This window comes from Danio rerio, chromosome 8 (assembly GCF_052040795.2).
Source record: "Danio rerio strain M-AB ecotype USA chromosome 8, GRCz13ab, whole genome shotgun sequence".
Lineage (NCBI taxonomy): Eukaryota > Metazoa > Chordata > Actinopteri > Cypriniformes > Danionidae > Danio > Danio rerio.
Genome location: NC_141028.1, coordinates 20,615,675 through 20,687,123, shown reverse-complemented (window position 1 = coordinate 20,687,123; position 71,449 = coordinate 20,615,675). Strand labels below are relative to the sequence as shown.

General features: G+C 37.2%; 4 protein-coding genes and 1 long non-coding RNA gene across 16 annotated transcripts in view; all 5 read right to left on the bottom strand.

Annotated features, from left to right (window-relative positions):
* LOC137496295 (serine/threonine-protein kinase pim-2-like) overlaps nt 1-4,110 on the bottom strand; it is an 8,889-nt gene extending 4,779 nt beyond the window's left edge. For both annotated transcript variants that reach the window (XM_087264485.1, XM_087264486.1), the window contains exon 1: nt 1,437-4,110. In XM_087264485.1, the coding sequence (XP_087120611.1) occupies nt 1,437-1,713 (277 nt within the window). In that variant the 5' untranslated portion in view covers nt 1,714-4,110. The remainder of the gene's footprint in view (nt 1-1,436) is intronic.
* A 12,719-nt stretch (nt 4,111-16,829) lies between these two features.
* Nucleotides 16,830-27,673, bottom strand: LOC147842620 (uncharacterized). 2 transcript variants are annotated; one of them, XM_087264483.1, is made up of 8 exons: nt 25,624-27,673; nt 24,157-24,318; nt 22,159-22,929; nt 21,865-21,959; nt 21,711-21,761; nt 19,841-20,333; nt 19,160-19,265; nt 16,830-18,495 (listed from the first exon to the last, which is right to left on the bottom strand). In XM_087264483.1, the coding sequence occupies exons 1-7, from the start codon at nt 25,898-25,900 to the stop codon at nt 19,177-19,179; spliced, it is 1,938 nt and encodes a 645-aa protein (XP_087120609.1). In that variant the 5' UTR covers nt 25,901-27,673; the 3' UTR covers nt 16,830-18,495; nt 19,160-19,176. The 2 variants fall into 2 exon arrangements, with proteins under 2 accessions (XP_087120609.1, XP_087120610.1); XM_087264484.1 differs by having other exon boundaries at nt 22,159-22,926.
* An 8,688-nt stretch (nt 27,674-36,361) lies between these two features.
* LOC137496314 (uncharacterized) lies at nt 36,362-47,986 on the bottom strand. Of its 5 annotated transcripts, none has more exons than XM_087264480.1 (8): nt 45,409-47,986; nt 43,941-44,102; nt 41,941-42,711; nt 41,647-41,741; nt 41,493-41,543; nt 39,619-40,111; nt 38,938-39,043; nt 36,362-38,008 (listed from the first exon to the last, which is right to left on the bottom strand). In XM_087264480.1, exons 1-7 carry the CDS (start codon nt 45,683-45,685, stop codon nt 38,955-38,957), a joined length of 1,938 nt encoding a protein of 645 aa, XP_087120606.1. In that variant the 5' UTR covers nt 45,686-47,986; the 3' UTR covers nt 36,362-38,008; nt 38,938-38,954. The 5 variants fall into 5 exon arrangements, 3 of the variants coding, with proteins under 3 accessions (XP_087120606.1, XP_087120607.1, XP_087120608.1); XM_087264481.1 differs by having other exon boundaries at nt 41,941-42,708; XR_015497759.1 differs by having other exon boundaries at nt 37,901-38,156; nt 38,741-39,043.
* A 14,323-nt stretch (nt 47,987-62,309) lies between these two features.
* LOC137496313 (serine/threonine-protein kinase pim-2-like) lies at nt 62,310-68,681 on the bottom strand. 4 transcript variants are annotated; one of them, XM_087264489.1, is made up of 8 exons: nt 68,050-68,577; nt 66,561-66,915; nt 66,058-66,502; nt 65,793-65,887; nt 65,639-65,689; nt 64,306-64,798; nt 63,692-63,797; nt 62,310-62,421 (listed from the first exon to the last, which is right to left on the bottom strand). In XM_087264489.1, the coding sequence occupies exons 3-7, from the start codon at nt 66,395-66,397 to the stop codon at nt 63,709-63,711; spliced, it is 1,068 nt and encodes a 355-aa protein (XP_087120615.1). In that variant the 5' UTR covers nt 66,398-66,502; nt 66,561-66,915; nt 68,050-68,577; the 3' UTR covers nt 62,310-62,421; nt 63,692-63,708. The 4 variants fall into 4 exon arrangements, with proteins under 4 accessions (XP_087120615.1, XP_087120616.1, XP_087120613.1 ...); XM_087264490.1 differs by having other exon boundaries at nt 66,561-66,918; nt 68,050-68,440; XM_087264487.1 differs by having other exon boundaries at nt 66,058-66,918; nt 68,050-68,681.
* A 1,370-nt stretch (nt 68,682-70,051) lies between these two features.
* LOC141375611 (uncharacterized) overlaps nt 70,052-71,449 on the bottom strand; it is a 9,084-nt gene continuing 7,686 nt past the window's right edge. Inside the window, exons 5-6 of one of the 3 annotated variants that reach the window (XR_015497770.1) lie at nt 71,119-71,248; nt 70,052-70,401 (exon numbers count right to left, since the gene is read on the bottom strand). This is a non-coding gene — a long non-coding RNA (uncharacterized LOC141375611). Of the gene's footprint in view, nt 70,402-71,118 lie in introns of all 3 variants that reach the window. The other 2 variants (XR_015497772.1, XR_015497771.1) reach the window with 2 other exon arrangements.

The window sequence follows — 71,449 nt, the reverse complement described above, 5'->3', positions numbered from 1 at the left end:
TTCACACGTCACATCCATAACGAAGCTCTTTCCTCATAAATGCAAAACTGTCAAATAAAATAAATCATTTTTGTTGTATAGAGAGGCAACTCTTATCCTTTTAATTAGCGTCGTTTATTTTGGGTTATGCAGTTGAATTCACATAATTTCTACAAAGTATGTTGTATACTGTAAACTCACTTTAGGCCTTTTTTTTCAAGAAACTTGATCTTAACATTCTGATGATTGTTGGGATAATAAAGAAAATCAATAATTTAATTTTGACTATTCCTAAAAACTTAGCACATGCAGAACACATTATGTATATACACACTACCAGTCAAAAGTTTTATTTGCTTTTGTTGTTGTTTTTTAAGAAAATGATTCTGTTCATCAAGATGGCATTTAATAAATGTAAAAAAAATGTTAAATCGATAAATATTTATAACAATTTTAAATAACTGCTCTCTTATCGTATGTAGTTTCAAATGAAAATATTACTCCAGTCATTATTGATTTCATTACTATTACATTAATAATAATAATTAATATTAGAGTAATTTCTGAAGGATTGTGTGACTCTGAAGACTGCAGTAATGAAGCTGACAATTCATCTTTAAAATCACAGAAGTAAATGATTGAATTAAACAATAAACTTTTACTGAACCATTATATTACAGGCAATAACAGTTCACAATTTGCACTGTATTTTTGATTAATGCAGCTTCGGTCAGCGGGATAAGCTCATTTTAAAACCTTTAAAAATCCTACTGAGCCTAAACTTTTGACTGGTAGTGTATTTTTGTGTGTGTAATACATTTGTTATTGAAATAAACACATTTTGCATAACTCTTGTAATCTTATCAAGTAAACTATTTAAAATGGCTAACATTTGATTCAATTAAATGCATGACATTTCATTATTAAAAAAAAAACATGCTTAAGCATCATTTAGGGTCTGTCTGCCTTGTTTTTTGTCTAAAGGGACAGGTGGTACAAAATTTGGTGGAGGTGGCCACCTCGCAGTTTTATATGCAGGAAAAAGTCCAGTTTGAACATCTTTTTCAGTTTTAATTGGAAATATATTGTGGTTTTTTAAATTAGTCTTGAGTGTCTGTGTGTGTGTTTATGGGGGGTTTGAATAAGAGTATTTAGTTGTGGCTAGAAAGGCGGATGAATTCGGGACTAAACCGAAGAATATAGTGCGTGTGTGAACGCTGGGCATTTAACGCTTTGACTAGGCCCAAGTCTCCCTTTAGGGCAATTTACCTCAAACACAAATGTTCTGTTAAAACCCCATTATTATTATTATTATATATTTTTTTTTTTGGGTTGGGGTTATGTAACGTCTCTTTTGTCATTTATACATTATTTAAATTTACTAATAGCTTTTCTTTCCCCAGTTTTTATCATTATTTTAAACCATAGACAACTTGAGTGTTTGCTGACAGGCTCACCGGTTGTTTTCTCCACATTAACAGAGAAGGGCTCATCGAGTGTCGTACTGGCATCAGACGCCGCAGTACATTCCTCGTCCATCCAAGAACAGAGGTTTCTGCAAAAGTCCATGTTTTCCAGCACTGGAGCCACCTCTCCGTTCACTCCTTCACCAAACACAGGTACTGTTGCTGCCATCGCGTGGACAACCACAGGCTGTGTCGCTTCACTCAGAAAGTCTTCGAGTTCACTCATGTGTTCGCTCGTAAAATAAGTCGACAGATGTTCGTTATCCATTAGATTTGGTGAAAATCTGTTAACACGTCCAAATAATGATCCTTACAGTAGTTGGATGATCACTGAACTGATGTAAGAAATGTAAGTTATGCGAGCGTTTATGTTCTATCGAGTGACGTCACTTTTGGAATATATCTAACAGCGTCTCAGGGCCTCGTGTTTTTTTTATAAATATTCTTTAAGTATTACTCCGCTTAGACTGTTTTGGGGTCATTTTTATTGATTTATTCATTTACAATGTATCGTCGTAAACAATAAACAACAGTCCCTGTCATGGTCTGCCTCAGAAAAAGCTTGTTGAATAGCAAAAACTGAAAAAAGGCATTGAATTGACAAGTGCTTGCATTAAAAATCTTTTGACATGTGATTCTAACACAATATCTTTCTATCTTTAATAGACAACTATTATCATTATTATTAAGAAACAGTAAAATATACTTAAAAAAATGTAAACACAATGCCAGGAAAGACAATTATGAGTAAGATATTCGTTACAAATCCAAGAAGTATATTGAGAATGTCAAAACAAAAGATGTAGTGAGGGTTCAGGTATGATTTGTGGCCTTTTATGTGTAATCTGTCGGTGGAATGGATGCGATGTGTAATTTAAAGGTAATTGAGGATCATTTCTCTAATTCATACAGCACAGTCTATTCAATTCAATTCATCTTTATTTCTGTAGTGCTTTTATAGGTTAGATTGTGTCAAAGCAGCTTAACATAGAAGTTTGAGTAAGTTGAAATTGAAACCATGTCAGTCCAGTTTTCAGTATAAGTGCGGTTTAGTTCAATTCAGTGTGGTTTATTTTTCACTGCTGAAAGTCCAAACACTGAAAAGCAAATCCATCGATGCGCAGCTCCCCAAGTCCCAAACCAAGCAAGCCAGTGGCAACAGTGGTGAGGAACAAACTTCACCAATTCGTCACCTTAGAATTATAAGGTTCTAGCTGACATTTTTGTCAAAATTGAGTTTTTGACATATTCCTATTAAATGAAAACTTATTTATATTATGGGATGCTTTTTATGTTGTTTACATTAACACTTTTTATTTAAAAAACAAATGTTACACACATACTGTTTGCTTTATGGAATGCAAAAACTTTGAAGCTTAATATCTCAAAATCATTCAGAACGCAGATACTTTATAATTCCAACATTTACATTTACATTTATCATTTAGCAGACACTTTTATCCCAAGCGACTTACAAATGAGGACAAGGAAGCAATTTACACAACTACAAGAGGAACAATGAATAAGTGCTATAAGCAAGTTTCAGGTCTGTAAAGTCTAAGAAGGAAAGCATTAGTAAATTTTTTTTTTTTTTTTTGAGTACAGTTAGTGGTATATCCAGAGAGGCAATTGCAGATTAGGAAGTGAAGTGGAGACTAAATAGTTGAGTTTTTAGTTGTTTCTTGAAAACAGCCAGTGACTCTGCCGTTGTTTATTGAACAATGTGTTTATTGTTTTTGATTATACAAGACAGGTAACAGAAAAACACAATTCCATTTCATCGCAATTATTTCCCACCCCAACAAAAGAACATCACTCTCTTCTCCCCTATACAAATACACAGAATTCTCTTACAAGAGACAATTTAAATGCAAAACAAATATAGTTTGGTACCCAAAAACCAAGTATACATTACTGTACTTTACACATAAAAGTTACGTTATCCAACAAAACAAAATGAAACACACACACAAAAATAAATAAATAAATAAAAACACTATACTTAGTTACACTTCTTGAAATAAATGACCAATATTATTGTTATTAATGTAGTAATTAAACGGCTTCCAAATTTCTTCATATTCATCCATTTGGTTTTTAATAAAATATGTTACTTTTTCAATGGCCATACACAGTGCCATGGCATTAATCCAAGTTCCAGTAGATGGTGGATCAGGTCTTTTCCAGCGATCATTCTTTTAGCTTGTAGTATAGCATAATCTATTAATTTGCGCTGCTGAAGATTTAGTTTAAGGTTCTTTGGGTATAAATGTAGCAAAATCATTTTTGCATCTAGTGGAATATTCAAGGGTACAATTATCTTTGTAATATTAATCACTTCCACCCAAAAGTCTCTAATAATGTTGCATTCCCAAACACAATGCACACATGAACCCTGAGCCTCTCTGCATTTAAAGCATGTATCAGGAATATTTTTATTAAACCTATTTAGTTTGACAGGAGTTAAATAAGTCTGCATCAACCAGGTATATTGAAGTAGTTTTAAGCTAACGCTCCCTAACTGTTTCTGAGAATTTTTACAGACTTGTCTCCATTTATCCTCAGATATATCCTCATTCAATCCCATCTTCCAAATTTCAAGTTTTGTTGTTGATGATTCAGTAGACCCTGATACAAGCCATTTGTAAAAAACTGATATTAACCCTTTATTATTGCAATTCTTGGTAATTAATTTTTCCAAAATTTAAAGTACTGGCAAGTTTATTGATTGGTTCTGCCTAGAAAGAACAAAACTCCTTATCTGTAAGTATTTAAAGAAATGCTTTTTTGGAATATTGTACTTAATAGATAATTGCTCAAACAACATCAACGTTCCCTCCTCTAATAGATCACTAATTTTGCTTAATTCCTTTTCAACCCACAACCGGAATCCTGAGTCCTTTGTACCTGGCCGGTTTGAATAATGCGTTGCCCCAAATGGGGCTATACTGGGATAAAGAGTGAGCTATTTTCATGTACTCTCTAACTTCATACCATACTCCAATCATGTTACAAACTATAGGGTGCGTGGTGACTGTTTTTAGTTGTTTAAAATGATCTGAATATATATACAAATTTAAGGGTAACGCAAAATCACATGACTCAATATCCACCCAGGATGGTTTATTTCCGGAGGAAAAATAAAACATTATTGTTCTTAATTGTGCAGCTAAATAGTACCAGTACAGGTTGGGACATATTAACCCTCCAGTGTCAAATGGAAGATAAAGAAGAGAAAGACGAACTCGAGGGCATTTTTTGTTCCAAATAAATTTTCTGAATAATGAATTAATCTTTGAGAACACTCCAGCTGGTGGCGCCAAGGGGATATTTTGGAATAAATACATGAATTTAGGCAAAATATTCATCTTCAATATATTTATTCTTCCTATCAATGAAATTGGTGAAGATAACCATCTCTCCAGATCTTTAGATGTTGATTCCATTATAACATTATAATTTGTAGAAATTATATTTTCTAATTGTGGGACAATTTTGATACCCAAATATGTAAAGCTGGGTGATATTTTCAAGGTAAATAAATGTGATGTATTTGGACAGCTATCTTTATCAAGCAGCAATAATGATGACTTTGATGTATTCACTTTATATCCCGATATGTTTCCGAATTGTTTGATCAGGTCTAAAAGTGCTTGGAGAGAGGTGTTTAATTGTTTTAGAAATAACACCGTCATCAGCGAATAAAGCTATTTTATGTTCCTTGCCACCCATTTTAATCCCTTGTATATGGTTGTTAGCTCTTACGGCTATTGCTAGTGGTTCTATAGCCAAGATGAATAAAAGTGGGGACAATGGTGAGCCTTGGGGGCAACCTCTTGTAATATTAAATGGCTCAGAAATCATCTCATTGGTTAAAACTTCAGCCATTGGGTTGGAATGTAATGATTTAATGCAATGTAAAAAGGAATTTCCAAATCCGAATTTATGAGAACGTCAAAAAGATAAGCCCATTCGATCCTATCGAAAGCCTTCTCCGCGTCGAGCAAGAGAAGAGTAGTATCCTTTTCCTCTTTTTGGCTATGTACAATACTTATAACACGTCTTACGTGAAATCCCTGCCTATTCTTAATGAACCCGTTCTGATCATCACCCACAATGCCCGGAAGTACAGTCTCTAGTCTTTTTGCCAAGATTTTACATATTATTTTTGTATCTGTGTTTATGAGACTAATAGGTCTCATATTTCCACACTTTGTATTCGGTTTTCCTGGTTTTGGTAAAAGAATGATCAAAGCCTCTCTCAAAGAGTTAGGAAGACAGACACTAATATAACATTCTATATACATATCATAGAGTGCCTTAACCATTTTAATCACTGAAATGTTTATATAAGTCGATGGGCAGGCCATCAGGTCCTGCTGTTTTACCACCTTTTAATGTTTGTATAGCCTCCATATTTTCATTTGTCGTAATAACACCATCTAATTTAATTTTAAGTTCTTCAGATATTTTAGGAATGTTGAGATTATCAAGAAACGTGAGGGGCATCAGTCGTGGCCTTACATTCAGAGCAATTAATTACGTTAGTTTCGAAATGTTTTATTAATTTCCAATGGATCTACAGTCATGTTTCCATTTTCATCTTCAATACTAGTAATTGCTCTTTCTAACTCCTGTTGTTTCATACGCCAAGCAAGAAGTCTGCCTGGTTTTTCTCCCTGATCGTAAAATTGCTGCTTTAATTTTAAGAAATTGGCCGCTGCTTTATCATGTGTTTTTTCATTTTGGTCTGCTTGTAGACTTTTTTCCTCGAGTAAGCGAATTTTTGTTTCAAGTGTTTTATATTTCTCCTGTTTCTCTTTTGACTTCCTGCTCGTATAGCTTATAATTTGTCCTCGTATAAAGGTTTTAAAGGCTTCCTATCTGATTATAGCTGATGTTTGGGTATTGTTATGTTCAAAATAATCATCAATATGTTCCCCTACAAATTCTAGAAATCCTTTGTCTTGCATCCAGTGTATTTGAAATCTCCGTTTAGTACAATTATGAGAAAGCTTTGGTTCGACATATGTCAAAGATACAAGGCCATGGTCTGAGATAAGAATACTACTATATTGACAATTTCTGATACATGAAATTTGTTCAGCTGAAATCGGAAAATAATCTATTCTTGAGTATCCTTTAGAAGTACTCGACCAACATGAATATTCCCTTTTTATTGGGTTTTGAGCCCTCCATATATCCACCAGGTTAAGTTCCTTTATAAAGTATTGTAAAGCTTTTCTAGACCTTGCATGGGTGTTATCAACCCGAGATGACCGGTCCTTACTGGGCTGCAAGACACAATTGAAATCACCTGCCATAATGTGTTTTCCGGGCAATATGGAGATTCTCAAAAATAAATCATTATAAAAATCTGCGTTATCCTCGATAGGTCTATATACATTAATCAGAATAATCCGAGTTGATATAATATTTCCCTGTACAATCAAAAATCTACCTTTGGGGTCTTTTGTAATTTTATCAATGCGCAAAGGAATAGACTTATGTATCATAATTATAACTCCTCTGGAGTTCGAGTAGTAAGCTGAAGACAATACCTGACCTGGCCATCTACGCTTAATTTTTGATTATCTCATGATCTAACATGTGTGTTTCCTGCAGGAACACAATTTTAGCTTTTATCTTTTTTATTCTATCCATTACTTGTTTTATTTTAGTTAGTTTACGTAGGCCTCTACAATTCCAAGATACACATTCAATCAAAACGTCTGTCATTTTTTCCGTCATATTTAACAAAGAGAAAGATACATTTTCTTAGTGCAAGAATAACGATAAAGCCTATAAAAAGGTACCATAAGAAACAAAAACCTAAACGAAAAGAAAGAGAGCAACCCACCCAGAACACAAGCCTGACTCACTAGAACATACAGGCTCCCCCAAACCCCTAAAAAACTTCCCTCCATTATCAGGAATAGGTCCACACTATACTGAGGAACTATTCTCCTGTAAACCAAAACTCAGCTCAATTACTTGTCTATGTAGAAAAACTAATCCAGATAAGAGATTTTATCTATCAACTGAAAGTATATTGTGTCATATATGCAGGTATTTTTCATCACTCACGTAAGAAGCGCCTATTGCACTTTAAGAAGAAGCCAAAAGAAAAAACGAAATAAAATATATATTTAAACATGACTTTTTTAAAACATTATATTAGTATTTTAAGACAATCGAGTCTGTAAGAAGTACAATGTCATGTTTCCAGCAAGTTTAGGCCCTACATACCATACCAGCCACATCTGACGAAATTTTTAGTTAAATAAAGGTTTTCATCAAGTCACATTTAATTTAGTCATGCTCTGTCACTTTCTCCAGTTTCTTGATGTACTTATTCACGTCCGTTGGTGTATTGAAGACAACTGTGCGGTCATCATTGGTCAACAGGATCCATGCGGGGGGGGGGCGCTATAGAGGATTGCATGAAGTAGACGTGTTTTGCTGAGCTCCTCCACACCAACTTTACAATTTAAAGAAATAAGCCGTCTTCAACTCTAACTACATATCCTTGCTTTCTGAATATATAATTGAACTGTTTTTTCACTACTCGGTCTATATTTTGATGCACGAGAATGCCTTTAAAGCAACCAAAAGCCTCAAAAAGCTCTGGTCAGTTAGCAGCCAGCCACGAGGAAGCTAACCCCACCATCAGCCAAACAACCGTCGACGGAGACATACCTCCTGCGTGGGAAAAGATTTCAAACAAGATTCTTGCAACTATACATGAGAGATTTGACAAGTTTGAGGAAGACTTTCGATCTCTTCAGACGACGGTGCGGGAGTTTTCGGAAAGAGTAGAGGCTGTCGAATCTCAGGAGCTGGATCACGATGGCCGACTGCACTCTCTTGAAACGGCTGTATCGGACCTGCAGAAATCTAACAAAAATCTCAAAGCTAAGGTCAACGACCTAGAAGGGCGATCTCGGCGAAATAATATTAAAATAATTGGAGTTCCAGAAGGAGAGGAGAAAGGGAGACCAATAAACTGAGTTTATTGCGACACTTATTCCAAAACTACTTGGTGAATCCCACTTTCAAAGCCCACTAATCATCGCGCGCTCAAACCAAGGCCGTCGGAGGGAGAAAGGCCCCGCATCATCATCGCCCGTGTCCATTTCTACCAAGAAAAAGAACTGATCATCCGGCTCCGTCGCGATCGCACTCTAGAGTACAACGGTCACAAGATATTCATATTTCCGGATTATACCGCAGAAGTGATGGAGCTACGGAGATCATTTGGTGATGTGATGGGAGAGCTCAGAGAGTTAAAAGTGTCACACAGTCTCCGTTTTCCTGCGCGCCTCAGCTTTCAGCACAACAGACAGCTCGTGACCTTCTCAGACCCTGCAGATGCAGCTAAATATGTGACATCCAGGCTAAGATAGAGGATCATACACAACACTGATATCACAATCAAGGTACTTTTTAATGCTGCCGAGTAAGTCTTGTTTTGGCTTAACTAAGATGACGTACATTATACATTAATGGGGACGGCCTCATTATTACCAGAAATGTGGTAATGGAGCGGAACGGAACCACCGGAGCTGGGATATATCGTCACCTCCATGCGAATGGTGTTCTCCAGTCCAAGAAAGGATGTAGTGCTTCATGTTGGGGAAGCCTGTTACGGGGGAGGGTTGTTGGATTTTGTTTTAAGTCATGAAAAGTTCCACTTGTTCAGGGTTTCAGTATGTTTTTTTTTTTTTTTCCTTCGGAGAGGGGGAGGGGTCGTCTCACCTCAGTGTTTCATTTTCTACTGTTTAAAGGGTAGATGACTACTAATAATCAAACCATGAATATAGTCTCTTGGAATGTGAGAGGGCTCGGTCATGTAATTAATAGGAGGAGGGTTTTTGCACATCTAAAATCCCTTAAGGCCGATATAATGTTTCTGCAAGAAACCCATCTTAATGCTGCCAACCAATGTAGACTCAGAGCTAACTGGATATCTCAGGTATATCAGGCCCCGTTTAATGCTAAAACTAGAGGTGTAGCTATTCTCTTTCGCAAAACTGTGGTATTTCGCCTCTAATCAATGGTTGCTGATCCTCAGGGAAGGTTTATAATGGTGATCGGTCATATCAACTCGCTCCCCATAACTTTACTCAACATCTACGGTCCCAATTTTGATGACCCAAATTTTTTTCGGAAAATATTTAACATAATTCCAGACACAAATACCACTAACCTTATAATAGGTGGCGATTTTAATTGCTACTTAGACCCATATATGGATAGACTTTCTACAAAACCAACACCCACGATTACTTTAGTGCAAATGTTTCATAACCTAATTAAATCTAGAAATCTAGTTGATATCTGGAGGCTTCAACATCCAACGGATATAGACTACTCGTTTTATTCACACGTGCATAAATCATATTCTCGAATCGATTACTTTCTTGTAGCATCTGAACTGATTTCTAACATTGGCAAAACCAAATATAACAACATAATAATATCTGACCATAGCCCTGTCACGCTCCAACTTGAAAATATTCTGCCAAAGCGTAATTATTGCTGGCGTTTCAACCCTATGTTAATCCAAGATCCAACTTTTTTGTCATACTTAAATGATAAAATGGATGAGTATTTCTCAACTAATGATAATGGTGAAGTCTCAGACTCCGTCTTACTTTAAAAGCTGTAATGCGGGGACACATTATTTCATACGAATCATCTAAAAAGAGTGCTTTGAATAGCCGACTGCAAGAAATTGAAAATATACTCCCAAACTATGAACAAGCATACAAAAAGTCACTATCCAATTCTGATTATAATAAAATGTTAAAATTAAAATATGAGTATAATTCTATCCTAAATAGACAGATAAGTAACCTACTTCTCAAACTTAAACAGAAACACTTCTAGCTGGGAGACAAACCTGGAAAACTACTTGCAAGACAACTAAGAGGAGAACAAGCCAACAAAGTAATTCATATGGTAAAAACAAAAACAGGTGATTTAATAACAAATCCTGATGAAATAAATGGTTGTTTTAGGGAATTTTATTCAGATTTATACACTTCTAAAGCTAATCACAATGACCCAAATTACGACAACTTTTCCTCAAAATTGGACATGCCAAAGCTCAGTGAGGTCTCTAAACTAGAACTGGAATCCGAAATATTAATCGAAGATATATTAAAAGCAATTCATCCCTCAGGGAAAGCCCCAGGCCCAGATGGCTTTGGGTGTGAGTTTTTTAAAAACCTTTAGCAAGAAACTAGCCCCCTATATGCTGAGAATGCTGCAAGACTCAATTAAGAAGAATACACTTCCAGATTCATTGTATGACGCAAATATCTGTGTAATTTGGAAAAAAGGGAAACCTGAGACCGATCCAGCCAATTACAGGCCCATTGCCCTTTTAAATTTTGATCAAAAAGTGTTGACTAAAATATTAGCTGATAGACTGGCACGACACATTTCTACAATTATCCATCCAGATCAGACAGGCTTTATTCCAGGAAGGTTCTCATTCTGTAATGTCCGCCTTTTACTTAATATTTAATATGCAAATATTTTATAAATTAACCAACAAACCAGCTGCAATTCTCTCATTAGACGCGCAGAAAGCCTTTGATCAGATTGAATGGCCGTATATATTTGAAACCTTAAGGCAGTTTGGATTTGGAGACAAATTTATTAACTGGATCAAAATAGTTTATCTATGTCCATCTTTATCTGTTTTGACAAATGGCATCAGATCTAACCCCTTCGTATTGCAGCGGGGAGTACGTCAGGGTGACCCTCTATCCCGTCTTCTTTTTAACATTGCACTTGAGCCATTAGCAGTAGGAGTTAGAACTAATCCACATATCCAGGGTATTTCTCTTGGCAATGCCGAAAGCTTGATCAGTCTATATGCTGATGACATTTTACTTTACATCTCTGATCCAGTTTCTACTATCCCTAAGATTCTCAACTATATTGATAGTTTTAGTAAGTTGTCAGGTTATTCAATTAATTGGGGAAAAAAGTGAATTTATGCCTTTAACAAATAATTTAAGTGACACTTTTTTAAACAGTTTACCTTTTAAAATAGTAAACAATCATTTTACTTATCTCGGCCTGAATATTCCAAAGAACCCCAAACACTTATTCAAATTAAATTTCTTAGATATGATTAACAGAATCAAAGCTAACATTGAAAGATGGAAGTTGCTCTCATTGTCAATAATTGGCCGGGTGAATGTGATAAAGATGGTTGTTCTGCCAAGGTTCTTATATCTTTTTCAAAATCTCCCGATATATTTACCCATGTCTTTTTTTAAACAAATTGATTCGATTATTCTCTCATTCATTTGGAACTATAAAATACCTCGCATAGCCAAAGCCCATTTACAAAAAAATACAGATAGCGGAGGTCTTGGCCTTCCAATTTTCAAGCACTATTACTGGGCAGCAAATGCCAGAGCTCTCACATTCTGGCAAAGGGGTGTTCTGGAGGATGTGACATATGAGACTTCCCCATTATGGGTTTATGCCGAGGCCATATCTGTGCCAGAGTCCTCTCTCCCAACATTGCTTTTTACAGAGTGTAAATTGATTAAAAAACAAGGAAGCTGTAATTTTGTGGTAAGGAATTCGTTACGGATTTTAAATCAGATAAATAAATTTGACAAATTACCTAAGGTTTCAGTCAATACACTGATTTCACACAATTCTTCATTTAAACCTTCCCTGATTGACAGTACTTTTACAGCATGGAAAAGAAAAGGGCTATCTTGCATAGGAGATCTTTACATAGACAATCAATTTGCATCCTTTACACAGCTGAAGGATAAGTTTTCTCTACCACAGTCTCATTTCTTTCGCTATCTGCAAATTAGAAACTATGTAAAGGAAAATATTTCACAATTTATAAACAAACCAGAAAGTCATATTATTCAGAAACTTCTATCCTCAAACCCTAATACTAGACACCTAATATCAAGCTTTGTTTGTGTTTTTGAGGCTCCAATATGCACTAAGCACATTAAGATAGCTTGGGCCATGGATTTAAATGAAGAAGTGGCTGATGAGATCTGGGAAGAAGCCCTGTCAAGAATAAAAAAAGCTTCAATAAATTCGAGACATAAGTTGATTTAATTTAAAGTTTACAATCGCCTTCATTTCTCAAAAACTAGATTAAGTAAAATCTTTCCCTCTGTATCTCCTAAATGTGACAGATGTGGTAGAGCAGAGGGGACTTTGGCACATTTATTTTGGTTTTGTCCTGTTCTTTATGAGTTTTGGTCCAGCATCTTTGAGTTGTTTTCCAGTGCTTATGGAACCACTATCCAACCTGACTACAATTTGGCTATTTTTGGATATTCAAACATAATGGACACTTTTCCTTCAACCCAACAGCAAGCCCTGATGGTTGGCATGATCATAGCTAAAAAGATGATCTTACTTAATTGGAAGTCTCCAAAGGCTCCCTGTTTTAAGAGATGGTTGAATGAGCTGCTTTATGTCATTCAAATGGAGCGACTACGTCTTGTAACTTCACAGAAAAAAGCTGAAACCACATGGGGACCTATTTTAAGACTCTTGGGAATCTAGCATTTTACCTTTGGAAATTTTGATCTCTAACTCATATATTCATGACACTGACTTTGTAGAAATGTGAATACTGTCATCTTTTTTAAAAAAAATTTATGCTACATATGTCATGTGTATACTTATGTATATTTGATAACTGAGACGATTCCTCCCTTTGTTTTTTTTCTTAGTTTTTTTTGAGGGGGTGGGATGGGGCTAATGTCAATTATTTTGTATTGTATTTATTAATATTTTTGTATTATTATTTGTATTGCACTGTGTTTGTTAAAAATCTTATAAAAATAATAAATAAAACAAAATATTTAAAAAAAAAAAACAGGATCCATGCGGGGTATATTACCCGGTGTTTATCCAGAGCAAGTTGCCGTAACCGCTTCCTCACGCCGTCGTAACTCCTCTGTCGCTTATACACCTCCGTTGGCAGGTCAGGAAGAAATCTTATTTTGTTGTTTTGGTACATCACCTCTTTCTGTATCCGCGCAGCTTTTAAGATGTTTTCTCTGTCCTTGTAGTTTAAGCACTTGATTAATGCTAGTTCTCGGATACGTAGTAGAACTTTGGCTCGCTGTTGTCCGGTGCGCTCGCTCCAAAACCGGCGGCGTTATCTTGAGAGTATCCGCTATCTATTTTTCCATAGAGGAACATGCCTTCTACTTTCTCAGGTATGCCCAGTACGCGCAGGTTATTACGTCTGCTCCTCCCTTCTAAGTCTTCGACTTTGTTACTGAGGTTTTTTGTCTTGTTCTCAAGTTTTTCGATAGTTGCCTTCAGTGTTTGTATCTCGTCTTCTGCTGTGGATATTCGCTTTTCGGCCTCCATGATACGCCCACTACAGTCTTTCACGTCCGTTTGGAAAATTTATATTTCCGTCAGTACACACAGTAAAGTTTAGTTTCAAAGATGTTATGGCAAGCATGAGGTCCTTTGTTGATGGATTTTCCATGTTTATGACTTGTTCAACGTCCGCGGACATGTCAGCATGTGACTGCTCCGGTGAGCACGGCTCGCCTTCAGCTAACGTTAGCTCCTGGCATACCTCCTTGCAGCTCTCCACCGTTTTCATCTCTTTAGCCGCTTTTTTTGGCATGTTTGAAGTGATTTTCTCTTATGCTTATAATTTTGTCTCTTTATATGACCTATCTCTGGAATATTATGCAGGATTTATTGAAAAGCAATTAAGCACGAGGAAAACGCGTCTGCTCACCTTGCCGCCATAACCGGAAGTACTCAACTCTGCCGTTCTGATGCAGTTAGGGAGTTCATTCCACCAACTGGGCAAAATGAATGCGAGAGTTCGGGAAAGTGATTTCTTCCCTTTTTGGAATGAAACCACAAGGCGACGTTAATTCACAGAACGCAAGTTTCTGGAGGGCACATAGATCTGCAGAAGTGAGAGCAGATAAGAAAGAGCAAAGCCAGAAGTCGCTTTAAAGGTAAACATCAGAGCTTTGAATTTGATGCGAGCAGCAACTGGCAGCCAGTGCAAACTTATGAGCAGCGGAGTGACATGTGCTCTTTTAGGTTCATTAAAGACCACTCGTGCTGTTGCGTTCTGGAGCAGCTGAAGAGGCTTGATAGAGTTAGCTGGAAGCCCCGCTAGTAGAGAGTTGCAGTAATCCAGTCTGGAGAGAACAAAAGCTTGAACAAGGAGTTGAGCTGCATGTTCAGATAAGAAGGGTCGGATCTTTCTGATGTTATAAAGTGTGAATCTGCACGATCGAGCAGTTCTAGAAATGTGGTCAGAGAAGTTTAGTTGGTCATCAATCGTTACTCCAAGGCTTTTCACCATTTTGGATGCAGTAATGGTTGCCCCATCCATCTGGATTGAAAAGTTATGGTGTAGAGTCAGGTTGGCAGAAACTACAAGCATTTTCGTTTTCGCCAGGTTAAGCTGAAGATGATGATCTTTTATCCAGTGTGAAATGTCCGACAGGCAGGCTGAGATGCGAGCTGGAACCGAGGGACCATCAGGATGAAAAGAGAGGTGTAGCTGGGTATCATCAGCATAGCAGTGGTAGGAGAATCCATGTTTCTGGATGACTGGTCCTAGAGATGTCATGTAGATGGAGAAGAGAAGTGGCCCAAGAACAGAGCTTTGAGGTACCCCAGTGTTTAGATGCTTTAGGTTGGACACCTTTCCCCTCCAAGACACCCTGAATGACCTGTCAGAGAGGTAAGATCTGAACCATTGTATAACAGTGCCCGCTACGCCCAGTGACTCAAGCGTAGATAGCTGGATCTGGTGGTTTACAGTGTCAAAAGCAGCTGACAAATCCAGCAAGATGAGGACTGATGATTTTGAGTCTGCTTTAGCCAGTCTGAGATCCTCCACGACCGAGAGCAAGGGCAGTCTCAGTTGAGTGGCCTTTCTTAAAGCCGGATTGCTTGTTGTCCATGAGGTTGTTTTGAGTAAGAAAGTCCAGGACTTGATTGAACACTACTTTCTCCAGAATGAATGGAAGCAGGGATACCGGTCTGTAGTTTTCAAGTATTGTATGGTCCAGGTTGGGTTTCTTTAGCAGTGGGGTAACCCTAGCCTGCTTAAATGAAGTGGGGAATAAACCAGAGTCAAGAGATGTGTTAATTATGTGAGTCAGTGTTGGTATGACTGCAGGAGAGATGGCTTGCAAAAGATGAGAGGGAATGGGATCAAGTGGACAGGTGGTTGCATGGCTAGATAGCACGAGTTTGGACACCTCAGACTCAGACAGCTGAGAAAAAGAGGTGAGTGTGTGTGGTGTTGGTGGTGTATCTTGCATGTTTGTTGTAGGTGCAGCAAATTGAGCACTGATTTTTGCAGTTTTGGTGCAAAAGAATGTAGCAAAGTCATCAGTAGTAAGTGTGGAGGATGCGGGTGGAGGAGGAGGATAGAGGGAGGAAAATGTTTTAAAAAGTAGGCGAGGATTAGTGGCATTGTTGATTTTCAGACGGTAATATGTCTGCTTTGCAGAAGTAACCTCAGCCGAGAAAGAAGACAGAAGAGTTTGGTATGTTAAGAGCTGTGCAGGATTTTTAGTTTTCCGCCAAATTCTCTCTGCAGCCCGAAGTTTTGAGCGATGCTCACGGAGAGCATCCGAGAGCCAGGGTGCAGGAGGACTGACACGGGCTGGCCTGGATGTAAGAGGACATAATCTGTCTAGACATGATGCTAGTGTGGAGCAGAGTGTATCAGTGGCACTGTTCGTATCAAGTGCAGAGAGTTTGCAAGATGGAGGAAGAGAGTCTGAAACCAAGGTGATGAATTGACGAAAGTGAAGGAAAAAAAAAACAGGCTCAGTTTTACCATTTCTCCTCAGGCCAAACTTCTTGTGCAGAACTGCAGTCTAGGTGCCAGGGGCTGAAGAACACTGGACGTCCATCATGGAGAAGCTGCAGGTGTGAGTATGTGGCTTTACCATTGAGAGGTTATTAATATTAGGCTATTTGGTTTGCATTCTTATCACCCTTTAATGCAGTTTAATTGTTTCTACTACTATTATTAAAATTATTCCTGCCATTTTGTTGTGTGAGATACATTACCTGGAAGATTTTATTAGCAATAAATATGCAGTCAGCAGAATCATACATCATGTGAGTTGAAACACCACCTAAATCTGTGCAGGGAACTTGTAGCACCAGACTGCACATTTGACAATCCACTTATTAATATTTGTCTGGTGAAATGGTTTTAATCAGTAAGTATATCTCTTTTCAAGCATTATACTTTTTTGTGTTAAATTGGTTTATGTCTGTTTTTAACAACCCTGTCCCCATTTTTAAAAAGATACTACATTAATTCCTTATAAATAACTGATTAAATAGAACAGCAGTCACTTTATTATATATTTTTATTTATTTAAAATGCAAACTCAAAACATCATCTCAACAACATTTTAAAATGTCATGTGCACAGTAGAGAACAAGTGTTCTTGTACAGTGAAATTCTTTGGTTTCCACAATAAAATGCTGTACATGAATGAATAAACAAATAAATAGTGCAATAGCGCATAAAAAACTATCAAAAATTACAAATTGTATCAAAAATTCATAAAAATCTTTAAAAAAGAACCAAAAACGTCCTCAAACGAAGAATATGACTCAAAAATAATGACAATCCAAATTCATTTCCTCAGTGTCAGTATAGGGGGCACGTTCATGATTGCTGTGCTTTCTGAGAAAGTCACGTGTGGGCATCTGGAATCACTGCACACTGTTCATGAACGTGCACAATGTACTGACATTGAGGAGAAGATACAAATCTCACAAATTTTTTTTATACATTTTACAATATTCAAACAGAACCACTGAAGGCGTAATCTGTATATTATTAAGCTAAAATAAGACATCTGTGTGCACATAAAATACAAATAATGACTTCATTCAACAGTTCAGTTCCACAGTGTCAAGGGCACATTCACAGCAGAAGTCTTCTTGTACAATACAATTCTTTGGTTTCCACAATAAAATGCAGTACATGAATAAATAAATAAATAAATAAATAAATAAATAAATAAATGATTCATGAGTTCACACTTAGATAATGCTCTTGCATTAAGTGCTTGTGCCTAGTGCTATTATTTAATTCACTTGTGTCACATGTCTTTAGAGTGTGGGAGGAAACCGGAGTACCCGGGGAAAACCCACGCGAACACGGGGAGAACATGTAAACTCCACACAGAAAGTGCCAACTGGCTCTGCTAGGACTTGAACCAGCGACCTTCTTGCTGTGAAGCAGCAGTGCTAGCCACTGAGCCACCGTGTTGCCCGATCCTAGAATTGAGGAGGAGGGAGAAAGGATGGATGAGGGGGGGTCTTCCAAAATGAAGATAGGGAATGAAATTAGGCTGGATATTTATGTTAAAGTTGGAATAATCCGATTGGCTAGCTAATGATTAGCGATAGGGACCAGCTGCGGTCAATCATATCACATGCTCCTCTCCAAATTAGTTTGTGAAACTTTACATTTGTATCAAAAACAATTGTATCAAATTTATAAGATCTAAAAGAAAAAGAACCAAAAACCTCCTCAAAACGGACCATATGACTAAAACAAGAATAACGACTATCCACATTTATTTCCTCAGTGTCAGTATAGGGGGCATGGTCTCGAGCGCTGTGCTCTTTCTTTGCATGTCACGTTGCTTACGTATACCTCAGATGTGCCTGTGCTAGTTTTTTATGCAGAGGAAGTCGGGTGTAGGCATCTGGAAGGAGCTATACATCACTGCACAGTGCTCATGAACGTGCGCAATATACTGACACTGAGGAGAAAGATGTTTCACTAATATTTTCATACATTTTACAATATTCAAACAGAACCACCAAAGGTGTAATCAGTATATTATTAAGCTATGATAAGACATTTGTGTTTATATAAAATACAAATAATGACTTCATACAACAGTTTATTCTTATACATTTCTATACATTTCAAATCTGCCTGAACAATAGAGGCAGTTTCCTGGTAAAGATGAGGATGATTTTGCTGCTTTGGTCTTCACTGAGGAAAACAAAAGAAGAAAAAAAATGTTAGACATGTCCAGAATTTGTATATTTCACACTAAGATTGAACTAATCTTGTCTGTGAACAGACTCTTAAAGCTTAAAGCTTAAAGCTTGCCTTAATCTAAATAAGACTGTTTCAGCGTTCGTAATAGTCAAATCGCGAGCATACACAATGTTGAGTTTGTATCATAATTGATCATTTGCATGCACTTCTGATGCCTGTGACTGTATTATGACCTTAAAAGCTTTCAGGCGTAATAAATTGTACCTTTTCTAACTTTAACAACAATTCATTTGATTGAATTATTTTTAATATTCAGTTATGCTGCTCGAATACTGTTAAACTCGGAAAATAATATACCACTAACTGTATCTTTTTCTTCATTTTAGTTATAGATTGTTATGCTTGAAAATACTCTCAACACATGCAAATAGAGAAATGCACTGCAAATATCAGACCACATCAAAAATGTGTCGGCGGACCCCAATTATAGAGTGTTTATTAGATTTTATGGAGATGTACTCCCACTGCAGAATCACCCTAATCGATAAAATTGATCAAGTCATCTGATGGAATTGTATTCATATTGCAATATATATCGCAAAAAATCGTGCAGCCTGTAGAGTAGTATGTTTCCTAAGGGATCAGTTGTATTTACCTTCATCTGGTCTTCATTCACACCTTCTTCATCCACTCGTGCTGCATGACCTCCTCCAGTGTCTCCAAATTGTGATTCAGACACTTTTCAATCAGATCACAGCACTCTGTATGAGGAGAAAGAGAGATGGTTAGTAAACACTGCACCAAAGCTGACATTAATGAAGATATCTTCTGACATTTGTGAGTAAAACAAGCTAGTGTAAAGTCCTGGAAGGCCAGTGTCTTGCAGAGTTTTCCTCAAACACTCCAAGCTAATCAGTGGCTATATCTCAAATCACCAAGTACACTATTTGAGGGAGTAGCCTTTTCTAGTAATGTCCGAAACCATGGTGGAGGTTTTGAAGTGTATTTAATTCCCTCATTCATTTACATTCACTCCTTTGAGTAGACTAATGTAAGCAATGGAGTGTGACTTCAAGATAACTTGGATTCTTCAAGATAAGAGTTTGGAGGTAAACTCTGCAGGACGGTGGCCCTAAAATTGCCCCTTCCTGAGTTAATATATATGGTGACATTAGGGCCACAGTTTGATTCTGTTGTAGACATTGATGCCTCACTCACACTACCAGTGACTTTGTAGCTGCCTGTCACTTTAGGTAGTAATCTGCTCCAAATGTGATTGAGGCATAAGACTACAACAGGTTGAGGCATTTAAATTTATCAGTGTCTGTTTACTCACCGCTGGATATCTTGGGTTTAAATAAAAGGCGTGGTTGCCATTCATCTCTGGAGTACACTGGCGCTTTTCCGTTCACCATAAAATACAGCAGGTGGCCGACGCTCCAGATGTTCCCCAAGATGATGATCCTTTGTTCTTCATCCTCGCATTTGCTAGCACAGCCAAAGTCAATCACCTTGAGCTCCAATGTGTTTGTGTTCACCAGGATGTTTTCAGCATGCAAGTCATTGTGAGAAATTCCATGGTCAAGGGAGTGCTGGATTCCCAGGATTAACTGGTGCAGCAAGCAGCGTGCAATTGGTTCCTTCAGCGTGTGACGTCGCTTTACAAAGATCCGCAGCGATGTACAAGGTTTGGGGTATTCCAAAACAAGTGAAATGAACCCTTCTTGATCAAACCACTCGTACATTTCTATCAGGTATATGCTCTTGGGAGGATCTTTCAGCATGAGCATAAAGGCCACTTCTCTTAGTACTGGTTTGGAATAACCAGGCTAAAAAGAAAAAGAGAACAAGGGTTACTAGCTGTAGATGTGAAGAAAGATCGCCATTATTTAATGGATAAGTTCAACTAGACTTTCCTTCATGTTATTTCAACCCATAGAGAAGATATTCTCAATGAAGATATTTTAGATTAAATCTGAGAGCTCCCTTATCCTCCACAGACAGTAGCGTTCCTTAGGCACTCAAAGTCAGTTTCAAGTGTAATCATACGAAGCTCCAAGAACACTTATGAAACTGTAAAAAACTTTGTTTGACCAATTCTTCCACATCAGGTCAGGGTGTGCATTTACTACAGGTAATAAGACACTTGCGTCTCGCTGACTCTGACAGTAAATCAAACTGCTTGTAGAAAATGTGCACCCTGACCTGGTACAGGAGGGAAAAATTTGTTTTGACAATGTTTTTGGCTCCTTTTCGGGTCTCTGAATGCCCCTGGACCATTGATGTCTATGGAGAATGGGGGAGCTCTCAGATTTCATCTAAAGCAGCGGTTCTCAAACTTTTTTTATTAAGTACCACCTCAGAAAAAAATTGTCCCTCCAAGTAACACTATAATGACCAGTATTAAAATACAGTGGCGTAGTAGGCCTAATTAAGCACCTACAGCTCTGCACAGTTCAAAAACCAGGCAGAATAATTCCTATTAGTAAGAATATTTATTATTGTCAGCTGCTTTAAACATTATAAATATTTTGAACATTAACACTGTATTGTGCTTACAGGTAAAAAACAACAACAACAACAAACAGCCAAAATAAAATGTCAATGTTTTAATTATATGTGCTTTTTTATATGTAAAGTATTAACATATAGTAGCCTATTCGTCAACCTGGAAATGTTGCTTGGGCCTTATTAATATGGGCTATATGTCATCATATTCATATATAAATCATTTGTGATAAATTTTGAAACTTATCTTGCATGTATATATGACATATTTGATTCCTCCGCGTACCACTAGAAGGAAGCCCGCGTACCACTAGTGGTACACGTACCACAGTTTGAGAACCACTGATCTAAAGCATAGGTCTCAAACTTGATTCCTGGAGGGCCGCACCGGCCCTGCATAGTTTTGCTCCAACCCTGATCAAACACAGCTGATTCCACTAATAAAGGTGTTCAAGACTCTTTTGAACACCTCGATTATTAGGATCAGCTATATTTTTTCAGGGTTGGAGCAAAACTGAGCAGAGCTGCGGCTCTCCAGGAATTGAGTTTGAGACCTAAGCCCTAAACATTATTTTATTCGGCTTGAACATATTATTTCAGAAATGACTGGATTTTGCCTTTTAAAATTCAACTATGCAACAGTAATAGTGTCCAAACCAATAACGAATCAAATATTGAGTGAAGTTTTGCCAACTTACTACTGATATGTAACGGTCACCGTTTCTCTTGCGGATCCTCTTGATGGCAACCTGCAAAGCAAATATCCAAGTATTAGTTTTTCACGTATTATTGACAAGCTTGGATTAAGGGTACAAGTTACATAAGAAGCAAATTGTACACTAAGAGTTTTACCTCCTTGCCATCAGATTTACGGATTGCTTTGTAGGTTACGCCGAAGCTTCCAGTTCCCAGAATATCTCCCAATCTGTAGAGACTCTTCATAAATACTGAAAAAAAAGAAGAGGTTAAGTGTTTTCAATTCTCTCACACTGATATATATATATTACAGTATTACAGTATACAGATATATATATATACAAATATATTACAGTAGCATTTATAATAGTTCTGTTTGTCTCAAAATTGAATTTGACACTTTGTGTTTATGTCTTGTACATGACTTCCGAGTCCTGAAATCAGACTCACCTCTATTTGGTCCTGTGGCAGATGATGATTCCCCATTAGCTGTGTCCTGGAGCCCAGATGGTCCAGGGACAGGCTCTGAATCTGGATCTGAATCTGGATCTGAATCTATATCAATAGCAAACTGGCTCTTGCAGTTTCTAAGCTCATACCCTGGATTTGGAACCGGATTTACTGAATTCTGGCACCCAGACGCTCTAGGGACAGGCTCTGGATCTGGAACCAAATCAACAGTAAACTGCCTCCCAGGCGCTCTAGGGGCAGATTCTGGATCTGGAAACGGATCAACAGTAAACTGCCGCCCAAACATTCCAGGAGCAGGTTCTGGATTTGGATTCAGATCAACAGTATTCTTGCACCCAGGTGTTCCAAGGACAGGTTCTGGATCTGGATTCAGATCAACAGTATTCTTGCACCCAGGCGTTCCAAGGACAAGTTCTGGATCTGGATTCAGATCAACAGTATTCTTGCACCCAGATGTTCCAAGGACAAGTTCTGGATCTGGATTCAGATCAACAGTATTCTTGCACCCAGGCGTTCCAAGGACAGGTTTTGGACCTGGATTCAGATCAACAGTATTCTGGAGCCCAGAAGTTCTAGGGACAGGCTCTGGATCCAAACCAATCTCTACAGCGTTTGTGTGTGGATCCCCCTGTGGTGTTAGAGTCTCCACTCTTCTCCGTCTGCAGCAGAGGAACGGCTTCTTTATGGCCTTCCACACTCTCTTGAAGAAAGCATGGATTCTTCTCCTCCTGCTGCCTCCTGTTTGAACTTCTTAGTTGAACAAAGAAAAAAAGAAAATAAAAGAGAAAATTTGAAACATGACAATAAGTAAATGTATAGGCATATATAGGAAAATATTCATATGTTTCTATACGAAAATTTAAATAAACATTTTTTAAAAATTGGCCAGGCCAAGTGAAAAAATCAGTTTGTTAAGCCATGAAAAATATGTATTTATGACCACTTTTTAGTCATATAACACATTACACTGAATTTGATATACAAATCATGCTGTTCACATTAGTCTCTAGATTTTTATGATTTTCGAAAGTATTACATCACTTTGTAAACGTTCATTATTACCATTTGTTGAGTCTCCCCATGAGCAATTCCATGCAAATGTCAGTTTTCACCAAAACAGTAAAACAGTGTTTGTATGTTTGTTTGTGTGAGCAAGTATTTAACAGTACTTTAAACATACTTAAAAATGTCTGTCAATGTTTTCAAACTATTATATTTGATTTACCAAAGTTCCAAAGTGTCAATTTCACACGTCACATCCATAACGAAGCTCTTTCCTCATAAATGCAAAACTGTCAAATAAAATAAATCATTTTTGTTGTATAGAGAGGCAACTCTTATCCTTTTAATTAGCGTCGTTTATTTTGGGTTATGCAGTTGAATTCACATAATTTCTACAAAGTATGTTGTATACTGTAAACTCGCTAACTTGTTTTGGTCACATCCGTAACCCATTTATATTACTCAGTTAAAATATAACTAATGTTCACAGATTGATATTTTTCTGATCCCATAACTCTGTGGTTAGTTGTTTTAAAAAATATAAACAGATGTTTCAATGTAATGTTAACATACTGTATACTTCGGGAATTTATATATATATATATATATATTTTTTTTTTTTTACTGCAAATGTCACATCCATAACGCTGGAATTGCTCCCGTACAGTTTGATATAGTGCTTGGACCCAGAAGCTACTTTGCATGACATCACACTTAACAAGTGGATACTCTCACTTTAGGCCTTTTTACCTTACAACTTTTCTCATCCTGTTAAAGTGCACTATTGGGTATTTCTCATTTTTGTTTAATACGTAATGTTTGTTGTTTCTTTTAAACATTTATTTTAATTCCCCCAATACCTTTAAATGTCTCTTTAAACTTTACCCAGTTTTTATCATTGATTTAAAATTAAAAGATCGTTCCCATTAATAAAATGTTTCTATTCTACAGTGAAGTGGTTGCTGACAATCTCACCAGTTGTGTCGTTCTCTGGAGTGTTCTCCCGAGGAGAAATCTCATCCGGCATCTCCTCCGGCATCTTATCTGGTACTGTACCGGCATCTGAAGCTGCAGTCCAGTCTTCGTCCAGCCACGGACAGAAGTCACTGCAAAAGCTGATGATCTCCAAATGTGACCCTGGACAACAAAATGAGACATAAGGGTTCATTTTTAGAAACAGATTTATGCATACCACAATGTCTTCAAGAAACTTGATCTTAACATTCTGATGATTGTTGGGATAATAAAGAAAATCAATAATTTATTTTTGACTATTCCTAAAAACTTAGCACATGCAGAACACATTATGTATATACACACTACCAGTCAAAAGTTTTTTTTTTCTTTTGTTGTTGTTTTTTTAGAAAATGATTCTGTTCATCAAGATGGCATTTAATAAATGTAAAAAAAAATGTTAAATCGATAAATATTTATAACAATTTTAAATAACTGCTTTCTTATCGTATGTAGTTTCAAATGAAAATATTACTCCAGTCATTATTGATTTCATTACTATTACATTAATAATAATAATTAATATTAGAGTAATTTCTGAAGGATCGTGTGACTCTGAAGACTGCAGTAATGAAGCTGACAATTCATCTTTAAAATCACAGAAGTAAATGATTAAATTAAACAATAAACTTTTATTGAACCATTATATTACAGGCAATAACAGTTCACAATTTGCACTGTATTTTTGATTAATGCAGCTTCGGTCAGCGGGATAAGCTCATTTTAAAACCTTTAAAAATCCTACTGAGCCTAAACTTTTGACTGGTAGTGTATTTTTGTGTGTGTAATACATTTGTTATTGAAACAAACACATTTTGCATAACTCTTGTAATCTTATCAAGTAAACTATTTAAAATGGCTAACATTTGATTCAATTAAATGCATGACATTTCATTATAAAAAAAAAAAACATGCTTGAGCATCATTTAGGGTCTGTCTGCCTTGTTTTTTTGTCTAAAGGGAAAGGTGGTACAAAATTTGGTGGAGGTGGCCACCTCGCAGTTTTATATGCAGGAAAAAGTTCAGTTTGAACATCTTTTTCAGTTTTAATTGGAAATATATTGTGGTTTTTTAAATTAGTCTTGAGTGTCTGTGTGTGTGTTTATGGGGGGTCTGAATAAGAGTATTTAGTTGTGGCTAGAAAGGCGGATGAATTCGGGACTAAACCGAAGAATATAGTGCGTGTGTGAACGCTGGGCATTTAACGCTTTGACTAGGCCAAAGTCTCACTTTAGGGCAATTTACCTCAAACACAAATGTTCTGTTAAAACCCCATTATTATTATTATTTTTATTTTTGGGGGTTAGGGTTATGTAACGTCTCTTTTGTCATTTATACATTATTTTTATTTACTAATAGCTTTTCTTTCCCCAGTTTTTATAATTATTTTAAACCATAGACAACTTGAGTGTTTGCTGACAGGCTCACCGGTTGTTTTCTCCACATTAACAGAGAAGGGCTCATCGAGTGTCGTACTGGCATCAGACGCCGCAGTAAATTCCTCGTCCAGCCAAGAACAGAGGTTTCTGCAGAAGTCCATGTTTTCCAGCACTGGAGCCACCTCGCCGTTCACTCCTTCACCAAACACAGGTACTGTTGCTGCCATCGCGTGGACAACCACAGGCTGTGTCGCTTCACTCAGAAAGTCTTCGAGTTCACTCATGTGTTCGCTCGTAAAATAAGTCGACAGATGTTCGTTATCCATTAGATTTGGTGAAAATCTGTTAACACGTCCAAATAATGATCCTTACAGTAGTTGGATGATCACTGAACTGATGTAAGAAATGTAAGTTATGCGAGCGTTTATGTTCTATCGAGTGACGTCACTTTTGGAATATTTCGAACAGCGTCTCAGGGCCTCGTGTTTTTTTATAAATATTCTTTAAGTATTACTCCGCTTAGACTGTTTTGGGGTCATTTTTATTGATTTATTCATTTACAATGTATCGTCGTAAACAATAAACAACAGTCCCTGTCATGGTCTGCCTCAGAAAAAGCTTGTTGAATATCAATAACTGAAAAAAGGCATTGAATTGACAAGTGCTTGCATTAAAAATCTTTTGACATGTGATTCTAACACAATATCTTTCTATCTTTAATAGACAACTATTATCATTATTATTGACTATTATTGAGAAACAGTAAAATATACTTTAAAAAATGTAAACACAATGCCAGGAAAGACAATTTTGAATAAGATATTCGTTACAAATCCAAGAAGTATATTGAGAATGTCACAACAAAAGATGTAGTGAGGGTTCAGGTATGATTTGTGGCCTTTTATGTGTAATCTGTCGGTGGAATGGATGCGATGTGTAATTTAAAGGTAATTGAGGATTTCATTTCTCTAATTCATACAGCACAGTCTATTCAATTCAATTCATCTTTATTTCTGTAGTGCTTTTTTAGGTTAGATTGTGTCAAAGCAGCTTAACATAGAAGTTTGAGTAAGTTGAAATTGAAACCATGTCAGTCCAGTTTTCAGTATAAGTGCGGTTTAGTTCAATTCAGTGTGGTTTAATTTTCACTGCTGAAAGTCCAAACACTGAAAAGCAAATCCATCGATGCGCAGCTCCTCAAGTCCCAAACCAAGCAAGCCAGTGGCAACAGTGGTGAGGAACAAACTTCACCAATTCGTCACCTTAGAATTATAAGGTTCTATCTGATATTTTTGTCAAAATTGAGTTATTGACATATTCCTATTAAATGACAACTTATTTATATTACGGGATGTTTTTTATGTTGTTTACATTAACACTTTTTATTTAAAAAAACAAATGTTACACACATACTGTTTGTTTTATGAAATGCAAAAACTTTGAAGCTAATATCTCAAAATCATTCAGAACGCAGATACTTTATAATTCCAACATTTACATTTACATTTAGTCATTTAGCAGACACTTTTATCCAAAGCGACTTACAAATGAGGACAAGGAAGCAATTTACACAACTACAAGAGGAATAATGAATAAGTGCTATAGGCAAGTTTCAGGTCTGTAAAGTCTAAGAAGGAAAGCATTAGTAAATTTTTTTTTGTTTGTTTTTTGAGTACAGTTAGTGGTATATCCAGAGAGGCAATTGCAGATTAGGAAGTGAAGTGGAGACTAAATAGTTGAGTTTTTAGTTGTTTCTTGAAAACAGTGAGTGACTCTGCCGTTGTTTATTGAACAATGTGTTTATTGTTTTTGATTACACAAGACAGGTAACAGAAAAACACAATTCCATTTTGTCGCAATTATTTCCCACCCCAACAAAAGAACATCACTCTCTTCTCCCCTATACAAATACACAGAATTCTCTTACAAGAGACAATGTAAATGCAAAACAAATATAGTTTGGTACCCAAAAACCAAGTATACATTACTGTACTTTACTAATAAAAGTTACATTATCCAACAAAACAAAATGAAACACACACACAAAAATAAATAAATAAAAAAAAACACTATACTTAGTTACACTTCTTGTAATAAATGACCAATATTATTGTTATTAATGTAGTAATTAAACGGCTTCCAAATTTCTTCATATTTATCCATTTGGTTTTTAATAAAATATGTTACTTTTTCAATGGCCATACACAGTGGCATGGCATTAATCCAAGTTCCAGTAGATGGTGGATCAGGTCTTTTCCAGCGATCATTCTTTTAGCTTGTAGTATAGCATAATCTATTAATTTGCGCTGCTGGAGATTTAGTTTAAGGTTCTTTGGGTATAAATGTAGCAAAATCATTTTTGCATCTAATGGAATATTCAAGGGTACAATTATCTTTGTAATATTAATCACTTTCACCCAAAAGTCTCTAATAATGTTGCATTCCCAAACACAATGCACACATGAACCCTGAGCCTCTCTGCATTTAAAGCATGTATCAGGAATATTTTTATTAAACCTATTTAGTTTGACAGGAGTTATATAAGTCTGCATCAACCAGTTATATTGAAGTAGTTTTAAGCTAACGCTCCCTAACTGTTTCTGAGAATTTTTACAGAATTGTCTTCATTCATCCTCAGATATATCCTCATTCAATCCCATCTTCCAAATTTCAAGTTTTGGTGTTGATGAATCAGTAGACCCTGATACAAGCCAGTTGTAAAAAACTGATATTAACCCTTTATTATTGCAATACTTGGTAATAAATTTTTCCAAAATTTAAAGTACTGGCAAGTTTATTGATTGTTTCTGCCTAGAAAGAACAAAACTCCTTATCTGTAAGTATTTAAAGAAATGCTTTTTTGGAATATTGTACTTAATAGATAATTGCTCAAACAACATCAACGTTCCCTCCTCTAATAGATCACTAATTTTGCTTAATCCCTTTTCAACCCACAACCGGAATCCTGAGTCCTTTGTACCTGGCTGGTTTGAATAATGCGTTGCCCCAAATGGGGCTATACTGGGATAAAGAGTGAGCTATTTTCATGTACTCTCTAACTTCATACAATACTCCAATCTTGTTACAAACTATAGGGTGCGTGGTGACTGTTTTTAGTTGTTTAAAATGATCTGAATATATATACAAATTTAAGGGTAACGCAAAATCACATGACTCCATATCCACCCAGGATAGTTTATTTCCGGAGGAAAAATATAACATTATTGTTCTTAAAGGGCCATGACACCCCCTACTTTCGGTTAAAGTCTACTTCAGAATTTTTTCAAAAGATGCATGATTAATGGGCGTGGAGCTCCGCGAGCATAGGGCAGGAGTGGGCATTGCCAGCAGGGGAGAATGTGAGCGAACAACTGTTGTTGACAGTTTGCTCACAAACTGAGACACAAACCCTAAGGAGACGCATGAGTTTATTGTTCACAAAGTTGAAATGCAAAGAAATAAACAGTAATTTAATGCCCAGCTACATTTGTTATTCGTAATTTCATATACACATAACCACAATTTATATCATTATAAAGATAAGTGTGTTCATGTAAACACTATAAATGAGCATTCTTCCTCGATCCCCGGGTCTATTATAGATCTTGAATGCAGACTCAGTGCAGCAGGTCTCCTGACCTGTCTATTTTAACCATTAGCCCTGCTGGTAATATAGAGGATTTAGGCAAACACAGCACGGCGATGTGTCTGAATGTGAACAAACTCCTGATAAAAGTCAACATCCGCCATTCTCTAATTCGCGTGCTGCTCTCCAGACAAAAATGCTTGCAGCACACACACAGCTTTGCTGTATGATTGACCCGGACAAGATCGTGGGGATAAAACATGCAACAAACCCCGTGGATCATGGAAACAAATACATACGAGCCTTCATGAACGGCTACTGCGTTCCGTTGGTCTGTGTCTCACAGCTTGCTTGAAACTGGCAGGTCTGCCTTCGGAATGCACGTGCTCTCATGAATAATTAAGCAGCCGGCTCTTCTCATAGGATAAGAAAACTCCGCTATGAATAATAATGAGAAACCGACGCGTCATCATTGCACTTGCAGTACTGCGATACGTCGCCGATTTTGATCCCTCCCCAAAAATCATTTTAAACCCGGAAGCTGAAATTAGCTGACAAAAGCTCAAAATTATCCAGTTTTCCCCACAATTAAAGCTGACAGGTGCTAACATTGTCTTAACTGATGCTCAACACAAACAAATCTGTTAAAATAAAATAAAAAGTTCTCCAGGGTGTCCTGAACCTTTAATTGTGCAGCTAAATAGTACCAGTACAGGTTGGGACATTTTAACCCTCTAGTGTCAAATGGAAGATAAAGAAGAGAAAGACGAACTCGAGGGCATTTGTTGTTCCAAATAAATTTTCTTAATAATGAATTAATCTTTGAGAACACTCCAGCTGGTGGCGCCAGGGGGATATTTTGGAATAAATACATGAATTTAGGCAAAATATTCATCTTCAATATATTTATTCTTCCTATCAATGAAATTGGTAAAGATAACCATCTCTCCAGATCTTTAGATGTTGATTCCATCATAACATTATAATTTGTAGAAATTATATTTTCTAATTGTGGGACAATTTTGATACCCAAATATGTAAAGCTGGGTGATATTTTCAAGGTAAATAAATGTGATGTATTTGGACAGCTATCTTTATCAAGCAGCAATAATGATGACTTTGATGTATTCACTTTATATCCCGATATGTTTTCGAATTGTTTGATCAGGTCTAAAAGTGCTTGGAGAGAGGTGTTTAATTGTTTTAGAAATAACACCGTCATCAGCGAATAAAGCTATTTTATGTTCCTTGCCACCCATTTTAATCCCTTGTATATGGTTGTTAGCTCTTACGGCTATTGCTAGTGGTTCTATAGCCAAGATGAATAAAAGTGGGGGCAATGGTGAGCCTTGGGGGCAACCTCTTGTAATATTAAATGGCTCAGAAATCATCTCATTGGTTAAAACTTCAGCCATTGGGTTGGAATGTAATAATTTGATCCAATGTAAAAAGGAATTTCCAAATTCGAATTTTATGAGAACGTCGAACAGATAAGCTCATTCGATCCTATCGAAAGCCTTCTCCGCGTCGAGGGAAAGAAGAGCAGTATCCTTTTCCTCTTTTTGGCTATGCACAATATTTAAAACACGTCTTACGTTGTAAAATCCCTGCCTATTCTTAATGAACCCGTTCTGATTATCACCCACAATGCCCGGAAGTACAGTCTCTAGTCTTTTTGCCAAGATTTTACATATTATTTTTGTATCTGTGTTTATGAGACTAATAGGTCTCATATTTCCACACTTTGTATTCGGTTTTCCTGGTTTTGGTAAAAGAATGATCAAAGCCTCTCTCAAAGAGTTAGGAAGACAGACACTATTATAACATTCTATATACATATCATAGAGTGCCTTAACCATTTTAATCACTGAAATGTTTATATAAGTCGATGGGCAGGCCATCAGGTCCTGCTGTTTTACCACCTTTTAATGTTTGTATAGCCTCCATATTTTCATTTGTCGTAATATCACCATCTAATTTAATTTTAAGTTCTTCAGATATTTTAGGAATGTTGAGATTATCAAGAAACGTGAGGGGCATCAGTCGTGGCCTTACATTCAGAGCAATTAATTACGTTAGTTTCGAAATGTTTTATTAATTTCCAATGGATCTACAGTCATATTTCCATTTTCATCTTCAATACTAGTAATTGCTCTTTCTTACTCCTGTTGTTTCATACGCCAAGCAAGAAGTCTGCCTGGTTTTTCTCCCTGATCGTAAAATTGCTGCTTTAATTTTAATAAATTGGCCGCTGCTTTTTCATGTGTTTTTTCATTATATTGGGTTCTTAACAATAGCAATTCTTTTAAAACATTATCAGTATTTTGGTCTGCTTGTAGACTTTTTTCCTCGAGTAAGCGAATTTTTGTTTCAAGTGTTTTATATTTCTCCTGTTTCTCTTTTGACTTCCTGCTCGTATAGCTTATAATTTCTCCTCGTATAAAGGCTTTAAAGGCTTCCTATCTGATTATAGCTGATGTTTGGGTATTGTTATGTTCAAAATAATCATCAATGTTCGCCTACAAATTCTAGAAATCCTTTGTCTTGCATCCAGTGTATTTGAAATCTCCATTTAGTACAATTATGAGAAAGCTTTGGTTCGACATATGTCAAAGATACAAGGGCATGATCTGAGATAAGAATACTACTATATTGACAATTTCTGATACATGAAATTAGTTCAGCTGAAATCAGAAAATAATCTATTCTTGAGTATCCTTTAGAAGTACTCGACCAACATGAATATTCCCTTTTTATTGGGTTTTGAGTCCTCCATATATCCACCAGGTTAAGTTCCTTTATAAAGTATTGTAAAGCTTTTCTAGACCTTACATGGGTGTTATCAACCCCAGATGACCGGTCCTTACTGGGCTGCAAGACACAATTGAAATCACCTGCCATAATGTGTTTTCCGGGCAATATGGAGATTCTCAAAAATAAATCATTATAAAAATCTGCGTTATCCTCGATAGGTCTATATACATTAATCAGAATAATCCGAGTTGATAGAATATTTCCCTGTACAATCAAAAATCTACTTTTGGGGTCTTTTGTAATTTTATCAATGCTCAAAGGAATAGACTTATGTATCATAATTATAACTCCTCTGGAGTTCGAGTAGTAAGCTGAAGACAATACCTGACCTGGCCATCTACGCTTAATTTTTGATTATCTCATGATCTAACATGTGTGTTTCCTGCAGGAACACAATTTTAGCTTTTATCTTTTTTATTCTATCCATTACTTGTTTTAGTTAGTTTACGTAGGCCTTTACAATTCCAAGATACACATTCAATCAAAACGTCTGTCATTTTTTCTGTCATATTTAACAAAGAGAAAGATACATTTTCGATAAAAGCCTATAAAAAGGTACCATAAGAAATAAAAACCTAAACGAAAAGAAAGAGAGCAACCCACCCAGAACACAAGCCTGACTCACTAGAACATACAGGCTCCCCCAAACCCCTAAAAAACTTCCCTCCATTATCAGGAATAGGTCCACACTATACTGAGGAACTATTCTCCTGTAAACCAAAACTCAGCTCAATTACTTGTCTATGTAGAAAAACTAATCCAGATAAGAGATTTTATCTATCAACTGAAAGTATATTGTGTCATATATGCAGGTATTTTTCATCACTCACGTAAGAAGCGCCTATTGCACTTTAAGAAGAAGCCAAAAGAAAAAACGAAATAAAATATATATTTAAACATGACTTTTTTAAAACATTATATTAGTATTTTAAGAGAATCGAGTATGTAAGAAGTACAATGTCATGTTTCCAGCAAGTTTAGGCCCTACATACCTTTTTCATCAGCCACATCTGACGAAATTTTAAGTTAAATAAAAGTTTTTATCAAGTCACGTTTAATTTAGTCATGCTTTGTCATTGTCTCCAGTTTCTTGATGTACTTATTTACGTCCGTTGGTGTATTGAAGATGACTTGTGTGGTCATCATTGGTCAGCAGGAGCCGTGCGGGGTATATTACCCGGTGTTTATCCAGACCGAGTTCCTGTAACCGCTTCCCTACACCGTCGTAATTCCTCTGTAGCTTATACACCTCCGTTGTCATGTCAGGAAGAAATCTTATTTTGTTGTTTTGGTACATCACCTCTTTCTGTATCCGCTCAGCTTTTAAGATGTTTTCTCTGTCCTTGTAGTTTAAGCACTTGATGATGATAGTTCTCGGATACGTAGTAGAACTTTGGCTCGCTGTTGTCCGGTGCGCTCGCTCCAAAACCGGCGGCGTTATCTTCAGAGTATGCGCTATCCATTTTTCCATAAAGGAACATGTGTCATTGCTTTCTACTTTCTCGGGTATGCCCAGTACGCGCAGGTTATTACGTCTGCTCCTGCCTTCTAAACCTTCGACTTTGTTACTGAGGTTTTTTGTCATGTTCTCAAATTTTTCGATAGTTTCCTTCAGTGTTTGTATCTCGTCTTCTGCTGTGGATATTCGCTTTTCGGCCTCCATGATACGCCCACTACAGTCTTTCACGTCCGTTTGGACAATTCTTATTTCCGTCAGTACACCGTCAATTTTTGTGTTAAAGTTTAGTTTCAAAGATGTTATGGCAAGCATGAGGTCCTTTGTTGATGGATTTTCCATGTTTATGACTTGTTCAACGTCCGCGGACATGTCAGCATGTGACAGCTCCGGTGAGCACGGCTCGCCTTCAGCTAACGTTAGCTCCTGGCATACCTCCTCGGAGCTCTCCTGCGTTTTCTTCTCTTTAGCCGCTTTTTTGGCATGTTTGAAGTGATTTTCTCTTATGCTTATAATTTTGTCTCTTTATATGACCTCTCTCTGCAATATTATGCAGGATTTATTGAAAAGCAATTAAGCACGAGAAAAACGCGTCTGCTAACCTTGCCGCCATAACAGGAAGTACTCGACTCTGCCGTTCTGATGCAGTTAGGGAGTTCATTCCACCAACTGGGCAGATTGAACGCGAGCGTTCTGGAAAGTGATTTCTTCCCTCTTTGGGATGGAACCACGAGGCGACGTTCATTCACAGAACGCAAGTTTCTGGAGTGCACATAGATCTGCAGAAGTGAGAGCAGATAAGAAGGAGCAAAGCCAGAAGTCGCTTTGTAGGCAAACATCAGAGCTTTGAATTTGATGCGAGCAGCAACTGGCAGCCAGTGCAAACGGATGAGCAGCGGAGTGACATGTGCTCTTTTAGGTTCATTAAAGACCACTCGTGCTGCTGCGTTCTGGAGCAGCTGAAGAGGCTTGATAGAGTTAGCTGGAAGCCCCGCTAGTAGAGAGTTGCAGTAATCCAATCTGGAGAGAACAAAAGCTTGAACAAGGAGTTGAGCTGCATGTTCAGATAAGAAGGGTCGGATCTTTCTGATGTTATAAAGTGTGAATCTGCACGATCGAGCAGTTCTAGAAATGTGGTCAGAGAAGTTTAGTTGGTCATCAATCGTTACTCCAAGGCTTTTCACCATTTTGGATGCAGTAATGGTTGCACCATCCATCTGGATTGAAAAGTTATGGTGTAGAGTCGGGTTGGCAGAAACTACAAGCATTTTCGTTTTCGCGAGGTTAAGCTGAAGATGATGATCTTTTATCCAGTGTGAAATGTCCGACAGGCAGGCTGAGATGCGAGCTGGAACCGAGGGACCATCAGGATGAAAAGAGAGGTATAGCTGGGTATCATCAGCATAGCAGTGGTAGGAGAATCCATGTTTCTGGATGACTGGTCCTAGAGATGACGTGTAGATGGAGAAGAGAAGTGGCCCAAGAACAGAGCTTTGAGTTACCCCAGTGTTTAGATGCTTTAGGTTGGACACCTTTCCCCTCCAAGACACCCTGAATGACCTGTCAGAGAGGTAAGATCTGAACCATTGTATAACAGTGCCCGCTACGCCCAGTGACTCAAGCGTAGATAGCTGGATCTGGTGGTTTACAGTGTCAAAAGCAGCTGACAAATCCAGCAAGATGAGGACTGATGATTTTGAGTCTGCTTTAGCCAGTCTGAGATCCTCCACGACCGAAAGCAAGGGCAGTCTCAGTTGAGTGGCCTTTCTTAAAGCCGGATTGCTTGTTGTCCATGAGGTTGTTTTGAGTAAGAAAGTCCAGGACTTGATTGAACACTACTTTCTCCAGAATCTTGGCCATGAATGGAAGCAGGGATACTGGTCTGTAGTTTTCAAGTAGCATATGGTCCAGGTTGGGTTTCTTTAGCAGTAGGGTTACCCTAGCCTGCTTAAATGAAGTGGGTAATAAACCAGAGTCAAGAGATGTGTTAATTATGTGAGTCAGTGTTGGTATGACTGCAGGAGAGATGGCTTGCAAAAGATGAGAGGGAATTGGATCAAGTGGACAGGTGGTTGCATGGCTAGATAGCACGAGTTTGGACACCTCAGACTCAGACAGCTGAGAAAAAGAGGTGAGTGTGTGTGGTGTTGGTGGTGTATCTTGTGTGTTTGTTGTAGGTGCAGCAAATTGAGCATTGATTTTTGCAGTTTTGGTGCAAAAGAATGTAGCAAAGTCATCAGTAGTAAGTGTGGAGGATGCGGGTGGAGGAGGAGGATAGAGTGAGGAAAATGTTTTAAAAAGTAGGCGAGGATTAGTGGCATTGTTGATTTTCAGACGGTAATATGTCTGCTTTGATGAATTGACGAAAGTGAAGGAAAAAAAAAAACAGGCTTAGTTTTACCATTTCTCCTCAGGCCAAACTTCTTGTACAGAACTGCAGTCTAGGTGCCAGGGGCTGAAGAACACTGGACGTCCATCATGGAGAAGCTGCAGGTGTGAGTATGTGGCTTTACCATTGAGAGGTTATTAATATTAGGCTATTTGGTTTGCATTCTTATCACCCTTTAATGCAGTTTAATTGTTTCTACTACTATTATTAAAATTATTCCTGCCATTTTGTTGTGTGAGATACATTACCTGGAAGATTTTATTGGCAATAAATATGCAGTCAGCAGAATCATACATCATGTGAGTTGAAACACAACCTAAATCTGTGCAGGGAACTTGTAGCACCAGACTGCACATTTGACAATCCACTTATTAATATTTGTCTGGTGAAATGGTTTTAATCAGTAAGTATATCTCTTTTCAAGCATTATACTTTTTTGTGTTAAATTGGTTTATGTCTGTTTTTAACAACCCTGTCCCCATTTTTAAAAAGATACTACATTAATTCCTTATAAATAACTGATTAAATAGAACAGCAGTCACTTTATTATATATATTTTTTTATTTAAAATGCAAACTCAAAACATCATCTCAACAACATTTTAAAATGTCATGTGCACAGTAGAGAACAAGTGTTCTTGTACAGTGAAATTGTTTGGTTTCCACAATAAAATGCTGTACATGAATGAATAAACAAATAAATAGTGCAATAGCGCATAAAAAACTATCAAAATTACAAATTGTATCAAAAATTCATAAAAATCTTTTAAAAAAACCCAAAAATGTCCTCAAACGGAGAATATGACAAAAAAAAAAATGACAATCCAAATTCATTTCCTCAGTGTCAGTATAGGGGGCACGTTCATGATTGCTGTGCTTTCTGAGGAAGTCACGTGTGGGCATTTGGAGTCACTGCACACTGTTCATGACTGGCACAATGTACTGACACTGAGGAGAAGAAACAAAGTTCACAAATATTTTCATACATTTTACAATATTTATACAGAACCACTGAAGGCGTAATCTGTATATTATTAAGCTAAAATTAGACATCTGTGTGCACATAAAATACAAATAATGACTTCATTCAACAATTCAGTTCCACAGTGTCAAGGGCACATTCACAGCAGAAGTCTTCTTGTACAATACAATTCTTTGGTTTCCACAATAAAATGCAGTACATGAATAAATAAATAAATAAATAAATAAATGATTCATGAGTTCACACTTAGATAATGCTCTTGCATTAAGTGCTTGTGTCTGGTGCTATTATTTAATTCACTTGTGTCACATGTCTTTAGAGTGTGGGAGGAAACCGGAGTACCCGGGGAAAACCCACGCAAACACGGGGAGAACATGTAAACTCCACACAGAAAGTGCCAACTGGCTCTGCTAGGACTTGAACCAGCGACCTTCTTGCTGTGAGGCAGCAGTGCTAGCCACTAAGCCACCGTGTTGCCCGATCCTAGAATTGAGGAGGAGGGAGAAAGGATGGATGATGGGGGGTCTTCCAAAATGAAGATAGGGAATGAAGTTAGGCTGGATATTTATGTTAAAGTTGAAATAATCCGATTGGCTAGCTAATGATTAGCGATAGGGACCAGCTGCGGTCAATCATATTACATGCTCCTCTCCAAATTAGTTTGTGAAACTGCACATTTGTATCAAAAGCAATTGTATCAAATTTATAAGATCTAAAAGAAAAAGAACCAAAAACCTCCTCAAAACAGACCACATGACTAAAACAAGAATAACGACTATCCACATTTATTTCCTCAGTGTCAGTATAGGGGTCATGATCTCGAGCGCTGTGCTCTTTCTTTGCATGTCACGTTGCTTAAGTATACCTCAGATGCACCTGTGCTAGTTTTTTTATACAGAGGAAGTCGGGTGTAGGCATCTGGAAGGAGCTATACATGCACAGTGCTCATGAACGTGCGCAATATACTGACAGAGGAGAAAGATGTTTCACTAATATTTTCATACATTTTACAATATTCAAACAGAACCACCGAAGGTGTAATCAGTATATTATTAAGCTATGATAAGACATTTGTGTTCATATAAAATACAAATAATGACTTCATACAACAGTTTATTCTTATACATTTCTATACATTTCAAATCTGCCTGAACAATAGCGGCAGTTTCCTGGTAAAGATGAGGATGATTTTGCTGCTTTGGTCTTCACTGAGGAAAACAAAAGAAGAAAAAAAATGTTAGACATGTCCAGAATTTGTATATTTCACACTAAGATTGAACTAATCTTGTCTGTGAACAGACTCTTAAAGCTCCAACAATCAGCTGATAAAACAGGTAATGCAACAAGAAGATTCATCTCAAAGATGCAATTGTGAAGATTGTGAAGTGGTTATATGTGGCGATTACTTTAGTAAAGCACCTTTATATACTGTATGTGTGTATGTACAGTTATCCTGAAATGTTCTCGTCTCAAATGTTTTCATTGTCACATTGACTTGCTTTTTAGTTACATTATATTTGTATAAGGGTTATCTAATAGCAATATTCTAACATTGCCTACATTTACATGGACATTAATAATCAAATGATTTGCCTTAATCTGAATAAGATCGTTTCAGCGTTCGTAATAGTCAAATCGCGAGCATACGGAATGTTGAGTTTGTATTATAATTGATCATTTGCATGCACTTCTGATGCCTGTGATTGTATTATGACCTTAAAATCTTTCAGGCGTAATAAATTGTACCTTTTCTAACTTTAACAACGATTCATTTGATTGAATTATTTTTAATATTCAGTTACTCTGCTCGAATACTGTTAAACTCGGAAAATAATATACCACTAACTGTATCTTTTTCTTGATTTTAGTTATAGATTGTTATGCTTGAAAATACTCTCAACACATGCAAATAGAGAAATGCACTGCAAATATCAGACCACATCAAAAATGTGTCGGCGGACCCCAATTATAGAGTGTTTATTAGATTTTATGGAGATGTACTCCCACTGCAGAATCACCCTAATCGATAAAATTGATCAAGTCATCTGATGAAATTGTAGTCGTATTGCAATATATATCGCAAAAAATCGTGCAGCCTGTAGAGTAGTATGTTTCCTAAGGGATCAGTTGTATTTACCTTCATCTGGTCTTCATTCACACCTTCTTCATCCACTCGTGCTGCATGACCTCCTCCAGTGTCTCCAAATTGTGATTCAGACACTTTTCAATCAGATCACAGCACTCTGTATGAGGAGAAAGAGAGATGGTTAGTCAACACTGCACCAAAGCTGACATTAATGAAGATATCTTCTGACATTTGTGAGTAAAACAAGCTAGTGTAATGTCCTGGAAGGCCGGTGTCTTGCAGAGTTTTCCTCAAACACTCCAAGCTAATCAGTGGCTATATCTCAAATCACCAAGTACACTATTTGAGGGAGTAGCCTTTTCTAGTAATGTCCGAAACCATGGTGGAGGTATTGAAGTGCATTTAATTCCCTTATTCATTTACATTCACTCCTTTGAGTAGACTAATGTAAGCAATGGAGTGTGACTTCAAGATAACTTGGATTCTTCAAGATAAGAGTTTGGAGGTAAACTCTGCAGGACGGTGGCCCTCAAATTGCCCCTTCCTGAGTTAATATATATGGTGACATTAGGGCCACAGTTTGATTCTGTTGTGGACATTGATGCCTCACTCACACTACCAGCGACTTTGTAGCTGCCGGTCGCTTTAGGTGGTAATCTGCTGCAAATGTGAATGAGGCATAAGACTACAACAGGTTGAGGCATTTAAATTTATCAGTGTCTGTTTACTCACCGCTGGATATCTTGGGTTTAAATAAAAGGCGTGGTTGCCATTCATCTCTGGAGTACACTGGCGCTTTTCCGTTCACCATAAAATACAGCAGGTGGCCGACGCTCCAGATGTTCCCCAAGATGATGATCCTTTGTTCTTCATCCTCGCATTTGCTAGCACAGCCGAAGTCAATCACCTTGAGCTCCAATGTGTTTGTGTTCACCAGGATGTTTTCAACATGCAAGTCATTGTGAGAAATTCCATGGTCAAGGGAGTGCTGGATTCCCAGGATTAACTGGTGCAGCAAGCAGCGTGCAATTGGTTCCTTCAGCGTGTGACGTCGCTTTACAAAGATCCGCAGCGATGTACAAGGTTTGGGGTATTCCAAAACAAGTGAAATGAACCCTTCTTGATCAAACCACTCGTACATTTCTATCAGGTATATGCTCTTGGGAGGATCTTTCAGCATGAGCATAAACGCCACTTCTCTTAGTACTGGTTTGGAATAACCAGGCTAAAAAGAAAAAGAGAACAAGGGTTACTAGCTGTAGATGTGAAGAAAGATCACCATTATTTCATGGATAAGTTCAACTAGACTTTCCTTCATGTTATTTCAACCCCTAGAGAAGATATTCTCAATGAAGATATTTTAGATTAAATCTGAGAGCTCCCTTATCCTCCACAGACAGTAGCGTTCCTTAGGCACTCAAAGTCAGTTTCAAGTGTAATCATAAGAAGCTCCAAAAACACTTATGAAACTGTAAAAAACTTTGTTTGACCAATTCTTCCACATCAGGTCAGGTTGTGCATTTACTACAGGTAATAAGACACTTGCGTCTCGCTGACTCTGACAGTAAATCAAATTGCTTGTAGAAAATGTGCACCCTGACCTGGTACAGGAGGGAAAAATTTGTTTTGACAATGTTTTTGGCTCCTTTTCCGGTCTCTGAATGCCCCTGGACCATTGATGTCTATGGAGGATGGGGGAGCTCTCAGATTTCATCTAAAGCAGCGGTTCTCAAACTTTTTTTTATTAAGTACCACCTCAGAAAAAAATTGTCCCTCCAAGTAACACTATAATGACCAGTATTAAAATACAGTGGCGAAGTAGGCCAAATTAAGCACCTACAGCTCTGCACAGTTCAAAAACCAGGCAGAATAATTCCTATTAGTAAGAATATTTATTATTGTCAGCTGCTTTAAACATTATAAATATTTTGAACATTAACACTGTATTGTGCTTACAGGTAAAAAACAACAACAACAACAACAAACAGCCAAAATAAAATGTCAATGTTTTAATTATATGTGCTTTTTTATATGTAAAGTATTAACATATAGTAGCCTATTCGTCAACCTGGAAATGTTGCTTGGGCCTTATTAATATGGGCTATATGTCATCATATTCATATATAAATCATTTGTGATAAATTTTGAAATTTATCTTGCATGTATATATGACATATTTGATTCCTCCGCGTACCACTAGAAGGAAGCCCGCGTACCACTAGTGGTACACGTACCACAGTTTGAGAACCACTGATCTAAAGCATAGGTCTCAAACTTGATTCCTGGAGGGCCGCACCGGCCCTGCTTAGTTTTGCTCCAACCCTGATCAAACACAGCTGATTCCACTAATAAAGGTGTTCAAGACTCTTTTGAACACCTCGATTATTAGGATCAGCTATATTTTTTCAGGGTTGGAGCAAAACTGAGCAGAGCTGCGGCTCTCCAGGAATTGAGTTTGAGACCTAAGCCCTAAACATAATTTTATTCGGCTTGAACATATTATTTCAGAAATGACTGGATTTTGCCTTTTAAAATTCAACTATGCAACAGTAATAGTGTCCACACCAATAAAGAATCAAATATTGAGTGAAGTTTTGCAAACTTACTACTGATATGTAACGGTCACCGTTTCTCTTGCGGATCCTCTTGATGGCAACCTGCAAAGCAAATATCCAAGTATTAGTTTTTCACGTATTATTGGCAAGCTTGGATTAAGGGTACAAGTTACATAAGAAGCAAATTGTACACTAAGAGTTTTACCTCCTTGCCATCAGATTTACGGATTGCTTTGTAGGTTACGCCGAAGCTTCCAGTTCCCAGAATATCTCCCAATCTGTAGAGACTCTTCATAAATACTGAAAAAAAAGAAGAGGTTAAGTGTTTTCAATTCTCTCACACTGATATATATATATTACAGTATTACAGTATACAGATATATATATATACAAATATATTACAGTAGCATTTATAATAGTTCTGTTTGTCTCAAAATTGAATTTGACACTTTGTGTTTATGTCTTGTACATGACTTCCGAGTCCTGAAATCAGACTCACCTCTATTTGGTCCTGTGGCAGATGATGATTCCCCATTAGCTGTGTCCTGGAGCCCAGATGGTCCAGGGACAGGCTCTGAATCTGGATCTGAATCTGGATCTGAATCTATATCAATAGCAAACTGGCTCTTGCAGTTTCTAAGCTCATACCCTGGATTTGGAACTGGATTAACTGAATTCTGGCACCCAGACGCTCTAGGGACAGGCTCTGGATCTGGAACCAAATCAACAGTAAACTGCCTCCCAGGCGCTCTAGGGGCAGATTCTGGATCTGGAAACGGATCAACAGTAAACTGCCGCCCAAACATTCCAGGAGCAGGTTCTGGATTTGGATTCAGATCAACAGTATTCTTGCACCCAGGCGCTCCAAGGACAAGTTCTGGATCTGGATTCAGATCAACAGTATTCTTGCACCCAGGCGTTCCAAGGACAGGTTCTGGATCTGGATTCAGATCAACAGTATTCTTGCACCCAGATGTTCCAAGGACAAGTTCTGGATCTGGATTCAGATCAACAGTATTCTTGCACCCAGGCGTTCCAAGGACAGGTTTTGGACCTGGATTCAGATCAACAGTATTCTGGAGCCCAGAAGTTCTAGGGACAGGCTCTGGATCCAAACCAATCTCTACAGCGTTTGTGTGTGGATCCCCCTGTGGTGTTTGAGTCTCCACTCTTCTCCGTCTGCAGCAGAGGAACGGCTTCTTTATGGCCTTCCACACTCTCTTGAAGAAAGCATGGATTCTTCTCCTCCTGCTGCCTCCTGTTTGAACTTCTTAGTTGAACAAAGAAAAAAAGAAAATAAAAGAGAAAATTTGAAACATGACAATAAGTAATTGTTTAGGCATATATAAGAAAATATTCATATGTTTCTATACGAAAATTTAAATAAACATTTTTTAAAAATTGGCCAGGCCAAGTGAAAAAATCAGTTTGTTAAGTCATGAAAAATATGTATTTATGACCACTTTTTAGTCATATCACACATTAAACTGAATTTGATATACAAATCATGCTGTTCACATCAGTCTCTAGATTTTTATGATTTTCGAAAGTATTACATCACTTTGTAAACGTTCATTATTACCATTTGTTGAGTCTCCCCATGAGCAATTCCATGCAAGTGTCAGTTTTCACCAAAACAGTAAAACAGTGTTTGTATGTTTGTTTGTGTGAGCAAGTATTTAACAGTACTTTAAACATACTTAAAAATGTCTGTCAATGTTTTCAAACTATTATATTTGATTTACCAAAGTTTCAAAGTGTCAATTTCACACGTCACATCCATAACGAAGCTCTTTCCTCATAAATGCAAAACTGTCAAATAAAATAAATCATTTTTGTTGTATAGAGAGGCAACTCTTATCCTTTTAATTAGCGTCGTTTATTTTGGCTTATGCAGTTGAATTCACATAATTTCTACAAAGTATGTTGTATACTGTAAACTCGCTAACTTGTTTTGGTCACATCCGTAACCCATTTATATTACTCCGTTAAAATATAACTAATGTTCACAGATTGATATTTTTCTGATCCCATAACTCTGTGGTTAGTTGTTTTAAAAAATATAAACAGATGTTTCAATGTAATGTTAACATACTGTATACTTTGGGAATTTATATATATATATATATATATTTTTTTTTTACTGCAAATGTCACATCCATAACGCTGGAATTGCTCCCGTACAGTTTGATATAGTGCTTGGACCCAGAAGCCACTTCGCATGACATCACACTTAACAAGTGGATACTCTCACTTTAGGCCTTTTTACCTTACAGGACAACTTTTCTCATCCTGTTAAAGTGCACTATTGGTTATTTCTCATTTAAGTATAATACGTAATGTTTGTTGTTTCTTTTAAACATTTATTTTAATTCCCCCAATACCTTTAAATGTCTCTTTAAACTTTACCAAGTTTTTATCATTGATTTAAAATTAAAAGATCGTTCCCATTAATAAAATGTTTCTATTCTACAGTGAAGTGGTTGCTGACAATCTCACCAGTTGTGTCGTTCTCTGGAGTGTTCTCCCGAGGAGAAATCTCATCCGGCATCTCCTCCGGCATCTTATCTGGTACTGTACCGGCATCTGAAGCTGCAGTCCAGTCTTCGTCCAGCCACGGACAGAAGTCACTGCAAAAGCTGATGATCTCCAAATGTGACCCTGAACAACAAAATGAGACATAAGGGTTCATTTTTAGAAACAGATTTATTCATACCACAATGTCTTCAAGAAACTTGATCTTAACATTCTGATGATTGTTGGGATAATAAAGAAAATCAATAATTTATTTTTGACTATTCCTAAAAACTTAGCACATGCAGAACACATTATGTATATACACACTACCAGTCAAAAGTTTTATTTGCTTTTGTTGTTGTTTTTTTAGAAAATGATTCTGTTCATCAAGATGGCATTTAATAAATGTAAAAAAAAATGTTAAATCGATAAATATTTATAACAATTTTAAATAACTGCTTTCTTATCGTATGTAGTTTCAAATGAAAATATTACTCCAGTCATTATTGATTTCATTACTATTACATTAATAATAATAATTAATATTAGAGTAATTTCTGAAGGATTGTGTGACTCTGAAGACTGCAGTAATGAAGCTGACAATTCATCTTTAAAATCACAGAAGTAAATGATTAAATTAAACAATAAACTTTTATTGAACCATTATATTAGAGAGCAATAACAGTTCACAATTTGCACTGTATTTTTGATTAATGCAGCTTCGGTCAGCGGGATAAGCTCATTTTAAAACCTTTAAAAATCCTACTGAGCCTAAACTTTTGACTGGTAGTGTATTTTTGTGTGTGTAATACATTTGTTATTGAAACAAACACATTTTGCATAACTCTTGTAATCTTATCAAGTAAACTATTTAAAATGGCTAACATTTGATTCAATTAAATGCATGACATTTCATTATTTAAAAAAAAAAAAACATGCTTGAGCATCATTTAGGGTCTGTCTGCCTTGTTTTTTGTCTAAAGGGACAGGTGGTACAAAATTTGGTGGAGGTGGCCACCTCGCAGTTTTACATGCAGGAAAAAGTCCAGTTTGAACATCTTTTTCAGTTTTAATTGGAAATATATTGTGGTTTTTTTAAATTAGTCTTGAGTGTCTGTGTGTGTTTATGGGGGGTTTAAATAAGAGTATTTAGTTGTGGCTAGAAAGGCGGATGAATTCGGGACTAAACCGAAGAATATAGTGCGTGTGTGAACGGTGGCCATTTAACGCTTTGACTAGGCCCAAGTCTCCCTTTAGGGCAATTTACCTCAAACACAAATGTTCTGTTAAAACCCCATTATTATTATTATTTTTATTTTTGGGGGTTAGGGTTATGTAACGTCTCTTTTGTCATTTATACATTATTTTAATTTACTAATAGCTTTTCTTTCCCCAGTTTTTATAATTATTTTAAACCATAGACAACTTGAGTGTTTGCTGACAGGCTCACCGGTTGTTTTCTCCACATTAACAGAGAAGGGCTCATCGAGTGTCGTACTGGCATCAGACGCCGCAGTCCATTCCTCGTCCAGCCAAGAACAGAGGTTTCTGCAAAAGTCCATGTTTTCCAGCACTGGAGCCACCTCTCCGTTCACTCCTTCACCAAACACAGGTACTGTTGCTGCCATCGCGTGGACAACCACAGGCTGTGTCGCTTCACTCAGAAAGTCTTCGAGTTCACTCATGTGTTCGCTCGTAAAATAAGTCGACAGATGTTCGTTATCCATTAGATTTGGTGAAAATCTGTTAACACGTCCAAATAATGATCCTTACAGTAGCTTGGATGATCACTGAACTGATGTAAGAAATGTAAGTTATGCGAGCGTTTATGTTCTATCGAGTGACGTCACTTTTGGAATTTCGAACAGCGTCTCAGGGCTTCGTGTTTTTTTCTAAATATTCTTTAAGTATTACTCCGCTTAGACTGTTTTGGGGTCATTTTTATTGATTTATTCATTTACAATGTATCGTCGTAAACAATAAACAACAGTCCCTGTCATGGTCTGCCTCAGAAAAAGCTTGTTGAATAGCAAAAACTGAAAAAAGGCATTGAATTGACAAGTGCTTGCATTTACAATCTTTTGACATGTGATTCTAACACAATATCTTTCTATCTTTAATAGACAACTATTATCATTATTATTAAGAAACAGTAAAATATACTTAAAAAATGTAAACACAATGCCAGGGGGAAAGACAATTATGAATAAGATATTCGTTACAAAACCAAGAAGTATATTGAGAATGTCACAACAAAAGATGTAGTGAGGGTTCAGGTATGATTTGTGGCCTTTTATGTGTAATCTGTCGGTGAAATGGATGCGATGTGTAATTTAAAGGTAATTGAGGATTTCATTTCTCTAATTCATACAGCACAGTCTATTCAATTCAATTCATCTTTATTTCTGTAGTGCTTTTATAGTTTAGATTGTGTCAAAGCAGCTTAACATAGAAGTTTGAGTAAGTTGAAATTGAAATCATGTCAGTCCAGTTTTCAGTTGAAGTGCGGTTTAGTTCAATTCAGTGTGGTTTAATTTTCACTGCTAAAAGTCCAAACACTGAAAAGCAAATCCATCGATGCGCAGCTCCCCAAGTCCCAAACCAAGCAAGCCAGTGGCAACAGTGGTGAAGAACAAACTTCACCAATTCGTCACCTTAGAATTATAAGGATCTGACATTTTTGTCAAAATTGAGTTATTGACATATTCCTATTAAATGAAAACTTATTTATATTATGGGATGTTTTTTATGTTGTTTACATTAACACTTTTTATTTAAAAAACAAATGTTACACACACACTGTTTGCTTTATGGAATGCAAAAACTTTGAAGCTTAATATTTTAAAATCATTCAGAACGCAGATAGGACCTTATAATTCCAACATTTACATTTACATTTAGTCATTTAGCAGACACTTTTATCCAAAGCGACTTACAAAATGAGGACAAGGAAGCAATTTACACAACTATAAGAGCAACAATGAATAAGTGCTATAGGCAAGTTTCAGGTCTGTAAAGTCTAAAAAGGAAAGCATTAGTACATTTTTAAATTTTTTAATTTTTTTGAGTACAGTTAGTGGTATATCCAGAGAGGCAATTGCAGATTAGGAAGTGAAGTGGAGACTAAATAGTTGAGTTTTTAGTCGTTTCTTGAAAACAGCGAGTGACTCTGCCGTTCTGATGCAGTTAGGGAGTTCATTCCACCAACTGGGCAGATTGAACGCGAGTGTTCGGGAAAGTGATTTCTTCCCTCTTTGGGATGGAACCACGAGGCGACGTTCATTCACAGAACGCAAGTTTCTGGAGGGCACATAGATTTGCAGAAGTGAGAGCAGATAAGAAGGAGCAAAGCCAGAAGTCGCTTTGTAGGCAAACATCAGAGCTTTGAGTTTGATGCGAGCAGCAACTGGCAGCCAGTGCCAGGGCTGCTGCTAGCCAAAAGGGTGCCCTATGCGAAATTTTACGTTGGTGCCCCCACAAAGGAACAAAAACACACAAACATTTAAACATGTATTTATTTTTTATGTACATAAATATGCATATAAACACTCAAATTATACTTAAACATTCAAATATTTATCTAGTCTATTACAAAATAATAATTTACATCAAATTATATACTGACATGTCATCTGCAGAAGCATTCCCAATTTCAAACATTTACAAAAGATAAGGAATAAACCCTGTCTGTACCTGTAGAGATGAACGGTCCTCAGTGTTGCATCCTGTACTTGTACCTGTGCAGCTGCTGGTGTCTTTGGAGCAGTGCTGGTCAGGCCACCTCATCTTCTTTTGTAACAAATTTCAGCAATGACCTCCATGTACAATACAGAAGAAATGAGTCATTTAAAGAAAAAACTCATGACATCCCATTAAGTCAATGGGCTAGTCAAGCACTCTTCATAATGTTTACAAAACTACAATCAAAATGTGGATTTAATTTGCACTGTAATCTATGGTGAAAAAAGCTGACCCTTGTTTTCAGTATAAATGAAAGACATTTGTGTTTTTGGAGAATTAATTACTGTATTTTTAAACAAAAAAACTTTGTTAACATTCAGAAAAAATAATCATTAATGAATTCAAGCATTAAAAATGGTTTATGGCCTGTGATTTACAGTAACTTGACTCATTTTATATTATTGATCTTTCAGAAATCACAAAACATTACTCTCAGTTTTGTTTCATACTGTAATGGACAAAAGGGACTAAAGAGACTTTACTGTCATTGCAGTGATACAAGCAATAACAACAGCAGCAATAAGAAATGTATAGAAATAGATAAAACAATAAACAATGATAATTGCAGTCTGCAAAGAATGACATAATATATAATTATATAGCATGATAACTATATAATAATAAATAATACAGAGTGAAATAATTGTGCAGTGCATGTGTACAGTAGCTGGTGTGCAAGCAGAATTGTAGAGTATTGCACAAGGTAATAACACTAATTGAGTTTGTGTAATTATCAGCAACATGGGGAAGAGGGGCAAACGCGAAAAGTCATACAATATGTCCTGTCTAAAGCATAATGCATAGCAGTTGGGCCGAAGTTTAAACGTTAGCCTCACTAGTTTACTTGAAAAACCAAAAATAAGTTTTCCTGATTCGTGGAAGTTACCTGAAAGTGATGCACACGATTCATCTTGTACTTTCTTCCTCTTCTTGGCTTCAGACTGCTGTTGTCTTATACCGGGCTGTTACGAGTAGTGTAGTGTAGGCCCTGGAGGCCCTGTTTGCTTTTTGAGCATATACAATTGTTGTTTATCTAGTCTTTTTGGATGTTTGTTATTGGCACTCTCAAATATGCTGTATTTGAAGATTCAGTTAACCCTGTTTATTTGATGATTTGAAAAGGAATTTCAGATGTATGTCTTGATTAATTATGGAGTTAGATATTGATGAATTCATTTCAAATCCGAGTGTGCAGCAGTTTAATAAGTTCCGTAAAAGGGATCTATTGCAGATTGCAGATGTTTTGAATATTTCTGTAATAAGTACTGCTTCTAAAGAAGTAATTAAATCTGCTGTATTTATTGAAATGGTTAAACAAGGGTTGTTGTGTGAAGAGAGTGAACAAAAAACTGAGATGGAGAAGAGTGCTGTTGAGGCGGCTGTGTCAGCTGATTCCGATACAGTTGAATCTGATCTTGTATTGCAAATACAACTTAAAGAATTAGAGTTACAAATTAAACGACAAGAACACGAAAATCATGTTTTGCAAATTCGTAAACTTGAGATGACTCAAAAGGAAGCTAGTTCACTTATTGATCCACCTGCTGTATCTTCTGCATTGACTCAGCCTAGAGATGAACGTACATCAGCTGTTCTGTTTGATCCAAGTAAGCATATCAAGCTTGTCCCTCCATTTGGAGAGTCAGAGGTTGACAAATATTTTGTTGCGTTTGAGCGAATCGCTGCAAAGCTGAAGTGGCCTAAGGATATGTGGGCGTTAATGCTGCAATGCAGTTTAGTAGGTAAGGCGCAGGAGGATTGTTCTTCTTTGCCTATTGAAGAATCTTTAAATTATAACTCTGTGAAAGCTGCCGTGTTGCGGGTTTATGAACTTGTCCCCGAAGCGTATAGACAAAATTTTCGCAATTACACTAAATCTGTAAAGCAGACATTTGTTAGTTTTGCTCGCAACAAGAAAGTTTTGCTGGAGAACTGGTGCGCAGCATCTAAAACGACTACTTTTGAGCAGTTACAAGAATTAATTCTGCTAGAAGATTTTAAGAGCTGTTTGCCTGACAATTTAGTTGTTTATCTCAATGAACAAAAAGTGAATTCTATTTTAGCTGCAGCAGTGTTGGCAGACGAATACACGCTCACTCATAGGACTGCTTCTTCCTCTGCTTCTAGCCAAAGTTACGGTGCGCCAGTGCTCGTGAACACTAAGAAGCCTTTCACGCACTCAAAGTTTGGTGCGCGCTCCATCGAGCCGCGTAAAGAGCAGGGTAAGAGTATTGAAAATAGAAGGGTTTGTTTTTGTTTAGACCCAAATCACTTGATTGCTGACTGTAAATCATGGAAGAAGAAAAACACTGTAAAATCTAAAAGTGTAGCTAATGTGGTTCTTGAGACAGTGTCTGACAGTCATGATTAAAGTTGTTCAGATGCTTCTGTTTTCTCTCCCTTTGTGTTCAAAGGCACTGTATCAGTTAATCCTGATTCTGCAACGAAAACCATTAACATCTTGCGAGACACAGGTGCTGCTCAATCTTTTATTCTTGAAAATTTGCTACCTTTTTCAAGTGAAACCTACTCGGGGACTGATGTGCTGGTTCGTGGCATAGAGTTGGGCTGTGTAAAAGTTCCTCTTCATACTGTGTGTTTAACATCTGATTTGGTTTCAGGTCCAGTTCAGTTGGGAGTGCGTGCAAAACTGCCAGTAGAAGGGGTCAGTTTAATTTTGGGGAATGACCTGGCCGGTGGTAAGGTTTTTTCTCATCCAGTGGTGGCCGCACGCCCTGTTTGTGAGGTAGAACTTGGTACTCAATTTCCTTCCATATTCTCTGCGTGCGCAGTTACTCGTGCACAGGCGCGAAACAGTGGTAGTGATATGGATTTATCTGACACATTTATGTCTTTTGCAGACAATCCAACGGAGTTTAAATTATCTTTTGAACCTAGTGTGTTTAAAACAGATGATGTTACTGGTCACGAGACTTTGTCTATGGGGAGAGAACAACTTGGTAAAGCTCTAAGGTCGGATCCTTCTCTCGTGCACTGTGTTGAAGCTGCCGAGGGCAAAGTAGAGAGCGTTAATATTTTGACGTTAATGTGCGCTGCAACGTGCTACCCCGAGGCAATACCATTACGAAATCTTAAAGCAAATACTATCGTTAAAGAGCTGATACAGTTTTGCTCCACTTTTGGTTTACTTCGCATTATTCAGACAGAGCAGGGAACAAATTTTAAATCTAAATTGTTCGAACAAGTATTGCAAGGAATTACAGTCAGTCATGTAGTGTCAAGTGCATACCTTCCACAGTCGCAGGGTGCTCTTGAGCGATTTCATCAAACGCTCAAATCAATGATGCGAGTTCATTGTGTTGAGTCCAATTCAGACTGGGCTGAAGACCTTCCTTTACTGATGTTTGCTATCAGAGAGACTGTTCAAGAATCCTTGGGTTATAGCCCTGCTGAGCTTGTTTTTGCTCATAGTTTACGCGGACCCTCAAAATTATTAAGCGAACAATTAGTTGCTGACAACGTACAAATGGTACCCGTGTCTGAATATGTGAATTCAATTAGAGAACGTCTTTGTAATGCTTTTGAAAAAGCAAGGACTAATTTAGCTGAGGCCCAGGCTGAAATAAAAGCGCGTTATGATCGCAAAAGTGTGTCTCGTTCATTCCAGCCGGGTGATTCAGTTTTGGCCAAATATAAATTTTGACCAAGAAGTTGTCTGACACTAACTGTTTAGTTTGCACTCCTGACCGGCGAAAAAAATCTCGTATGGTCCATGTCCATATGCTTAAGGCTTATGTGAAAAGTGATGCTCATCTACCTGCTGTCAAACCAAGTTTAGTTGCGTCCTCTGTAGCTGATGAGTTTTATCAGGATTTCTCTGTACCCTGCGGTCGTTTGACTAATTCTGTTTTATTAAATGACTTGGATTCTCATTTAAGTTATTTACAGATCAGAAAAGCGATATTGTTGAGTTACTTGAAAATCTTCGCTCTCTCTTTAGTGACATTCCTTCCCAAACCACTGTGCTCACACATGATATAGATGTTGGTGAGGCACGACTGATAAAACAACATCCTTATTGTCTTAATCCGAAAAAACGTGACCTGATGAAAGCTGAGGTTGAGTATTTGCGGCAAAATCATTTTGCGAGTCCCAGTTTGAGTGCATAGAGTTCACCTTGTCTATTAGTCCCCAAGACTGACTTGTCGGTTCTTTTCTGCACTGACTATCGGAAAGTCAGTGCAGTTACAAAGCCCGATTCATTCCCATTGCCACGTATGGAAGACTGCATAGATCGAGTCCGTCCTGCCAGGTTTGTGACAAAATTAGATCTTCTTAAAGGCTATTGGCAAATTCCACTTACGTCACGAGCCTCGGAAATTTCAGCTTTTGTGACCCCTGACGATTTTATGCAGTACTCGGTAATGGCTTTCGGGATGCGCAACGCACCATCAACCTTTCAGTGATTAATGCGCATCGTATTAAGTGGTGTTGAGAAATGCGAAGCTGATCTTGACGATATTGTGATCTATTCTTCTAGCTGGGAGGAGCATATGGTTTCTTTACGTGAAGTGTTTGCACGTCTGGTTAATGCCTCTCTAACTTTAAATCTAACTAAATGTGAATTCGCCAAGGCCACAGTACTGTACCTAGGAAAAAAGGTAGGTCAGGGACATGTGTGTCCAGTTGATGCAAAAATTGCATCTATTGTGGAATTCCCAGTGCCAGGGAATAAAAGAGAGTTGCGTAGATTTTTGGGTATGTCAGGATACTACAGAGGATTCTGCCGTAACTTTGCTAGTGTTGTGTCTCCACTAACTAATCTTCTGAACCCCGAAAGAGTTTTTGTGTGGTCTGCTGCGTGTGATCAGGCTTTTCGAGCAGCAAAAGATTTGCTGTGTTACGCTCCTATTCTTTCAGCACCGGATTTTGAGCGTCCCTTTAAATTGGAAGTGGATGCTTCTGCTACTGGGGCTGGAGCTGTTCTAATTCAGGAAAGTGAGATGGATATTGATTATCCAGTGTGCTACTTCTCAAAAAAAATTACAGCATGTCAACGCAGAAATAGTACGATCGAGAAGGAGGCTTTAGCACTACTTTTAGCGTTGCAACATTTTGAGATTTATTTGGGTGGAAGTTTGTTCCCAATTCGCGTGTACACTGATCATAATCCTCTTGTTTTCTTGAATAGGATGCGCAATTCAAACCAGCGATTAATGCAATGGTCTTTGGAAGTCCAGGAATTTAATTTGGATATACGGCATAAGAAAGGTTCACAAAATGTGGTTGCGGATGCGCTGTCCAGAGTTCATGGTGCTGAAGTTGAGGTTTAAGTTAGGTGGGTAGATACAAACTGCTTGTTTGCATCTTTTTGGTGGGGAGGTGTTACGAGTAGTGTAGTGTAGGTTTGTGTGTGTGTTGTTTCTCTCTCTCTCTCTCTCTTTTTCTATCACTCTCTCTTTTCATTATGTTTTCACTCTCATTATGTTTTCACTCTCTATGGCATTATGTGAGATGCCGATGTGTTGTTGTTAATTTTTAACCGGCGATTGAAGCCCGGTTTTCTGTCTCCTTGTCAGGCTTGGAGCATGCAGGGAGGTTTGGTGCCTTATTTGTTATTTTCGTTTTCTCCTGTGTTTGTTAGTAGGGAGATAATTTTTCTGTATTTTATTTTATTTGTTTTCTAGGGAAGTTTAATCTAATTAAGTTAGCTTGGTTTATTGTCATTTATTTTGGCTGAACCCCTCCTGATGTTATTTTTGCTCCTTATTTCTGTAAATAAATCATATTTTCTTGTTAATTCTCAGTGGTTGTGTTTTTGGTATATATTTTGGGGAGAGAGAGCGCGGGGGCACCAGGGATTATATTTTTGATCCCTGTTATTTTGTTTCGTTTTGGTTAAATCTCTTTTTGATTAAGTATTTTTAATTTAATTCGTAACAGGGCGTAGACCTCCAACTTGTATCAATTATATTCATATGCCGCTGGCAGCCGCAACGATAAATGGACCGGACCGGGCCTCGCCAAAAAAATTACGTCACATGTTTGTTTATGCGTCCATCATAAAATGATTTTTTAAACGTATTTAACAACTTATTATCAATACATATGTTATTTACACTCAGTTTATGTTGTTATTAATAAATAAATATCAAAACTTTTTTTGAGCAGCCGAGATGGTGCCCCCCTCCGGAGTTAAGGCCCTACGCAGCCTGCGTACTCTGCGTGTAGGGAGCGGCGGTACTGGCCAGTACAAACGGATGGGCAGCGGAGTGATATGTGCTCTTTTAGGTTTTTAGGTTAAATCCACTCGTGCTGCTGCGTTCTGGAGCAGCTGAAGAGGCTTGATAGAGTTAGCTGGAAGCCCCGCTAGTAGAGAGTTGCAGTAATCCAGTCCAGAGAGAACAAGAGCTTGAACAAGGAGTTGAGCTGCATGTTCAGATAAGAAGGGTCGGATCTTTCTGATGTTATAGAGTGTGAATCTGCACGATCGATCAGTTCTAGAAATGTGGTCAGAGCAGTTTAGTTGGTCATTAATCGTTACTCCAAGGCTTTTCACCATTTTGGATGCAGTAATGGTTGCCCCATCCATCTGGATTGAAAAGTTATGGTGTTGAGTCGGATTGGCAGAAACTACAAGCATTTCTGTTTTCGCGAGGTTAAGCTGAAGATGATGATCTTTTATCCAGTGTGAAATGTCCGACAGGCAGGCTGAGATGCGAGCTGGAACAGAGGGACCATCAGGATGAAAAGAGAGGTGTAGCTGGGTATCATCAGCATAGCAGTGGTAGGAGAATCCATGTTTCTGGATGACTGGTCCTAGAGATGTCATGTAGATGAAGAAGAGAAGTGGCCCAAGAACAGAGCTTTGAGGTACCCCAGTGTTTAGATGCTGTAGGTTGGACACCTCGCCTCTCCAAGACACCCTGAATGACCTGTCAGAGAGGTACGATCTGAACCATTGTATAACAGTGCCCGCTACGCCCAGTGACTCAAGAGTAGATAGCAGGATCTGGTGGTTTACAGTGTTTAAAGCAGCTGACAAATCCAGTAAGATAAGGACTGATGATTTTGAGTCTGCTTTAGCCAGTCTGAGATCCTCCACGACCGAGAGCAAGGGCAGTCTCAGTTGAGTGGCCTTTCTTAAAGCCGGATTGCTTGTTGTCCATGAGGTTGTTTTGAGTAAGAAAGTCCAGGACTTGATTGAACACTACTTTCTCCAGAATCTTGTTCATGAATGGAAGCAGCGATACCGGTCTGTAGTTTTCAAGTATTGTATGGTCCAGGTTGGGTTTCTTTAGCAGTGGGGTTACCCTAGCCTCCTTAAATGAAGTAGGGAATAAACCAGAGTCAAGAGATGTGTTAATTATGTGAGTCAGTGTTGGTATGACTGCAGGAGAGATGGCTTGCAAGAGATGCGAGGGAATGGGATCAAGTGGACAGGTGGTTGCATGGCTAGATAGCACGAGCTTGGACACCTCAGACTCAGAGAGCTGAGAAAAAGAGGTGAGTGTGTGTGGTGTTGGTGGTGTATCTTGCGTGTTTGTTGTAGGTGCAGCAAATTGAGCACTGATTTTTGCAGTTTTGGTGCAAAAGAATGTAGCAAAGTCATCAGTAGTAAGTGTCAAGGATGCGGGGGGAGAAGGAGGATAGAGGAGGGAGGAAAATGTTTTAAAAAGTAGGCGAGGATTAGTGGCATTGTTGATGATTTTCTTTTTTTATTAGAATATGCAAAAATCATACAAATACAAGAAAGCATCAACAAATAACAAATACAAGGCAACAAAACAAAAACAACAACAATATAGTCAGGTACTGGTATGTGCGTGAGTGTGCGTGTGTGTGAGTGTGCGTGTGTGTGAGTGTGCGTGTGTGTGTGTGTGTGTGTGCGTGTGTGTGTGTGTGTGTGTGTGTGTGTGTGTGTGTGTGTGTGTGTGTGTGTGCATGCATGTAAAGGTAACTTGGTGGACAGGTCAAAGTACATACATAAAGAACAATGACAGTCAATAAATGAAGCAAGTGTCACAGATATAAATAAATAAATAAATAAATATAGAAAGAAACCAGTCAGAGGTAGGGAGTAACAACAATGCTTATTAATGTATGATAGTAAAAATTAAAGTAAAAAGAAAGAAAGGACAACAGTAATGATAACTGACAATAATAATAAACCACAAGAGCTACACTAACTACTACTACAGAAAGTTACTTATATTACAACTACTACTGCTTTTACTACAGCCACAACCACGACTATTACTACTACAATGTCTACTAATACTGATACTACTACAACAATGACTATCACTACTGATACTACTACAGCGTTTGCTACAACTAATACAACAACGTCTACTGCTACTACTACTACTACTACTACTACAATCACTTCTAATACATCTACATCAACAACATCTACTACTGATATTACTACACCAACAACGACTACTACTACTACTGTAACAACCACACCTTTACTACTTCTGCTACTACTATACCAATGACATCTACTACTACATGAACTACTACAATAATCTCCATAACAATTACTCAATAACAATAATTCAATAACAATCGGTACTATTACAACTACTACTAATTCAACTACTACTACTACTACTACCGCTACAACTACAACAACTGCAACCTTAATAATGATAATGGTATAAATACTTGTAATAATGATAATGAAAAGATAACAGGACAAGTCAGAACAGTAATAATAATAATGATAACAAAAAGTAAAAGTAATAAAAGTAATACCATTTATGACAAAGGTGTCGAGGTGAGGGGATGATGGGAAATCAGGGAGAGGACAAGTAATAATAATAATAATAATAATAATAACAATAATAAATAATAATAATAGCAGTAAGTAGAAGGGGAAAGAGAGGAAAATAAAAAAATAAACTAATAATAATAAACAAAAATTAATAAAATAATAATAATAAAAAACAGAAAAGGAAGGGGAGGAGTAGAAGAAAAAGAAAAAGAGCAAAAAGAGTAAAAAAAAAAGTTCAGCAAACAAAGCAATGAAAATAATAAGCAAGAAATTAATAAAAAAAATACCACTATATTAATGCTAATTATGAGTTATACAAACCCACATGAAAGAATAATATTAAAGATATGTATGATGGATTATTAACTTGATAACTATAATATACTCATGCTGGTAATAATAATAATACTAAAAATAATGGTAATAATAAAAACAACAACAGTTGTAACAATAACTTGAGGATGTGGAAGTTGTATGATAGGCATTGAGGTAGTGTTTGTCAGTTGCTTTGTGATGCATTAAAAAAAGTGTAACGTGGCATGGATCAGTCCAGTGCAGTTGTCACCGACTCGGTCCCAGTCACTCCCCTCGCTGGCCAGCAGAGGCCACCATCTCTGGACTTCTAAGCATTACATCATCCACTTACACTGATCCAGCACACCTGAACTGAATCCCGCTAATGACCCACGTACCCTTTATAAGCCGCACTCAAACACTCAGTCTTTGCGAAGTCTTGTTCAGCCCCGGCCAGCATTACTGAGCGTTCTATCCTGCCTGATCTCCTGTGTATAACTCCAGCCCGTTTCTGACTCTGCTCTGCCTTCTGCCTGCCCACGACTTAAGCCTGTTACACGGACTCTGATACTCGCTGCCTGCCCTCGACCCAAGCCTGTTACACGGACTCTGATACTCGCTGCCTGCCTCTGACCCATGCCTGTTAAATCACTCTGTGTCTGTCAGCCGCCAGCCCTAAGACCTCGATTGCTGTTATTGTTGTATGTTCGCACCTTTGTGCGTGTTGTTTGTTTGAGTGAAAGTGTGACTAATAAATACTGCATAATGGATCCCTCCGTGTCAGTCTCCCCGTTACAGCAGTGCCCAGGCTGCCATGCCTACGTTACACTTTACCCTGTGAATTTAGTACATGTAAGTAGTTTTTTTTTTTTTCCTCTTCTTTTTTTCTTTTTTTTTTCCTTCATACCTACGTCAGGAGGAGAAAAGGTATATAAAAAAATTAATAATAATAATTTATGTATTATAATAATAATAATAAACAGAACAAATATTTTAAATAATAATAATAAAATGAATAAATAACATTGATAGAGACAGAAAAGGATGACAAATTCAACAAAAGAGAAAGTAAAGAAGTATATAAAGACCGAATTATGATGTGGGAAAGTATTAATAAATTTTATACTGAATATACTTTTTTCCCTATTGATTTATTTATTTTAAATTAGATTTAATATTAGATTTTTTTTTCTTCTTATCTCTACCTGACCCCCTCTTCCCCCTCCCCTCTTGTTTATGTACTGATGAAGGTGTTGTTAGGGAATGGCTTCAGGCAAAGAGGATCTTCAATGGAGATGTATTCTGTTAGTAAGTTTTTCCAGGATGAGATGTGAATGGTATTTCTTGTTTCCAGTTCATGAGGATAGTTTTCTTGGCGATAGTTAGAGCCACCAGCAGAAACTGACCATTTGTATTAATTATATTGATTGTGGATACAGTATGTCACCTAATATGCAGAGGGCGGGACACAGTGGGATGTGACAACCCATTAAGTTGGAGAGTGTGTCAGTAACCTTTTCTCAAAATGATTTAATTGAAGTGCAATGCCATAAGGCATGAAGATATGTGTCTGGGGTGTTTTGTGTGCAATGTGAACATATTTCTGACGTGAAACCCATTTTAAATAATTTCTGCCCAGTTAAATGTGATCTGTGAAGTACTTTGTACTGTATAAGTTGTAAGTTAGCATTTTTAGTCATGGAAAATGTGTTTTTGCAAATTTGAGTCCAGAATGCAGCATTGGGATTAATAGATTAGTCTGTTTGCCATTTAGTGGTTGGTAGAACTAATGCATTGTCTGATTTTGATATCATTTTATATATTTGGGAGAGCAATTTTTTGGAGGGAGATAAATTAATAAACTCTGAGATTTGAGGTGGAAGGTCTAGATGGATTGATTGGTTAGATAATTTTGATTTAATTGATGATTTGATTTGTAAATATTCCAAAAAGCAATTCCTCCCAATGCTGTATGTCTGGGCTATATGGGGAAATGGTTCCAGATTATTATTATTAAAGATATGCTGAAGTTGTGTGATTCCTTTGGCTGCCCATGTGCGAAAGTTAAGTGGCTTCTTGTTGGCTAGGAAATCAAGGTTATTCCAAATTGGGGTGTATTTAGATGGTGTAAGTGGTGAATTTGTGACCCGATGGAATTTTCACCAGGCTGTCAGAGTTGCTTCTATTGTCGGCATTTTAAAACAGTGATGTTTCTTGATTGATTGACTGTGAAAGGGTAATTCTGAAATGTTAATGTCTTTGCATATTGATTGTTCAATGTCTTGCCATGTGTATTCTGATGAGTTAGGTTTAATCCATTTATGTATGTTTTGAAGTTGATTTGCCAGAAAATAGTTGTAAAAATGTGGTGCTTCTAATCCTCCTTGTGTTTTTGGTTTCGGTTGTCAATTTAATTCTTGGGGTCTTGTTTTTCCAGTAGAATTGTGTTATAATTGAGTCTAGAGATTTGAACCAGGTATGTGTGGGTTGTGTTGGAATCATTGAAAATAAATAGTTTATTTTTGGGAGTATGGACATTTTGGTTACTGATATTCTGCCCATGATGGATAGTGGTAAGTTCATCCAACGTTGCAGATCGTCATCTATTTTTAAATAACGGAGTATAGTTCAACTCTGACAGCCTGGCGGAAACATTGATACCCAAATATGTGATATGGTTAGTGCACAGAGGGATTTGTGATGTTTGGGATGTCACATCACTGGTGGAATTTAATGGGAGTATAGCAGATTTGTTCCAGTTGATTGAGTATTCAGAAATATTAGAAAAGGTATCAATAAGTTTTATTGTTTCCTTTAATGATGTTTGGGGATTTGTAAGTATAATAGTATGTCAGTACAGTAAAGACTTATTTTATGGTGTATGTTTGATGTTTGAGTTCCTTTATTATAATTGTTTTGACTGATAGCAGCTGCAAGTGGTTCAATGAATATGGTGAATAAAGAGGGAGAGAGTGGGCATCCTTGTCTAGTTCCCCGGTGTAGAGTGAAGCTGCGTGATGTTAGTCCGTTAGTAATGAAAGTGGCTGAGGGTGATGTGTAGAGAAATTTGATCCAATTAATAAATGGCTCATGGCATTGTTGATTTTCTGACGGAAATATGACTGCTTTGCAGAAGTAACTTCAGCCAAGAAAGAAGACAGAAGAGTTTGGTATGTTAAGAGCTGTGCAGGATTTTTAGTTTTCCGCCAAATTCTCTCTGCAGCCCGAAGTTTTGAGCGATGCTCACGGAGAGCATCCGAGAGCCAGGGTGCAGGAGGACTGGCACCAGCTGGCCTGAATGTAAGAGGACATAATCTGCCTAGACATGATGCTAGTGTGGAGCAGAGTGTATCAGTGGCGCTGTTCGTATCAAGTGCAGAGAGTTTGCAAGATGGAGGAAGAGAGTCTGAAACCAAGGTGATGAATTGAAGAAAAGTGAAGGTAAAAAATACAGGCTCAGTTGGATCATTTCTCCTCAGCCCAAACTTCTTGTGCAGAACTGCAGTCTAGGTGCCAGGGGCTGAAGAACACTGGACGTCCATCATGGAGAAGCTGCAGGTGTGAGTATATGGCTTTACCATTGAGAGGTTATTAATATTAGGCTATTTGGTTTGCATTCTTATTACCCTTTAATGCAGTTTAATTGTTACTACGACTATTATTAAAATTATTCCTGCCATTTTATTGAGTGAGATAAATTACCTGGAAGATTTTATTAGCAATAAATATGCAGTCAGCAGAATCATACATCATGTGAGTTGAAACACAACCTAAATCTGTGCAGGGAACTTGTAGCACCAGACTGCACATTTGACAATCCACTTATTAATATTTGTCTGCTGAAATAGTTTTAATCAATGAATATATCTGTTTTCAAGCGTTATATTTTTTTGTGTTAAATTGGTTTATGTCTGTTTTTAACAACCCTGTCCCCATTTTTAAAAAGATACTACATTAATTCCTTATAAATAACTGATTAAATAGAACAGCAGTCACTTTATTATATATATTTATTTATTTAAAATGCAAACTCAAAACATCATCTCAACAACATTTTAAAATGTCATGTGCACAGTAGAAAACAAGTGTTCTTGTACAGTGAAATTCTTTGGTTTCCACAATAAAATGCTGTACATGAATGAATAAACAAATAAATAGTGCAATAGCGCATAAATAACAATAAAAAATTACAAATTGTATCAAAATTTCATAAAATCTTAAAAAAAGAACCAAAAACGTCCTCAAACGGAGAATATGACTCAAAAATAATGACCATCCAAATTCATTTCCTCAGTGTCAGTATAGGGGGCACGTTCATGATTAATGTGCTTTCTGAGGAAGTCACGTGTGGGCATTTGGAATCACTGCACACTGTTCATGAATGTGCACAATGTACTGACACTGAGGAGAAGATACAAACTTCACAAATATTTTCATACATTTTACAATATTCAAACAGAACCACTGAAGGCGTAATCTGTATATTATTAAGCTAAAATAAGACATCTGTGTGCACATAAAATACAAATAATGACTTCATTCAACAATTCAGTTCCACAGTGTCAAGGGCACATTCACAGCAGAAGTCTTCTTGTACAATACAATTCTTTGGTTTCCACAATAAAATGCAGTACATGAATAAATAAATAAATAAATAAATAAATAAATAAATAAATAAATAAATAAATAAATAAATAAATGATTCTTGAGTTCACACTTAGATAATGCTCTTGCATTAAGTGCTTGTGCCTGGTGCTATTATTTAATTCACTTGTGTCACATGTCTTTAGAGTGTGGGAGGAAACCGGAGTACCCGGGGAAAACCCACGCGAACACGGGGAGAACATGTAAACTCCACACAGAAAGTGCCAACTGGCTCTGCTAGGACTTGAACCAGCGACCTTCTTGCTGTGAGGCAGCAGTGCTAGCCACTGAGCCACCGTGTTGCCCGATCCTAGAACTGAGGCGGAGGGAGAAAGGATGGATGAGGAGGGGTCTTCCAAAATGAAGATAGGGAATGAAGTTAGGCTGGATATTTATGTTAAAGTTGGAATAATCCGATTGGCTAGCTAATGATTAGCGATAGGGACCAGCTGCGGTCAATCATATCACATGCTCCTCTCCAAATTAGTTTGTGAAACTTCACATTTGTATTAAAAACAATTGTATCAAATTTATAAGATCTAAAAGAAAAAGAACCAAAAACCTCCTCAAAACGGACCATATGACTAAAACAAGAATAACGACTATCCACATTTATTTCCTCAGTGTCAGTATAGGGGGCACGGTCAAGAGCGCTGTGCTCTTTCTTTGCATGTCACGTTGCTTACGTATACCTCAGATGCGATTGTGCTAGTTTTTTTATACAGAGGAAGTCGGGTGTAGGCATCTGGAAGGAGCTATACATCACTGCACAGTGCTCATGAACGTGCGCAATATACTGACACTGAGGAGAAAGATGTTTGACTAATATTTTCATACATTTTACAATATTCAAACAGAACCACCGAAGGTGTAATCAGTATATTATTAAGCTATGATAAGACATTTGTGTTCATATAAAATACAAATAATGACTTCATACAACAGTTTATTCTTATACATTTCTATACATTTCAAATCTGCCTGAACAATAGAGGTAGTTTCCTGGTAAAGATGAGGATGATTTTGCTGCTTTGGTCTTCACTGAGGAAAACAAAAGAAGAAAAAAATGTTAGAGATGTCCAGAATTTGTATATTTCACACTAAGATTGAACTAATCTTGTCTGTGAACAGCCTCTTAAAGCTCCAACAATCAGCTGATAAAACAAGAAGATTCATCTCAAAGATGCAAGTTGTTGTGAAGTGGTTATATGTGGCGATTACTTTAGTAAAGCACCTTCATATATGTATGTATGTACAGTTTTCCTGAAATACATTTTGTGGCATGTTGTTCTGTGGTCCTATTAACTTGATAGGTGCAGAGAATAGTGTCAAACAGTCGAGTGTGTATGGAATATCCTGTATGACGGTAATAGTTTTGCGGTGTTTCCATATCTGTACTGCACTTTAATAATACGACTAACATCGGCATACTATACATGACTTAATTCAGTTTCTGTTTAGTTCGATTATGACTTTAGTCAAATTAAGGTATTCAGCAATTGCTGTATACATGGTAGACTTTTAATCAGAGTATTGTCTTTTTCTTATTAAAATCGGGTTATTGGTGTCCATGTAAACGTACTCATTGTTTTTTTTTTTACATTACTATTGTTAAAATGCTTTATACTTCTTTATTTTGATAAGTTTTAAGTGTGCAATAGCATCCTAGCAAAGCTGAAAATGATTAATAAAACCGCCAAAATCTGACACTGGATGACTATCAGTTTTGTGTGTCCCGGTTAGGGTTGCACAATATACCGTTTCAGCGTTCGTAATAGTCAAATCGCGAGCATACGCAATGTTGAGTTTGTATTATAATTGATCATTTGCATGCACTTCTGATGCCTGTGACTGTATTATGATCTTAAAAGCATTCAGGCGTAATAAATTGTACCATTTCTAACTTTAACAACGATTCATTTGATTAAATTATTTTTAATATTCAGTTACTCTGCTCGAATACTGTTAAACTCGGAAAACAATATGCCACTAACTGTATCTTTTTCTTGATTTTAGTTATAGATTGTTATGCTTGAAAATACTCTCAACACATGCAAATAGAGAAATGCACTGCAAATATCAGACCACATCGAAAATGTGTTGGCGGACCCCAATTATAGAGTGTTTATTAGATTTTATGGAGATGTACTACCACTGCAGAATCACCCTAATCGTTAAAATTGATCAAGTCATCTGATGGAATTGTATTCATATTGCAATATATATCGCAAAAAATATTGCAATGCTAGATTTTTCCAATATCGTGCAGCCTCTAGAGTAGTATGTTTCCTAAGCGATCAGTTGTATTTACCTTCATCTGGTCTTCATTCACACCTTCTTCATCCACTCGTGCTGCATGACCTCCTCCAGTGTCTCCAAATTGTGATTCAGACACTTTTCAATCAGATCACAGCACTCTGTATGAGGAGAAAGAGAGATGGTTAGTAAACACTGCACCAAAGCTGACATTAATGAAGATATCTTCTGACATTTATGAGTAAAACAAGCTAGTGTAAAATCCTGGAAGGCCGGTGTCTTGCAGAGTTTTCTTCAAACACTCCAAGCTAATCAATGACTATATCTCAAATCACCAAGTACACTATTTGAGGGAGTAGCCTTTTCTAGTAATGTCCGAAACCATGGTGGAGGTTTTGAAGTGTATTTAATTCCCTCATTCATTTACATTCACTCCTTTGAGTTGACTAATGTAAGCAATGGAGTGTGACTTCAAGATAACTTGGATTCTTCAAGATAAGAGTTTGGAGGTAAACTCTGCAGGACGATGGCCCTAAAATTGCCCCTTCCTGAGTTAATATATATGGTGACATTAGGGCCACAGTTTGATTCTGTTGTGGACATTGATGCCTCACTCACACTACCAGTGACTTAGTAGGCATTTAAATTTATCAGTGTCTGTTTACTCACCGCTGGATATCTTGGGTTTAAATAAAAGGCGTGGTTGCCATTCATCTCTGGAGTACACTGGCACTTTTCCGTTCACCATAAAATACAGCAGGTGGCCGACGCTCCAGATGTTCCCCAAGATGATGATCCTTTGTTCTTCATCCTCGTATTTGCTAGCACAGCCGAAGTCAATCACCTTGAGCTCCAATGTGTTTGTGTTCACCAGGATGTTTTCAGCATGCAAGTCATTGTGAGAAATTCCATGGTCAAGGGAGTGCTGGATTCCCAGGATTAACTGGTGCAGCAAGCAGCGTGCAATTGGTTCCTTCAGCATGTGACGTCGCTTTACAAAGATCCGCAGGGATGTACAAGGTTTGGGGTATTCCAAAACAAGTGAAATGAACCCTTCTTGATCAAACCACTCGTACATTTCTATCAGGTATATGCTCTTGGAAGGATCTTTCAGCATAAGCATAAACGCCACTTCTCTTAGTACTGGTTTGGAATAACCAGGCTAAAAAGAAAAAGAGAACAAGGGTTACTAGCTGTAGATGTGAAGAAAGATCGCCATTATTTAATGGATAAGTTCAACTAGACTTTCCTTCATGTTATTTCAACCCCTAGAGAAGATATTCTCAATGAAGATATTTTAGATTAAATCTGAGAGCTCCCTTATCCTCCACAGACAGTAGCGTTCCTTAGGCACTCAAAGTCAGTTTCAAGTGTAATCATACAAAGCTCCAAGAACACTTATGAAACTGTAAAAAACTTTGTTTGATCAATTCTTCCACATCAGGTCAGGGTGTGCATTTACTACAGGTAATAAGACACTTGCGTCTCGCTGACTTTGACAGTAAATCAAACTGCCTGTAGAAAATGTGCACCCTGACCTGGTACAGGAGGGAAAAATTTGTTTTGACAATGTTTTTGGCTCCTTTTCTTGTCTTTGAATGCCCCTGGACCATTGGTGTCTATGGAGGATGGGGGAGCTCTCAGATTTCATCTAAAGCATAGGTCTCAAACTTGATTCCTGGAGGGCCGCACCGGCTCTGCATAGTTTTGCTCCAACCCTGATCAAACACAGCTGATTCCACTAATAAAGGTGTTCAAGACTCTTTTGAACACCTCGATTATTAGGATCAGCTATATTTTTTCAGGGTTGGAGCAAAACTAAGCAGAGCTGCGGCTCTCCAGGAATTGAGTTTGAGACCTAAGCCCTAAACATTATTTTATTAGGCTTGAACATATTATTTCAGAAATGACTGGATTTTGCCTTTTAAAATTCAACTATGCAAAAGTAATAGTGTCCAAACCAATAACGAATCAAATATTGAGTGAAGTTTTGCCAACTTACTACTGATATGTAACGGTCACCGTGTCTCTTGCGGATCCTCTTGATGGCAACCTGCAAAGCAAATATCCAAGTATTAGTTTTTTACATATTATTGACAAGCTTGGATTAAGGGTACAAGTTACATAAGAAGCAAATTGTACACTAAGAGTTTTACCTCCTTGCCATCAGATTTACGGATTGCTTTGTAGGTTACGCCGAAGCTTCCAGTTCCCAGAATATCTCCCAATCTGTAGAGACTCTTCATAAATACTGAAAAAAAAAAGAAGAGGTTAAGTGTTTTCAATTCTCTCACACTAATACCTTGAATGATCAAATATATTACAGTAGCATTTATAATAGTTCTGTTTGTCTCAAAATTGAATTTGACACTTTGTGTTTATGTCTAGTACATGACTTCCGAGTCCTGAAATCAGACTCACCTCTATTTGGTCCTGTGGCAGATGATGATTCCCCATTAGCTGTGTCCTGGAGCCCAGATGGTCCAGGGACAGGCTCTGAATCTGGATCAATAGCAAACTGGCTCTTGCAGTTTCTAAGCTCATACCCTGGATTTGGAACCGGATCAACTGAATTCTGGCACCCAGACGCTCTAGGGACAGGCTCTGGATCCGGAACCAAATCAACAGTAAACTGCCTCCCAGGCGCTCTAGGGGCAGATTCTGGATCTGGAACCGAATTAACAGTAAACTGCAACCCAGATGCTCTAGGGGCAGGTTCTAGATCTGGAACCGGATCAACAGTAAACTGCCGCCCAAACATTCCAGGAGCAGGTTCTGGATCTGGATTCAGATCAACAGTAGTCTTGCACCCAGATGTTCCAAGGACAAGTTCTGGATCTGGATTCAGATCAACAGTATTCTTGCACTCAGACGTTCCAAGGACAAGTTCTGGATCTGGATTCAGATCAACAGTATTCTTGCACCCAGACGTTCCAAGGACAAGTTCTGGATCTGGATTCAGATCAACAGTATTCTTGCACCCAGACGTTCCAATTACAAGTTCTGGATCTGGATTCAGATCAACAGTATTCCTGCACCAAGACGTTCCAAGGACAGGTTTTGGACCTGGATTCAGATCAACAGTATTCTGGAGCCCAGAAGTTCTAGGGACAGGCTCTGGATCCAAATCAATCTCTACATCGTTTGTGTGTGGATCCCCCTGTGGTGTTTGAGTCTCCACTCTTCTCCGTCTGCAGCAGAGGAACGGCTTCTTTATGGCCTTCCACACTCTCTTGAAGAAAGCATGGATTCTTCTCCTCCTGCTGCCTCCTGTTTGAACTTCTTAGTTGAACAAAGAAAAAAAAATAAAAGAGAATATTTGAAACATGACAATAAGTAATTGTTTAGGCATATATAAGAAAATATTTATATGTTTCTATACAAAAATTTAAAAAAAAAAATTTTTAATTGGCCAGGCCAAGTGAAAAAATCTGCTTGTTAAGTCATGAAAAATGTGTATTTATGACCAATTTTTAGTCATATCACATATTAAACTGAATTTGATATACAAATCATGCTGTTCACATCAGTCTCTAGATTTTTATGATTTTTTATGAAAGTATTACATCACTTTGTAAATGTTCATTATTACCATTTGTTGAGTCTCCCCATGAGCAATTCCATGCAAATGTCAGCCTTGCCATGACAAAAATTAAGTTTTCACCAAAACAGTAAAACAGTGTTTGTATGTTTGTTTGTGTGAGCAAGTGTTTAACAGTACTTTAAACATACTTAAAAATGTCTGTCAATATTTTCAAACTATTATATTTGATTTACCAAAGTTCCAAAGTGTCAATTTCACACGTAACATCCATAACGAAGCTCTTTCCTCATAAATGCAAAACTGTCAAATAAAATAAATCATTTTTGATGTATAGAAAGGCAACTCTTATCCTTTTAAACTCACTAACTTTTTTTGGTCACATCCGTAACCCATTTATATTACTCCGTTAAAATATAACTAATGTTCACAGATTGATATTTTTCTGATCCCATAACTCTGTGGTTAGATGTTTTAAAAAATATAAACAGATGTTTCAATGTAATGTTAACATATACTTTGGGAATTTATATTTTGATTTTTTTTTTTTTTACTGCAAATGTCAAGAGTACTGGGTTGTGGCTAGAAAGGCGGATGAATTCGGGACTAAACCGAAGAATATAGTGCGTGTGTGAACGCTGGGCATTTAACGCTTTGACTAGGCCCATGTCTCACTTCAGGGCAATTTTCCTCAAACACAAATGTTCTGTTAAAACCCCCATAATTGATTTTTTTTTTTTTTTGGGTTAGGGTTATGTAACGTCTCTTTTGTCATTTATACATTATTTTAATATTCTAATAGCTTTTTCTGTCCCCAGTTTTAATCATTATTTTAAACCATAGACAACTTGAGTGTTTGCTGACTGACTCACCGGTTGTTTTCTCAACATTAACAGAGAAGGGCTCATCAAGTGTCGTACTGGCATCAGACGCCGCAGTACATTCCTCGTCCATGTTTTCCAGCACTGGAGCCACCTCTCCGTTCACTCCTTCACCAAACACAGGTACTGTTGCTGCCATCGCGTGGACAACCACAGGCTGTGTCGCTTCACTCAGAAAGTCTTCGAGTTCACTCATGTGTTCGCTTGTAAAATAAGTCGACAGATGTTCGTTATCCATTAGATTTGGTGAAAATCTGTTAACACGTCCAAATAATGATCCTTACAGTAGCTTGGATGATCACTGAACTGATGTAAGAAATGTAAGTTATGCGAGCGTTTATGTTCTATCGAGTGACGTCACTTTTGGAATATTTCGAACAGCGTCTCAGGGCTTCGTTTTTTTTTTTAATAAATATTCTTTAATTATTACTCTGCTTAGACCGTTTTGGGGTCATTTTTAGTGAATTATTCATTTACAATATATCGTCGTAAACAGTAACGTAAACAACAGTCCCTGTCATGGTCTGCCTCAGAAATGACAGCTAGCTGATAATATCAAAATGCTAGCCAATCAAATCAACGTAGGCGAGCTTTATAGTTCGCGGAGAGTTTATTACATATTATGTCCTAAAATACAAAATTATTAAAGAAAAAAAAACATTTTATAATCAGTAAGTTTTAGACAGACGTTTTAGTGTACACAATACTGTAATACATATTAGGGTTTTATAAAAGAATAAAAAGGACATCACATGCAAACATTGATATATTTTATAGAGGATTATTTTTCATTCTTTTAGAAAAGATGTAGCTATTTGATATATATATAATTTTATTATTATTATTTTACTATATTTACATGTACTTTTCCCCGCACACACATACATATATGTTTTATGTTTCTCTTCATTTTTTCTGTTTATTACTGTTTCATTTTATATATATTTTCCCCCCAAAATTTTCCCATATTAATTTAGGGGTACTAAATGTTGCACTGTGATTTAAGTCTTTTTCATAAAGTAACTCCAGTTTTGGCTTTGGTATTGACTAATCTAATATAAACAAATATATTATTGCAAATCATCATAAAGAAAACTTTTAGCTAAAAGATATCTGTGAGAAGCAGCTGGGGTGCTGGAAAAATGGTAAAATAATGGGCACATTAAATTAAAGACATTTCTTGTAATATACACAGTGAATGTGAATGTTTTTACCCATTTCTCAGTGAATATTAATGAATTTTAGTGGATGTAAAAACAGATTCATTAATCAGATATATTTTTTAAAATAATATTTTAGTCACCAACATATTTAGAAATTGAAAGATAATACAATTAAATTCAAGCAAAATATTGCAAACAAATTACAACCTACAAAAGTTTAGAAGCGCATCACCTCAAATGTTTTTCGTTATTCTTGTTTATAGATAACTGACCAACAAAATCACGATAAAAATGATAGCAAACAAAATTTGTTTCAAAAAGATACTTTTTACAACACACAAATTGTATTTTTGGATAATTTGATTTGCTCTGTGGAAAATAAGGATTTAATGAATGCTTCACTGTTGTGCCACTAACTTCAGTTATATATTTGCTAATTTTTTATATGTTATTACTTAAAAGATTATGTCTTGAGCATCAGACTTTTTCTTGCTGCTGCTTATTTGCTTTTATTTTCTTCGTCTCCCTCGCAGCAAGTTCAGGTGAGGGAGTGTTTAAGCAACCCTGGCAGGAAAATATACATTTAGATTTCAAAGAAAATATTTTAATATTAAACAGGAATCATAAGTTTGATCCTATCGTTGAAAGGAATGCACTTAAATAATGTAGTTATTAGTTGTCAGCAAGCATCAGTGTTTACTGAGATTGAAGTAAGATTTTAAAAAATGAAATTGAGATAAGAAATGTCGTTCTAGCAACCCTTTGGCAAATAATGCTCATCATAGACGTCACAGGATGACTGATTGTGAAGGAACGTGTAATCTGGCACATTTCTTACCCAAGACAAGTCAAGATTTTATTAAAAAAACAAATCGCATAATCTTTTTTTAAAGTCATGAAAACAATATCAAGAAATTTTTATAGTCAATATTCATCTTAACAACAGATAAGCAATGAAAATAAATGTGACCAAAAAAGCAAATTATCAGAAACTATTACTGGCAAGATTTTCTTTTAGGCGATATAGGAAGATCTGACACTCAACGTTTTTTCTCAATCATTCTTTGTCTGAAATCTTTAGTGATTAAGTGAAAGGTTTTAGTGAATGAATCTTAGGACTGCCTGCCTGTGGTCTTTCTTGATGTGGTCTTCTCCATCATTCATCTTAAAAAGGAGCCTGCTGAATGGAAATAAAACCCTTAGTAATAAAACATGGACTCCGTCATGCTCTAAAAATGTTTTAAATAACAGCAGAACAAGCTTGTGGTGTTTGCTAAAACAACATTGAGAAGAAGTTTGTGCGTGACAGACTGAGAAGGTTACAAGAGAGTGTGTTGTGTGAATGTGTGTGTGAGGATGTATGTGTATTTGTGAGTGTGAGGATTTATTTTTGAGGGTGTGTGTGTGTGTCAGTAAAATAAGTATATTTTAAGAATGCATTTATGAGTGTGTGTGTGTGTGTGTGTGTGTGTGTGTGTGTGTGTGTGTGTAAATGTGAGAATTTGTGTATGCGTGAGGATTTGTTTGTGCAATGTGTGCATATGTAGGAAGTACCTTTGAAAGTGTGGATGTGAGTGTGAGGATTTGTTTGTTTGTGGGACTGGATGTGACAGAGACTGAGTTTTTGTGAGTGTGAGGATTTGTTTGTTTGCGAGTTTGTTTGTAATTGTGTTTGTGAGTGTGTGGATTTGTTTGTGAGGGCGTGTGAGAGTGTTTGTGTGAGTGTGAGAGTGTATGTGAGTATTTATTTGTGATGGTTTGTGTGAGAGTGTCTGTGTGTTTGTTTGTGAGTGTGAGGATTTGTTTGTGACGGTATGTGAAATTGTGAGGATGAGTGTGTGTGTGAAGACGTGTGTATGTGACCATTTGTGTGTGTGATGATGTATTTTCTTTTTACCTTTTGCACAAACTCCTGGGTATGAAAAGTTCAAGCGGTAGTTTGAGGCAAACTTCAACTTCTGAGCATCGCTGGAGACGATGATGTGGCTGTTACCTTTGACTTGGTCGACCGAAAAAACAGGAATTTCCTACAAAATGTAAAATAGTTTATCTTTAAAAATATTGTAATGTACTACAGAAATGATGCAGAGTGTACTTTGACGTTTGTCAGAGTCCACTTCAGAGGGCAAGATTTTCCCATCCACTTTCTGGAACATCTGCTTCTATATTTCATTGAAGTAGAGAAGTATTTGAGAACAAGCTTAAGAACAACTGCTTTGCATGTGCAG

Excerpts from the sequence above, each read along its gene's own strand:
- LOC137496313 (XM_087264487.1), bottom strand. The coding sequence starts at position 68,296 with ATGGATAACGAACATCTGTCGACTTATTTTACAAGCGAACACATGAGT. Across the intron at positions 66,919-68,049 it reads TAATGTTGAGAAAACAACCG|AAGTTCAAACAGGAGGCAGC; the intron begins GTGAGTCAGTCA and ends TGTTCAACTAAG. Across the intron at positions 65,690-65,792 it reads GTAAATCTGATGGCAAGGAG|GTTGCCATCAAGAGGATCCG; the intron begins GTAAAACTCTTA and ends TTTGCTTTGCAG.
- LOC137496314 (XM_087264480.1), bottom strand. The coding sequence starts at position 45,685 with ATGGATAACGAACATCTGTCGACTTATTTTACGAGCGAACACATGAGT. Across the intron at positions 41,742-41,940 it reads TGCCACAGGACCAAATAGAG|TATTTATGAAGAGTCTCTAC; the intron begins GTGAGTCTGATT and ends CTTTTTTTTCAG. Across the intron at positions 40,112-41,492 it reads GTGACCGTTACATATCAGTA|CCTGGTTATTCCAAACCAGT; the intron begins GTAAGTTTGCAA and ends TTTTCTTTTTAG.
- LOC147842620 (XM_087264483.1), bottom strand. The coding sequence starts at position 25,900 with ATGGATAACGAACATCTGTCGACTTATTTTACGAGCGAACACATGAGT. Across the intron at positions 22,930-24,156 it reads TCCAGAGAACGACACAACTG|AAGTTCAAACAGGAGGCAGC; the intron begins GTGAGATTGTCA and ends TGTTCAACTAAG. Across the intron at positions 20,334-21,710 it reads GTGACCGTTACATATCAGTA|CCTGGTTATTCCAAACCAGT; the intron begins GTAAGTTGGCAA and ends TTTTCTTTTTAG.